The sequence below is a fragment of the Stegostoma tigrinum genome, unplaced genomic scaffold (assembly GCF_030684315.1).
Source record: "Stegostoma tigrinum isolate sSteTig4 unplaced genomic scaffold, sSteTig4.hap1 scaffold_94, whole genome shotgun sequence".
Taxonomy (NCBI): domain Eukaryota; kingdom Metazoa; phylum Chordata; class Chondrichthyes; order Orectolobiformes; family Stegostomatidae; genus Stegostoma; species Stegostoma tigrinum.
In genome coordinates, this window is record NW_026728819.1 from 149,099 (window position 1) to 218,335 (window position 69,237).

At 45.3% G+C, this 69,237-nt stretch overlaps 1 long non-coding RNA gene across 1 annotated transcript; it reads right to left on the bottom strand.

Moving 5' to 3' along the window:
• Window positions 1-31,060: 31,060 nt before the first annotated feature.
• Window positions 31,061-43,712, bottom strand: LOC132209442 (uncharacterized). Its single transcript, XR_009445529.1, has 4 exons — window positions 43,600-43,712; window positions 42,910-43,041; window positions 40,574-40,688; window positions 31,061-32,572 (listed from the first exon to the last, which is right to left on the bottom strand). It is a non-coding gene; the product is annotated as an uncharacterized LOC132209442 (long non-coding RNA).
• Between the last annotated feature and the right edge of the window lie 25,525 nt (window positions 43,713-69,237).

Genomic DNA, 69,237 nt, shown 5'->3' on the forward strand with positions numbered 1-69,237 from the left:
AAGATGGAATGTGAAGCCCTTGAGCAGATGCATATAAAATGCGAGCAGGGATTAAGGGTTTTGGCCGATAGAAAATTGGACAAAACCACTTGTCCAGCTGATTTTATCACAGGATGCTGTAGGAGACGAGAAGGGGGATATTCTGATCCAAATTTTTCAGAATTGATGCAGGGGAGGTGCCAGAGGACTGGAGAACAGCGAATGTGGTTCCATTTTACAGGAAGAATGGCAGAGATAGACCAGGCAACATTAGGCCAGTGAGTATCGGATCAGTGTTCGGGAAGCCATGGGAGAAAGTAGGAAAGGAGAAAATTGATCGGCATTCGGGTTTAATCAGGGATAGGCAGGATGGCTGCATCAAAGGGAAGTCATGTCTAACAAATGAGATTCATTTTTTTTCAAGATGGGCGTTGAATGTTTTTTTTTCAGTGAGGCCTTTTGACAAAGCTCCACATGGGAAACTTTCTTTGGTCCCGCCAGTGTAAAGCAGGCAGCATTGTGAGCAGCAGTGACAGTAGACTGGATTGAAAGAGTACAAGTGAAATGCTGGTTCTCCTGGAAGGTGTGTTTTGCGTTGCTGAGAAAGGAGGAATGAGTCTGCGATCTTTTCAAATACCCGGCTTTATTTCATCTTCAATATTGACGGCATTGTTGTACATTGGGACCTCTGCAGCAACAGCTTTCATTGTGCTTTGTTGACTTTTTAAAAGCACAATTTACTCACACGCTGCTCCCGGCATCCTTAACTACAGGGTCTAGGCAACAATTTGTTTGTCAGGGATGCTACTGTCTGCTTTAAACCGAGTTCTGTCATTTCAACTGCACTTGCAAGTTTGTTGTTTGCAATGTAATTTGTAAATTTACGCCTTGTTATGCTGCAGCTTAATCAAAAAGTTTTCAATATACTCCACAACTTCCTTGTTTTTGTACTCTGTCCCTCTTTTCATAAAACTCAGGATCCACTGAACCTTCTTCAAAATATTTTTCACTTGACCCATCACCTATAATTTCCTGTTTTCTGCGTCTCTCTCTGCTTGAACAGGGGCATTATATTTGCCAGTCTTCTGGGACCCTATCTGACTCCAGCTATTCCTGAAAGATCACCAGCAAAGCCAAACAATCTACTCTACGATCTCCTTAGAACTATGGCGTGCAGTCTATCTGACCTGGTTAATTTATCTATCTTCACCTTTCAGCTTCCTCAGCACCTTCTCCTTACCGATGGTCACCTCACTTACCTCTGCCTCTGATTCACTTTACGTTCTGGCTGGCTGCTGGTGTCTTCCACCGTGAAGACTGATGCAAAGTCCCTATTCAGATACTCTACCATTTCTATGTTTCCCATAACTACTCCAGCCTCATTTCCAGCAGTCCCGTGTTTGGTCATGCTTCCCTCTCTTCCTTGTTATATATCTAAAGACCTCTCGCAATCTTCTTTTATATTATTAACAAGCTTGCCATCATATTTCATCTTCTCCTCCCTATTGTTGTTATCATTTACCCTCAGATGGAATTTCAAGTCTTACTAATCCTTTGGATTTGCAATAGTCTTCACCACTTTGAGCACTTTCTCTTTTGCTCTTATGCTGTCCCCGACTTCCTGTATTACTGACAGCTGCCTTGTCCTCCCTGAGTACGCTTCTTCTACCTTGGAAGGAATTTTAAATGTGCCTCCGAATTATCCCAAGAAACTCCTGCCATTGCTGCTCCACTGCCTTCCCTGCTCGGCTTCCCTTCCCATCAACTCTGACAACTTCCTTCCTCCTTTGTAGTGATGTTCCTCAATTATAATCACATTACATTCACAAATGAGCAATAGATCTAACTGAAAGAGGGAGGTTTAAGAGCTGTGATACCGGGCACTATTGGAGGATTTATTAACAAGATATAAATAGAGAGGGAGACTGAAACAGAGAGGGAATATGGATTAAGAGGTGTAAAAATAGAGAAAAATAGATTAGTGACAGAAGTAAATGTACTTCGCTATTTTGGCAATTTCTGTGTGCTGTGTTCCTCAGTACAATGAATGTACAACAGAGTAACATGTTCGCATTCTGTGTCTGATGCCAGAACTTTCATCTACACTAATATGACAGATGCCAGCCATTGACAGAACCCAGCAGGTCAGTATATTTATTTCCTCACAGTATGCTAATTAATTGAAATAAGGTGGGACACCCGAGGCAGGAATTTATATAACACAAATGATAAGAATGATAGGCAAGAGCATGGAAACTCAGAGAGGGGAAATTCTTGAGAGAAAGGGAATATAACACGTCAGCTGAAAATCAAATAACATTTCAATGTTTTAGAAATTTTGTCCATCATATACACCATATTTTGTGAACTATGTCTCAATTGTGAACTCTGTATGTCTTGTGCATACCTGAACAGTCTTTTCTATCTGCACACACTGACAGAGTACATATCAAATCATTTCTCCTCTATTCCAAACTATTGTGTTTTGTTTACATTGTCACTCGCCATTCCTTCGGCCAAGGATATTCTTTTTCCTTCTCTGCACTTTATTTTATTCTGACTATAAGAAGATATTGGTGTCTGGGGGATATCGCTTTACTCCTGCCCAGTCTCCCCTATTCCGTTCTGTTTGCTAACCAACCACATAGATGCTGTCTCTGACTCTTTAATCCCAATAAACAAGGCAATTCGAAATGTACTCTCACTTTTGAGCGAAGGCCAAAAACTGGGAAAGAATACGTGCATTAACAGTGCAAAAAATGTTTGCAAATTTAGAAGCAAATTATTGAAAGTATTGCGTTAAAGATAAAATGTTGCCTTACTAAAACAGTGAAAGGAAAAATTGGTGAAATCCACATTTCCTGTCTTTCTTCAGGGCAGTTGTGGCCAGAGACAGTGTTTAGATTGGCAGTTGTAGTGGAGGAGACTTCAGTGCAGTAACAACCTCTCGATTGGCTCTTAGGTAAACGGTTACATGTGACATTGCACGTGGATAACACAACAGAATCATCAAGCCTGTGCAGAGAAAGCATCACCTTTCTCCTCTCTCTCTATCATTGTGAGAGTAATTGGAGATAGGCGCGAAGACCAAGAGTAGGCGATGTCAGCTTCCCACCCAGACCAGGTATCGTCATTACATTAAAAGTGTCAAAGTGAAAGGGGTTAACTGGAGCTGTTTGTTCCGTGACTTGAATTAACGTCAGCCTCCATGGATAATAACTGTGCCACTGGAGGGTTTCCCTCTTCTATTAATAAGGGGTTTCTTCCAATCTGTTATCCGATAGTATCCGTGGCTGTGTCATCCTCGACACAATTGTGATCAGCAGTTTCAGAGAGAGGGAGAGATCAGAATCTGTGAACAGCAGATAGGGATGTTCCGATTATGGATCAGAACCTCAGAACCATAGACAGGAATGTGACAACAATGTACCAGAATCTGGCAGGAATAGATTGGAATGCTCCAACAATGGACAGGGGATTATCTGTTACACATTTTGATGACAAACTTAAATGTTAATTTGAAACAACTATGTCAACATAATAGTTGAACTCATGATAAAAGGAAAAATGTGAGCTTGCCACAAATGTTACTCCGCTTCCAAATGTGTTCTGTTCGCACAAGTTGTTGGCAATGGGATTCCTTCCTGGAACAGTTAGATTTGGCTGAATTCCCTTTGCTCCAAGCAGTGGGCGATTCCAGTGAATCTGAGTCATGAATCCTCCACGAGCGGTAACAATGACTGACCGGTGATTAGCTCTGATACATTGCTGTGATGAGGAAGAAGGAAAGAGAGAGGGAGCAATAGGCCGTAGCTCAACAGTGAGGTTACATTATTTTTCCCTTTCTGAGTTGAATCACACGATAATGCTATTCGACCCCCAAACTGGAACATGTGAGGTCTCCTTGAACCGTGTCTGAACTATATGTTTCCGCCACATTCCTGCTCCATGTCAGTGCATCATTGCTGCTGTCGTACACGGAGACATTTCCTGAGAAACTTGATTTAAATATATGTTTATATGTGCCTGCGCAACTTAAAAATAAAACGTTGCATGTCTTCACAATATCTGTGTTAATATGATTGTGTCTTATTCTTTAATAAACACAGAAATTACTCAAAAAGCTCAGCAGGCTGGGAGCATCTACGAAGAGAAATCAGAGTTCATGTTTCAGGCCCAGTGAACCTTCCTCAGAACCTGTTTTATTCTAATTAAATTACTTCCTCATTTTTAATCTCCCATACACGAGGAAATATCCATCAGGTATTCACCAGCTACACTCTCTTCAAAATCTTATGTAGTCAAGAACATTTCTCGTTCTCAGGTCTGAGCTGTTAATCCTCCATAACATAATGCCTTCATCCCAGGACAGTGAACAGAGAACCATCTTTGAAAATTTTTAAACACAGTTGTGTGTGTGTTTTTTTTTTCAGTTTAGGGCATCATAACCACACACTGAGCGTCGAATGTGGTCTCAGCAATGCCCTGTACAAATGCAGGGAAGCATGCCGAAGATCATACCCAGCACCCTTGCAAGCAACACCATTATTCAATTCACTTTCCAAATCACTTGTGACACCTTAAGAACAATATTATATGATTTAGGTCCCAGGACACAGAAATCTGTCTGTAGCACCGATCTCTGCATTCCTCCTCCAGTGATATAATTTACTGCTGTTTTATCCTTTCCCTAAAACACAGGCTTCCCATAACCTACACTGTACTATTTTATTTGCAATGCCAAAAGTTTGTTCATTATCATCCCCTGTCTACAGCCCGTTGTAGATGCTCTGCCTCCAATTGACATCTTATTGGACAACTATCGGTGTACAAGCAAAATGAGTTCCAATCCTATCAGCCCTTGATCCAAACCGATAAGTTAGTTTGTAAGCTGTTGATGACCTCACACTGATCCCTGAGGAATTCCAGCAGTTGCAGCTTTCCAAACTGAAAATAAATAATTATCTTTATTCTGCCTTTCCAGTTAGCGAACCGGGGCTCACTGTGTAGCAGCTGAGAAAGGTTGCAGGGCCTCTCCTGGGGTGTGCAGCCAGTTGTCGAGGTGTTTCTGAGCTCAGCAACACACCATTAGGGTTATTTGTTGTCAGATCATCAGGTAGAGGTTGTACTGTCAATGATTCTGATCCTTGAGCATTTAAAAAACAAGCACAGAATATAGACTGGCATTTGAGTAGAATGTTGCACACTCAAAAATGCTGTCTTTTAGATGCAGCAATAAATCTAGTCTGCCCTGTCCATCAGGTGCTCAATTTTCCCTGGAAATGTATTGAGGAGGAGAGATTTCCTATCAGTCTGGTTAGCGTTTGTCCCTTTAACAACACCACAAATACAGATAATTTTAATGATTTATATAATTTTTGGCTGTGGGTGCTGTGTGGAAAAATTGCCACAACTGGTGCAAATAAAATAAAATGTCTTTGACGAGTGACCTTACAGACGTTTGCAAAGTCGTCAGGGACACAGAAGTGCAAAGAATCAAGGTCTTTTCCCCGGGGTGGGGGAGTCCAAAATGAGAGGGCATAGCTTTAAGAGAGAGGGGAAAGATTTAAAAGGGACTTAAAGGGCAACATTTTCATGCAGAGGGTGGTGTGTTTATGGAATGAGCTGCATGAGGAAGTGATGGAGGCTGGTACAGTTACAACATTTAAAAGTCATCAGGATGAGTATGTGTTTAGGAAGGGTGCAGAGAGGAATGGACCAAATGCTGGCAAGTGGGGTGAGATTTATTTAGGGTATCTGGGCAGCATGGATGAGTTGGGCTGAAGGGTCTGTTTGCATGCTGTATATCTCTGTGTCGCTACGACTCTGTGTCTGAATCCTTTATTCTTGTCCAGTGTAACACTTGAGAGAGGAAGAATGATCCCCCCCGTCTCATTGTCACAACCACAACTGTTTGAATGGAGATTTTCTTTCTATCTGTAACAGCTTTGAAGGGTGGAGTGAGACAACAACAAACAGGATACGAGCTCAGTTGGCCAATTGGACCCTCGAGCCTGCTGCTCAATTTAGAAAGCTCATGGCTGATCTATTTGTGGCTGAATACCCCTTTCCTGTTTATCCCCAATAAATATTGACTCTGCTGATCATCAAAGGTCAGTTGCGGTCAGCATTAAATATCTTTAATAACTGAGTCTTCACTGTTCCCTGGGGATGACAACAGCATAGACAGCACAGCATTAAAGAGGAAGATATATTCTTATCTGAAACTTCATTGGGAGACTCCTTAAAGTGTGTTAACCTCACAGCAAGTTACCTCCTCAAAGCTGATCTGTCTGTGGCTGAACACTCCTTTCCTGTTTATTCCCAAGAATGGATTCTCCTGTCCATTAAAGGTCAGTTGAGCTCCGCTTTGAATATCTTCACTAACCCAGTCTTCATTATTCACTGGGCATGAGAGAACTACAGACAGTACAATCTTAAAGGGAAAGAAGTAAACTTATCTCAAACTTAATTGGGAGATTCCTTAAAGTGTGTTAACCTCACAGCAAATTACCTCCTCTTTAAAGAGCACAACAAATCGGAGCAGATATCGGCCATTCATCCTTCAAAACTATTCCCTATTCCGATTGACTCTATTCAGTAAAGTATTTATCAATCTCAGCCATCACTGCTCCCTTGGGAAAATATTCCTGAAACCTTCAGACCTGACAGTATGAGAAATTGGACCAGAATTAGCCATTTGGCCCACCAAGTCTGCTCTGCTGTTCGATTATCCTTGACATGTTTTTCAAAAACAATTCTTTTGCCTTCTCACCGTCATCCTCTATTAGCTTACTGATCAGAAAGCATCTCTCTCTGTCTTTTTGACACGTGTGTGTTTGTGCGTGTGTGTGTGTGTGTTTCTACTCAGGTCTCAGGAGACAGGGTGGTCACAGAGGTTTGCTCTTCAGACTGGCAGCCTGTGATTCGTGGTGATCCACAGGGATCCATGCTGGATTTACTTTTGTTTGTCATTTAAATAAATGATTTACATGAAAATTATAGAAGGCATGATTAGCAAGCTTACAGAGGACACTGAGATTATTTGAACATAGACAGGGAAGGGTAGGTGAGATTACAAAGAGATCTTGAACAATCAGATGGATGAATCATAAAGATGTAGCAAATCCTTTGGTCCAACATGACTATGCTGACCAGATTTTTTTTGTTTAAAAAATATGCTTTATTCGTAGAATATACAAAAAATCAACATATTAATATACCTGCTCGGTCATGCAAGCCACTCCAGGTTAGCCTGAGAGTATGTACATCAACTAAAAGAAAAAATGCAAAAAAAAGAAAAAATCCCTGGCAATTGTCTCCCCGTACAGTCCCTGTTGGCTCCCTGACCTGTTGAGGAAAGTGCCAGCTGGGCCCAGTGACCGAATAGGGCCCCTGTTACATTCAAGCTGAGGGGTCTCATAGGGTGGCCTTTGTCCACCATGCCTTGGCGGCGGCTGCCCTCAGGTTTATCGCATCCCTCAACACGTGGCCCTTGACCTTGGTGTGTGCCAGTCTGCAACACTCTGTCGGGGTCGGTTCTTTCAGCTGGAAGACCAGCAAGTTGCAGGCAGGCCAAAGAGCGTCTTTCGCTGCATTGATGGTCCTCCAGGCACAGTTGATGTTGGTCTCGGTGTGCGTCCCGGGAAACAGCCCGTAGAGCACGGAGTCCCATGTCATGGAGCTGCTCGGGACGAACCTCGACAAATACCACTGCATCCCCCTCCAGACCTCCTGTGCATAGGCACACTCCAGAAGGAGGGGATCGACAGTCTCGTCCCCCACCCCCCGCCCGCAGCCGCTTTGAGGGCAGCGTGTGGTGGCACAGAGATTCCGGGCGTGCATAAAGGATCTCACTGGCAGAGCCCCTCTCGCCACCAGCCAAGCAATGTCCTTGTGCTTGTTTGAAAGTTCTGGCGATGAGGCATTTTGCCGAACGACTTTGGCAGTCTGCGTGGGGAACCACACGACGGGATCCACCCTCTCCTTTTCCATGCTGACCAGATATCCAAAATTAATCTCATCCCATTTTCCAGCATTTGGCCTATATTCCTCTGGACACTACCAATTCATATACCCATCCAGATTCCCTTAAAATGTTGTTTTAACAAGCTTCCAGCACTTTGTCTGGCAGTTCATTCCATTTTTAAATTTTTTTCTCCTCACACCTTATACCTGTGCCTTCTAACTTCTGGCTCCCCATACTCTGGGCAAAAGACCCTGACTATTCACCCTCTCCATGCCCTTCATGATTTTATAAACATATACAAAGTACAAATTTTACTCCAATTGACACGAATTGCTGTGTTTTCTGTTATCCCGGGCCTAAATTCTGAAATACAAAACTGACACCACTTCCTTCTCGATCAAGTCACAATTCTCAAAAAATATTTCAACCAACTTGTTCAAACATATTACGAATCAGCTCTGCGAGATTTGAATCTGGACCTTTATGCCCAGAGTTACGGATATTACCACTGCACTGCAATAGTCCCTGGCTCTGCAACGTTATTCTTCTGTTAATTTGCTCATCAACCTGTTCTGACATGCTGTGACACACCTCTGCCACTGGCAGGACTTGAATCCAGAACGTTTGGTCCAGAGCTAGTGATATTACTACAGGGTCAGGAGTGGGAATTGAATCCAGAGCTCTCGCACAGAGCCATTGGCGCTATCTATTACACAGGACCTAAGTCATGCCCTGATTTTGAGTCACATTTTGCATGCCAGCTATCAACCGAGTTTGGATTTATCTAATTTTGGTTAACTTTCTGAATTACTCAGGGAAGATTTTGCAGTGTTGACCAAATGCAAGGTACTTGCCTCAACTACAGGATGTTGAGGGCATGGCTGTGCCATTGAGATAAACTACTAACATCTTTAATTGCTTAGCCCAGATTTCCAGCTTAAATGGCTATTATCTCTAGACTGCAATGTTAGGGAAAGAAATCCTGCGGACATACTTTGCACAATGAAGATTTTCAAGTACATATTATTACTGAACACCAGAGACGACAAAACAGCAGAAGTTCCAGCCCCAAAAAGCCCATATTGTCGATCAATATTTCTGGCCTTGAATGTGTGACTGCCCTCCTCCTAAAACCATTAAATGTTACAAAGCTACATATTATATTCCAGTGTCTCCTCATCACTGACTAGTCTGCAATATACCCGCCACCTCTACTCCTGCCTGCATACGGCAAACTAAGCACAGGCTCTTGGGAAAATAAAGGCCGGAGTTTGTGGAGATTCTGGAGATGGGAGGGTCTTTCAAAACATGTCAGGTTTGGGTGGGGGCGTGGGAATATCACTCACTGGGTTCTGGTGTGGCAGATTGTGTTTAATTTGCATAAATGCAAGACTTTTTTGGATAAACAAAGAAGGAAGGACTTATAATATTTAAATTAGGGCCTTTGGTAGTGTTGTAGAACAGAGACTAGACTGTCAGGTACAGTTCTGTGAAGCCTGTGTCACATATGGATAGGATGGTTAAGAAGGTGTTTTGTTCGCTGCCTTCATCGCTCAGAGCTTTGAGTTTAGGAGTTCAGATTTCATTTTCAGATTGTTTTCAGGGAGGTGGTGAGGCAACTTCTGTAGTATTGTGTCTAGTTCTGGCCACACCGTTATAGGAAGGATAATATTAATCTGGAGAGGGTTTAGCAGAGATTTACCGGGATGTCACTGGGAACGGACGGATTGAGTGATAAGGAGAGGCTGGATAGGCAGGGACTTTTCTCAGTTGTGCGTAGGAGGTTGCGGGCTGACCTGATTGAGGCTTATAAATCATGAGGGGTATAGATATGTTTTCTTGAGGGTGGAGGATTTCAAGATTTTGGGGACATTTTAAGTTTTGAGGAGTAAACTTTTCAAAAAAGACATGAGGGGCAATTATTTTACAGAGAATTGTTCATGTATGGGAAGAACGTCCACACAAAATGGTGGAAGTGGGTACAGTTACAACATTTAAAAGACATTTAAATAAGTACATGAAGAAGAAATCAGTTTAGATGGTTTTGTGTGCTGTGGCCCTCCCAGGCCCTCTCTGAATAAATCCCTGATGGTTCTCATCCTCTGCTGCTGCCTGTGCAGTGGCATGTGGAGGCCAGAAGAGGGTGGCATTGCATCACATCAAACAGCACAGAGACTGTCAGACCTTCCCCACACACAGACACACAGAAACACACACAAATACACGGATACTTAGACAAATAAGGGGAGCCTATCAGAATTTCTCTGGCTCTGTGGTTTGTCAATATTCCATTCATTTCATCTGGTGTGTGGCAGGATTCCTGTTATTCCGTGGACAGCATTTCATTATTTGAGTCACTCCATGCGATTACATCAGTATTTGCTCTCTCCAGTGAGTGTGACAGTATTTCAGTTGTTCCATTGGGACTGTGACTCTGAGATTTTGAATGCTTGATTATTGAAGATGTAAGGACAAGTTGGGAGACCTGTAAATATTACAGGTTAGTTTCAGTATCTGAGCTGTCTGAAGGAGGAGGTTCAGGAGGGAGACTCCATGCTCCCTTCCTGGGAGCTGGTGGAGGCGATGTGTTGTGAGCCCACCCTCCTGCCCACCGAGACCGTGGGGATTCCATTTGTACCGGCTCGATATAAAAGGGAGATGGCATCGGGGGCACGGTTTCTAAGCTGTGCCAGGTGGGAATGGAACTGACAGTGGGGTTAAAGTGAGAATTACCCTTCACTGAACATTGCTCCTTACTCGGTCGGTGGGACGTGTATATTTTGGAATCTCCACACAGGTCGTTCTAGTTCTCTCGGGCTCATTCCAGGGCCCTCCCCATGCGGCCGGGGAAGGTGGGTGAGGGAACCGATGTGGGGAACACCACCGCCCTGCTTGGCCCTTTCTGTCCGATTCCAGAGACAGAGAGAGAGAGAGAGATGGTGCAGAGAGAATACGGTGATATTTACCCTGACGAAGGGTGGAAGGTTATTGTTGCTTGTCCTGTGTTGCTGGACACTTCTCCAGACTGCAGGTACTGCACTGAGCTGGGTGGTGAGCTCAAGACATGCTTGGTGGGTCTGGTGGTGTGGTTTCCTCTGCTAAAAGAATGGCCCTGCTTTGTACTCACCAATCCACTAGGACCTCCATATCCCTTTCAATAAATCTTGGTGCCATTGGCTCTTATCTGCCAGGCTCGGAGTAAACCGCGCAGGCTGGCTCTGAACTGAGAAAGGTCAACTGTGTGCCCATTGGCCATTTAAAAATGACACCTGCGCCAGGGATCATGGAATACCCGGGCCACCCAGGCAATGGGAACTATTACCAGACATGATGGGTGGGAGAATCAGGCTGGCATTGAATGAGAGGAATGGCATGTGCTGGGGTGGGTTGATAATGATTAGAGTTTGATAAGGTAGCATCAGAAAACTAGCTCAGCCTCCTGCAGACTATCCCTCTGTCACACTCAATTAAAATGTCACTTAGACAAATTACTGTTAGTTTCAGCCCAATGAGCCAAAGACTGTGTCACCTCACACTCAGTCACAAATGCAGAACAAAATGCTCATTCAAAACTCTCCATCATCTGAACTCACAGCAATATCCTATTCACGCATCATTCCTGAAAAACTGACCCATGTTGCAAGATGCTATCAAAATGTCTACATGTCAGCATTCTAAACCTTGTGAACACATCCTTCCATGGTACTGTCTCTCACCTTCCCCTCTCTGTCTATATATCCAACCCATCCCATTTGTTCATATTTAAACTGATGCCCCACCATCTCTCTCTGGCAGTGATTTTCACACTCATGGCACCCCTTGTCATGGCACATTGGTGATATGGAGCTGTAAGTGGATGGGAGCCGCACATCCTGTCACTTCCAGCATAGGCTGCAAGTTTCCCCAGGCTGGGCAGCGATTTAACACAGTGTTACCGAGCACTGCACTGGGGTGGTCTGTATAGATCTACACGCTGGGAGGGTAACTGCTCCGGGTTTACAGATCAGTTCAGTGGTGTTCACTTCACAGCCCCCTGTGCTGGAGAGATACCTGGTCCGGGTTTATAGATCAATGCACTGGTGTGGTCTGCACAGCTCCCCGTGATGGACTGATATCTATGTGACTGGTGAGGCCTGCACAGTGTCCCACTCTGGACAGATTGCCGGGTTGTATTGAGCAGGACACTAGCCTGGTCTGCACAGTGCTCCATGCTGAACAGATATGTCATCTGGGTTTGTGGTGTATGGGCTAGTTCTGTGAGGAGGATTGAGAATGTGAGATAACTGACCACTTCAGCTGATCTGGCAATGCCTTTAATTTGTGTTTGCCAGTTGTGTTGAGTTTGGGGAGAGATTTCCACCGCGAGGCTGAGTGGGTCTCACCAAAACTGATGGAACGAAGGGCCTTAGGGATGTGGATCTTTGTGACTCCATCACACTCTGTAACCGATATTCCCCGGATCATTCTTTTACCGACATTCCCCGGAACATTCTGTAACCGACATTATTTGTGAACGGTTGAATGTCAGTTAATTGAACAAAAGACCCCATTCAAGGGAACAGGTGACACTGTTTCAAAATCCCCTCAGGCAGTGAAAGGGGTGAATGCATTTTCCCTGTGTTCATGTTTCTTCACAACCGAAAATTGACCACAATTTAGGCTAAAAGACAGAAATTTCCAATCTCTGTTTGTTGTCAGGGAGCTGGGAGAGAATCCGTCAGGACGGCAACATCTTCACCCGCTGTGTCAGGAACTGTAAAGAAGTGATCTCTGCCTACTCTCGAGCGATTGAGTCTGTGGAAATGTTCCAGAAACCATGTGTTCATGTGGATGTCCGTTTGTGACTTTTGGGAGGGAGAGTTTCTTGTATTTTATGTGACATTTTTTGTAAAAAAAAAGACATTACTTGCTGTTATTTCAGCTTCATTGTTTTTTTTTCATTTCATCAGTGATACATTTGAAAATGTCACTGGGCCGTCAATCAAACTGCTAACTTTGCTTCCAGGCTGATGTATAATTTGTTTGTTTTCCTTCCTCACAGTTAACGTAGTGACAATCTACGTCCTGCTTTATAAAGATTGTGGATTGTCTCCATGTGTCAAACGTTACCTGGGGGCCATGGCAGTGGCGGATCTACTGGTCATTATCCTTGACCTGATATTGAGACACATTCCCATTGTTTATGACGAACAGTTTTATTTCCTGTGGTCCATCCCCATCCCCGTGTGTAATATCCACGCCGTCCTGCTTTATGCAGCCACTGACTGCTCTGTCTGGTTCACCGTCACTTTCACCTTTGATCGATTTGTGGCCATTTGTTGCCAGAAGCTGAAAAGTAAATATTGCAGTGAGAAAACGGCGGCTGTGGTTCTGGGAACAGTGACTGTGCTGAGCTGTTTAAAGAACATTTTCTGGTATTTTATGTTCACAGCTCGCTATTGGCTGGGAAATGCCCCCTGGTTTTGTCTTGTAACAGCCGATGTTCGTTACTCTCTTGTCTGGACCACAATCGAGTTCCTCCACCACATTCTAACCCCAACTCTCCCATTTCTCCTGATTCTGCTGCTCAATGTTTTCACCGTCAGACACATTTTAGTGACCAGCAGAGCCCGCAGGAGACTCCGGGCTCACACCAATGGGGATGGTCAGTGTGACACAGAAATGAGAAATCGAAAAAAATCCATCATTTTACTGTTTGTGATCTCAGCCAATTTCATCCTGTTATGGTCAATGTTAATGGTGTATTCTATATGGTCCCGGATGTGGTGGATTGGGTACTACTCTGTGTATCTACATCACTTTGTGCAGGAATTGGGCTTCATGCTGCAGCTCCTCAGTTGCTGCACAAACACCGCGATTTATGCCGTGACCCAGACTAAGTTCAGGCAGCAGCTGAAGAATGTGCTGAAATATCCCTTTACCCAAATTCATCCATCAATCAAATTCACTCATTAATCAATCCATCCAGGATTTTCTCATTTCAGTTCAATGTTTCAGCAATGAAGCAGCCTGTCACTATGGTAACAGACTGGAGGTAGCGCTGGTTTATCCAACCTTATCCCACAGGGGGTCACAGCGAAACATGTCAATGTTTCTCTCAACTCACAGGCCAAAGAGAAAAGGCACCATTCCACTGACTGCATCCATAACTTCAATATGTAATTACCGTTCATTAAAAAGTGCCAAGCAGCACAACGAAGTCTCTTGTTGTTTGTCTCTGTGTTGAGAGAAACAGGCTCCCACCCTGTCCGTCCAACCCTGTCTACCTCCCTGACCCTCCCTGTCCCTCTCCCTGTTCCTTCATCCCTTTCCCTCCTTCCCTGTTCTTTGCTCCCTCCCTGTCCCTCCCCCTCCTTGTCCTTCCCTGTCCCTCACTCCCTGCCACTTCCCCTCCCTGTCCGTCCATACCCCTCGCTCCTTCCCTGTCCCTTGCTCCATGTCTCTTGCTCCTTCCCTGTCCCTCACTCCCTCTCCATCCTTCACTCCCTCCCCATCCCCTGATCCCATTGCGAGTTGTCTCCCCATCCTTCTCTCCTGTCCCTCTGTCCTTTGCTCCCGTCCCTTGCTCCAGTCCCTCCCTCTGTCACTCCCTCCCTGCCACTCGCTCCCTCTCTCACTCCCGTTATGTCACTTGCTCCCTCCCAAGCTCACATACCGTCCCTCGCTCCATCACTCCTTCTCTTCCTGTCCGTCACTCCCTTACTCCCTTCCTCCCTGCCCCTTGCTCACTCGCTGACCCTCCCTCCCTCCCTCACCGTCCCTCGCTCCCTCACTCACACCCTCCGCATCGCTTGCTTCCTCCCTCCCCGTCTCTCAGTCCCTCCCTCCTGGTCCCTTGCTCCCTCACTCTGACCCTCTCTCTTTTGCTCCATCCCTCTCTCCCTTGCTCACTTACTTCCTCGCTTCCTTCCCATCCTCATTCCCTCTTTGCCTCCCCATCCATAGCTCCCTCACTCCCTCCCGATACATCACTCCCTCGCCATCCTTAACTCCCTCGCTCCCACCCTGTAGCTCACTCTCTGCCCATCCCTCGCTCCCTCGCTCGTTCCCTCCCTGTCCCTCGCTCCCTTGCTGTCCCTTCTCTCTCCCTTCCAATCCATCTCTCTCTTCCTCCTGCTGCGTCTCGCTCACTCACTTCATCTGTCATTCACTCGCTCTCTCTCCGTCCCTCGCTCCCTTGCTCCCAACCCGTCCGTTGTTCCCTCGGTCCCTCTCCGTCCCTCGCTCCCTACCCGTCCCTCAATCCTTCTCCGACCGTTGCTCCCTCACTTGCTCCTTCCGCATCCCTCGCTGCCTCCCTGTCTCTTTCCTTCACTCACTCCCTGTCCCCCGGCCCAGTCCCTTGCTACCTCCATACTCCCTCCTTCCTGCTCCCTTGTTTCCTCCCTCGTCCCCACCCTGTCCCTTGCTCCCTCATTCCCTTCCCGTCCCTCGCTCACTCCATCACTCCCTCCCAGCCGCTCCCTCCCCGTCTCTCCCTCCCCATCCCTTGCTACCTCTCTCCCTTCCCATCCCTCGCTCAGTTGCTCGCTCCCTCCCCATCCCTCACTCCTCGTTTCTCGCTCCCAGTCACTCGCTTCCTGGCTTCGCATCTCTCCCTCTCCATCCCTCACTCCCTCATTCACTCCCACCACGACCCTCGTTCCCTCCTGTCCCTCATGTGGTCACTCGATCCGTCCATCGCTCCGCCCTTGCTCCATCCTTGCTCCTTCCCTTGGTCCCACTGCGCCCCTTCCTTGCTCCTTCCATGCTCCCTCCCTTGGCCCCTCCTCGCTATCTCCCTCACTCCCTCCCCTTGCCTCACTCCTTCCCCAACCCTCACTCCATCCCTCGCTCCCTCTCTGTCCCTCGCTCCCTGCCTTGCTCCCTGCCCATCACTCGATCCCTCCCTGCCCCTCATTCCTGTTTCCTCACTCCCTGTCACTCGCCTCCTCGTTTCACATCTCTCCTTCTCTGTCTCTTGTTCCCTCACTCCCAGCCCGTCCCTCATTCCATCCCTATCCCTCGCTCGGTCCCTCAATCGGTCTGTTCCTCCCTCTTTGCTCCCTCCTTGCTCCCCGCTTGCCACCTCCTTGCTCCCTCCCTCACTCCGGCCCCGTCCCTAGTTCCTTCCTCGCTTCTGCCTTGCTTCCTCCCTCGCTCCATTCTCACTGTCTCCCCCACTTGCTCCCTTTTCCCTCACTCCCTCCCTCTGCCTCACCCCTCCCTTGCTCTATCTCTGTTCCTCGCTCCCTCCCCGTCCCAAGCTCCTTCCTCGCTTTTGCTTTGCTTCCTCCCTCGCTCCGTTCTCGCTCTCTTCCTCACTCACTCCCTTTCCCTTGCTCCCTCCCCATGTCTCACTCCCTCCCTCGCTCCTTCTCTGTTCCTCACTCCCTCCTTTTCTCCCACCCCATCTCTCGCTCCTTCCCTCCCTGTCCGTCACTCCCTCTCTCCTCCCTCCCCATCCCTCCCTCACTCCCTTCCCCATTCCTTTCTCCCTGCCTCCCCACCACCCAAATCCCTTTCTCCCTCCCTCCCCATCCCGCACTCCCTCACTCGCTCCCTCCCTGTCCCTCATTCCTTCCTCATCCCGTGCTCGGTCCATCGATCGGCCCATCGCTCCCTGCTTGACCCCTCCTTTCTATCCTTGCTCCCTCCTCACGCACTCCCTGCCCATCCCTCGCTCCTTCCTTGCTCACTCCACATTCCCTCCCTATCCTTCAGTCCCTCCCTCCCTCCTCCCACCCTCCCCAACCCTCCCTCCCAACCTCCCCATCCCTGCCTCGCTCCTTCCCCACTCCCTCACTCACTGCCCTTTGCCGTCCTTTCCTCCCAACCCCCTCGCTGTTCCTCCCTCACTCCCTCCACATCCTGCGCTCCCCCATCCCTCCCTCCCTCGCTCGCTCCCTTCCCTTCTCCCTTCCCGTCCTCACTTGATCCCTCCCAGACCCTTCCTCATCCCTTGCTCACTGCCACCCCGTCCTTCGCTCCCACCCTCCCTTCCCCATGTTCCCGTACCTGCCCTCCCTCACTCCCTCCCTTGCTCCCTCCCTAACCAGGTCCTTTGCTCCCTTCATCCCCATCCCTCACTGCCTCACTGCCCGTCTCTCCCTCACTCCCACCCCTACCACTACCCTCCCTCTCACCCCCTCTCCCCTCCTCACTCCCTCCCTGCCCATCCCTAGGTCCTTCCTTGCTCCCTCCACATTCCCTCCCTCCCCGTCCTTCGGTCCCTCCCTCCCTCCTTCCCACCCTCCCCAACCCTCCCTCCCACCCTGCCTGTCCCTTCCTCTCTCCTTCCCCTCTCCCTCACTCACTGCCCTTTCCCGTCCTTTCCTCCCAACCCCATCCCTGTTCCTGCCTCACTTCCTCCACATCCTGTGCTCCCCCTTCCCGTCCCTCCCTCGCTCCCTCCCCTTCTCCCTTCCCGTCCTCACTTGATCCCTCCCAGTCACTTCCTCATCCCTTGCTCACTGCCACCCCGTCCTTCGCTCCCCCCCTCCCTTCCCCATGTCCCCGTACCTCCCCTCCCTCACTCCCTCCCTTGCTGCCTCCCTAACCAGGTCCTTTGCTCCCTTCATCCCCATCCCTCACTGCCTCGCTGCCTGTCTATCCCTCACTCCCACCCCTACCAATACCCTCCCTCTCACCCCCTCTCCATCCCTCTCACCCTCCCCCTCCCTCGCTCCCTCCACCCTTCCTTGCTCCCTACCCACATTCCTTGCTCCCTTCCTCTCCGTCCCTCACTCGATTGCTCCCTGTCCCTCGCTCCCCGTCTCTCCCTCCCCATCCCTCACTCCCTCCCTTGATCCCTCTCCATCCCTCACTCCCAACTTTACCACGTCCCTTGCTCCCTACATCCTCACCGTCCCTCATTCCCTCCCCCTCGCCATCCCTTGCTCCCTCCCCGTCAATGCCATGTCGCTCCCTGCCTCCAAATCCTTTGCTCCCTCCCTACCCCTCTCTCTCCATCCCTCGATTCCTCGCTCCCCGTCTCTCACTCCCCATCCCTCACTCCCTCCCTTGACCCCTCTCTGTCACTCACTCCCACCCTTATCATGCCCCCTGCTCCCTCCCTCCTCACTGTCCCTGCTGTGAGAGACAGGGATGAGTAAACTGCAGTGAAGAATTACTGCATCTTTGAGCAAAGACATCTGGTACTGAGCTGAGTGATAAGGTAAGAGGGTGAAGGCCAAGCAGTTAGAAACCAGAATGAACTGGACCCAAACTGCTATGTTTTGCATTGCACAATAGACATAGTTCAAGCACATGCTTAATGAGAGAATGCATATTAACTTTCACGCCTATGCTTACGAGACTGCTTTATTAACATAACATGCAATGTATGAAGAGGGTGGGACAAGGGACGAAATGGGACGATTGTTCACCTTGGAGCTCAGATTGGACAGAGCCAAAAGGGGAGGAATAGATGGATAAAATAATGTATAAAAAGGGGCGGCTTCCTGACCTCTGTGTGTCTCAGGCAATGGGAGGCACCCGATTCTGCAGACCCGTAATAAAGTGCAAGTAACTTGCTTCCAAGACTTTGTCTCCTGACTTTGTGATTGTGAGCACTTGAATACATCTCATACTGGCTATTGTTGGTGTGCCTGGTAAGTGTCACTGTCCGATTATTATTTCCATAAACAATGTTCAACTTTACAATTACTCTTTACTTTTATGCTACACTCCTTGCTAATGTTATTGTTCCTGCTCAGACTCTGAATACAGATATTAGAATAGATTGTCTACAGTGTGGAAACAGGCCCTTTGGCCCACCAAGTCCACACTGGCCTTTGGACCATCCCATCCAGGCCTATCCCCCTATAACCCACACACCCCTGAACACTACGGGCAATTTAGCATGACCAATCCACCAAGCCTGCACATCTTTGGGCTGTGGGAGGAATCCGGAGCCCCCAAAGGAAACCCACGCAGACACATGGAGAATATGCAAACTCCGCACAGACAGTTGCCTGAGGCTGGAATCGAACACAGGTCCCTGGCGCTGTGAGGCTGCAGTGCTAAGCACTGAGCCACCATGCCAACCTAACTCTGTTCACTCTCCAAACCACCCCAAACTGGACCAGTGAACTTGTTCATTCATTCTACACCTCTCTTCTTCTGGCAGTGTCCCTCGTGGGTCTCGAAGTTGACCTCCTCAGTTTCAGATTATTCATGTATCACTGCCCTTGCTGTTTACATTTTAGGAGAATGGAGGTCATTTTATTTTCTGTTCTGGTTACAAACTCCATTGCCTTCCTCTGAATCCATCCCATTCCTGGCCAATATCTGACACCGAAATGGATGAATCACAACAGTGGCAAACCCTTTGGCTGTGATTCCCGATACCATACCCTGACCATTCTTAATTATAACTACCGACACCTTCAGAATATACTTTACTGGCTCGTCCCATGTGCTATTTTAACCTGGAGCTATGGAACGCAGTCTTAATGATGCTACTAACTTATGCTGGCACTTGCAGCATCAAACCTGCAGAAGCAAATCTGAGAACACACAAGATATTTTGATGTGGCTGGTTGGCCATGGGGAGTGGTGAGGGAGAGTGTGTATTGAACAATGTATTAAGGGTCCTTTATCAAAAAGGGTGTCCTTTCTTCCAAGGTAAAGACCCAATGACATGAGAATGGTTGGCTGCTTCTGAATAAAGAGACTGTGGCTGCTGCCATGACAGTCGGCACTCACCAACTGTGTATGGTTACACTGCAACATTGATGGAGCCAGAGTTCCTTCAGTTTCTCCACCTTTCCTAATTTTAACTACTACAACCTTCAGAATACACTTCACTGGCTTACCCCAGCTGCTTTTTCAACCTTGAGTTGTAAAATACAGACCTACTGATGCCAATAATCTGCTACTGGCAATCCCAGCTTCAAACCAGCAAAAGCAAATCTCAGTTGATACTCTATGGCTCATATCCGAAGTAAGGACAAACTCCCATGCATTGTGATTCCTCTGCTCACTGGCCTAACTTGTTATTGGGTACGGCAGAGTAATGGAGTCACTGGGACCAGGTGTAGAGCTGGATGAACACAGCAGGCCAAGCAGCATCAGAGGAGCAGGAAAGTTGACATTTTGGGCCTAGACCCTTCTTCAGAAATCCTGCTGTGTTTATGCAGCTCTACACCCTGTTTTCTCAGATTCTCCAGCATCTGCAGTTTCTACGATCTCTGCGCCACTGGGGACCAACAGAGATAAGACGATCAAGGAGATGGAGACATACTTCCGATGTCTGAACAGGTCAGAATGAGCCCTCCAGTTCACACTGTAATACCAAGTCCTCTAATCGCTCTCTATTTCAGTAACTTGCTGCTTTCCATTCTTCTGGGGAAAGGAAAGTGACAGGTGATGCGTCATGTTACATCCCACCTGCCGGACTATTATCCATTGACTTCACCTGTCTATGTCATTTTACAGATTCTCCACCTTCTGTTGATAATTTACTTGCCCACTTATTTTAATGCCATCGGCAAAAGTCGTTATAGTACATTGGTACCAATCTTCCCATTCATTGATACAGTTTGTGAATATTTGAGGACCCAGAACTGGCCACATGTGAGTCCATTTGTTACATTCGGTCAAACTAATCAAGACTGATTTATCCAGAGCATCTGCTTCCTGTTTGATAAGCTGTCCCTCCCCTATTCCTGTGTAGTACATTCCAAGGGCTGATTAAAAACGTGCACTGTCAGTCAGCAATTCAGCCGCTCCAGCCTGCTCCACCATTTAATATAATCATGACTGATGTCATCTCGGCCTCAGGTCCCCTTTCCTTCCTGGTCTCCATAACCCTTCATTTCCTCAATGTTCCAGCGTCCACTGTGGTCTAGGGTAGTGAATTACACAGAATCATAACCCATTGAGAGTTCTCCTCATCCCTGCCTTCAATCTGTTCGGCCTTACGTGAAAACGGTGATTACTTGTTCCAGATTGGCCACATGAGGAAATATCCACTCCACATGTACATTCTCAAACACCTTTGGCTTCCTCCAAACCTCAATGTGATCTCCTCTCATTCTTCTAAACTCCAGAGAGTATACGCGCAAACTGATCAATCGCTCCCCATAAGACACACTCCTCGTTGTTGGAAACAATTTAATGAAACTCTTCTGAACTGCCCCCAAGACAACTTCATCCCCCTTCCAGTCAGGGCACCAAAACTGTACGCAGTACTCCAGTTGCGGGCTCGCTAAAGGCTTGCCCAGTTGCAGAAATGCTTTCCTGCTTTTTAGAAAGGAACACTGAAATTACACTCACTTTGCTCATTACCTGCTGAAGTTACATGCAGGTTTTCTGTGATATGTATCATGACACCAATACCCCTCTACACCGAAGCACTTTGAGGTTTTTCTCCATTTAGATAGTACCTTTCCTTTCCATTCCTCTAGATGAATAGATAATCTAATAACTATCCATGTTAAATTTCATCAGCCAGATGTTGGCCTATTTACCACACCTATCCATATCCATTTGCACATTGCAGACATCTTCAATGCATCTTATGTTCCCGCCTATTTTAGTGTCACTTATCCGGTTAACAATGTGGATTGCAAAGTTTTTGAAACTTGAAACTGAACTCCATGCCATCCCAAATGTTGTCAACAAGATAACAACACAACTATTCCATCTGTGTCCATTTTGTTGTTTCACTAATACTCTGCCAAAGCTAATAAATTACTCTTAACCACATGTGCTCTTAATCTATGGATTAATCACTTGTCTGGCACCTTACTCAATGCCTTCTGGAAGTCCAGATGTATTACATTTCCATGATCCCCATCATCCAACTTGCTTACTGTACAAACCACAAGCCACTGTGCCGCCATCTTTAAAGAACTTGAGCAAATCCGATTCTATTTATTCTTCATGAAGCAATGCTGACTGGGATGGAATGTCGTTCAACTTTGCAAACCTTCTGTTATTTATTCCATTAAATCCATTAATAATGGATTTCAACAACTTACCTTGAATCCCAACATGTGGCTCACTACTTTTTATTCCCTTGTGAAGATGATTATGCTCAGCTCTTCCCTTTCCATAATTTCTATACCAATTCCTGTGTACCAGGCACAAAGCTGTAAAATGTCTGCTCTAATTGCTATGTAAGAGACATGAGTGATGGAATGGACTCATTCTATGTAAAATATAAGAACATCTTTCATTCTTCTAAACTCCAATGTGTACTGAGTCGCTGTGATCATCCTTCCTTTATCGGCGTTGAAAAGTTAGGGAAAGTATTTGTGAACTGGGAGGCAGGACATTAGAATTTGGCATTTGCATAAAATTGCTGTTTGTAAAATATTGCTGTTTGTAAAATGCTAGGGGTGGAAACAGTGCGTGGCCCCTGTAAAAGATGATGTGTTTTTTCTATGCTTTGAGATTCATAACTGATGTCTGTGGGCAGCAGCTTGTGAATTTGCAGGAGCACTGAGCACGGAGGACCTGTATTGGATCATTTGTATCAAAGAGCTGTGTGGTTAACAGGGCAAATGGCAGTTTTGTTTTGCTATCAAAGCAACAAGTCTTGAATATAGCCAATTAATTTGAACCAGGCACTTAGATAGCCAAAATGAATTAAATTTCAGCCTGATGATTTTCCAACATAAGGCCAATTCTATTGTTAGAAATTGATATGTTATCAAGGGTATAAAAGAAGATTGGAGTTGGACAAAGACAGGAGAGCGAACTGCCTGCTACCACTGTCAGGTTCGTTTTTGGAGACCCTCACGGACTTGCTGCAATAACAAGACACTGACCTGTTTAGAAAAACACAAATCCTTTTATTACCAAGCATGTACAAGCTGTGGAGAAACACTGTATTCAAACCGGCACAGAGTGCAGAGTGTCACAAGTAATTCTCACTGAGCAGTGGACAGTCCCCGCTTTTAATACTTTACAGAAGACATGATACAGAAAGCAATTTCACAATTTACAAAAGACATGATTCATGAAACAATTACTACAGGAGACAGACAGGATACCAAACAGGTATTGCATCAAGAACATAAAAGAACAGGGTATGGTATCGATTGCTAGTGAAGTAGCTGCTAAAGGTAGGAGTCGAATTTGAGTTGTTGTCTGGGACAGATTGTGATTTCAAGTGGCCAGTGTGTCTGGCTGGAACAAAGTCAGTGCCCTGGCCCCTTTGTCAGCGACGGAAGTTACATGCTTTAGAGGTTTCACACCTTTACAGATTTTCCCCACCTAACCCTATTTGAAACAGTTTGATTCTAATTTCAATTCAGTCAGGAATCTTAAGACAGTGTCTGCATTCCGATGTGTGGGAAGAAAAGGAGTTACAAAAGCGTTACACTGAATTCCTAGCTGGGCAGGAAGCTTCAGGGCTGAGCCTGCATACCTATGTACGAGGAGATAAGAGTTTACTTCTATAAATTAAAGTCTCTGCATAGGAATCAAATGCAGATAAAATACTTCAATTTATAGTAGCATAGAAATCAATGGGATGTTATCACATTAATATCTCATTCGTAGAACATAACACAGAACATAGAACATTACAGCACAGTACAGGCCCTTCAGCCCTTGATGTTGTGCCGACCTGTCATACCGATCTCAAGCCCGTCTAACCTACAGTATTCCATGTACGTCCATATGCTTATCCAATGACGCCTTAAATGTACCTAAAGTTGGCGAATCTACTACTGTTGCAGGCAGAGCGTTCCATTCCCTTCTACTCTCTGAGTAAAGAAACTACCTCTGACATCGGTCCTATATCTTTCACCCCTCAATATAAAGCTATGCCCCCTCGTGCTCACCGTCACCATCCTAGAAAAAAGGCTCTCCCTATCCACACGATCTAACCCTCTGATTATTTTTTATGTTTCAATTAAGTCACCTCTCAAACTTCTTCTCTCTAACGAAAACAGCCTCAAGTCCCTCAGCCTTTCCTCGGAAGACCTTCCCTCCATACCAGGCAACATCCTAGGGAATCTCCTCTGCACCCTTTCCAAAGCTTCCACATCCTTCTTATAATGCAGTGACCAGAACTGTACACAATACTCCAAGTGCGGCCGCGCCACAGTTTTGTACAGCTTCACCATAACCTCTTGGTTCCGGAACTCGATCCCTCTATGAATAAAAGCTAAAACACTGTATGCCTTCTTAACAGCCCTGTCAACCTGGGTGGCAACTTTCAATGATCTGTGTACGTGGACACCGAGATCTCTTTGCTCATCTACACTGCTAAGAATCTTACCATTAGCCCTGTACTTGACCTTCCAGTTACTCCTACCAAAGTGCATCACCTCGCACTTGTTTGCATTAAACTCCATTTGCCACCTCTCAGCCCAGCTCTGCAGCCTATCTATGTCTCTCTGCAACCTACAGCATCCTTCATCACTATCCACAACTCCACCGACCTTAGTGACATCTGCAAATTTACTAACCCCTCCTTCTATGCAAAAATCCAAGTCATTTATAAAAATGACAAACAGCAGTGGACCCAACACCGACCCTTGCGGTACACCACTAGTAACTGCTCTCCAGGATGAACATTTCCCACCGACTACCACCCTCTGGCATCTTTCAGCAAGCCAATTTCCGATACTAACTGCTATATCTCCCACAATTCCATTCCTCCGCATTTTGTAAAATAGCCTATTTTGGGGAACCTTATCAAATGCCTTGCTGAAATCCATATACACCACATCAACCGGTTTACTCTTATCTACCTGTTTGATCATCTTCTCAAAGAACTCAATAAGGTTTGTGAGGCACGATCTTCCCTTCACAAAACCGTGCTGACTATCCCTAATCAATTTATTCTTTTCTAGATAATTATAAATCCGATCCCTTATAACCGTTTCCAACACTTTATCAACAACTGAGTTAAGGCTCACTGGTCTATAATTACCAGTGGTGTCTCTACTCCCCTTCTTGAACAGGGGAACCACAGTTGCTATCCTTCAGTCAGCTGGCACTATTCCCGTAGACAATGACGTGTTAAAGATCAATGCCAAAGGCTCAGCAATTGTCTCCCTGGCTTCCCAGATGATCTGAGGACAAATCCCATCTGGCCCAGGGGACTTATCTATCTTCACTCTCTGAAGGATTTCTATTACCTCATTCTTGTGAATCTCAATCCCACCTCGTCTAGTAGCCTGTATCTCCTCCCTCCTTTTATCATTTTGTGATAACCTATAACGGGGCCGAGAGGGGAGCTGCTAAGCTGTGAAACTCAAATCTGCAGCAAGGGCTCAGGCATGCCATAAATGTACAGCAGGCAGCTATGACAACCACGAGAACACCTAACCCATGCAGCAAATATGAGCCCCAAGAACCACGCATAAGCCATCCCAACAAACTCTCTCCAGGCCGGGGTCCCTCACTGTACTGTTCCAACTGCCCCTGTATGGCTTGGACAGCATGGGAAATGTTATAGGTCTTATTGGTGGCGTGGGTAATGCCTGATAATAGTGCATACTCCTCTTTGCCGAACCAGCTGATATCCCACTGCATACCGGGTTTGCTGAGCATAGAGACAAAGTTGAGCCAGTTCTTGGTTGACCGCCTCCAATGCCGTCATTGTGCTGTTTCCAAGGGCGGCGAGTCCACGTACAAGGTAATTTCGAATTTTCTTTTGTGACCACCACCCCAGGGGAGCCTCCGAAGCTGACAGCTCCCTGGAAGCCGAATCCTAAGGAAGAGCCCAAAGCAACTGGGTTCTGCCATGCAGTGCAAAACTCCCGGCTCAGGAAGCATGTGACAATTCGCCGTTGAATTCGGGCTTGTTGGGGACAAGGGACCGTGAGGGGCCCAATGGTCCCAACAGCAAACAGCACCAGCAGGGTTGGAGTGGCAGCAGTGAAGGTCTCGTTAAGGAGGAAAACTAATCCCTTTTTATCCCGGTAGCAGGTAACAGACTCAAGTATTTCTTGATGGCTATGCCAGGAGGACTGACCCTTATGTGGATGGAAATTTGCGGAGTTAAATTGAAATGACCCACAGTCGGTTTTTACATGAATGCCATTGCAATCCCCACAAGACCACTGTATGCCCAGGGTCACAGTTATGGGCTTAGATTCTAAGCAGGGGCAGTTCAACAATCCGCCTCTCGTGGTGCAATTTCTCTTTACACACCGATGGGGCCAGGAAACATTTTGGGGGTGATTAGTGACGAGAGCAGGCACACAACAAGTCCCAGTTCCATTAAAGCAAAACGGATAGATGATGGGACCTATACAGCTAGCCCCTTCCTTCCCATGCCCAGGTCAAGCGTCCACACAACCAGAGAGGCCACCAACTGCCAGTTTCACACACGTACCCTGCACACCCCTCGTCCATGTTCCCCCCTCCCCTCGGCAAGGCTTACCGGAATACTCTATTTCATAAAGCTGACGAGGCTTCCAGGCAGGTGTCGCTACAAATAACGCTTCGACGGACGGTGCTAGTGGGTAACATGCTGTCCAATTCCCGTGCAGCCGGATGTGTGTTTTATAAAACAGATCGTCCTGCTGGCCATGCATGGGCAGAATAATACTCAGTCCAATGGTTAAATGCACGCTGATGAGGAAATCCATCGTTTACAGTCACTTAAGTGGATCCAGCGATTCAGTCCTTGAGCTTTAAGGGCTGTCGGAGTCTGAAGAAACACTTGGTACGGTCCTTTCCACCTTGGTCCAAGCTTGGGGCGATCCCAGTCCCGGACAAGTACAAAATCTCCAATCTGCAGCCACGAAGATCGATCCTGAATCTCGAGGTCTTGTTCCGGTGTCTGCGGAGGTGGTCCGAAGGCGCACTTCACCGGCAAATGGAGAAACTTAAAGATGATGTTAGTTGTTGGAAGTACCTTTGCATTTCTTCTCCCATCACATTTAGGTCAGTTTTGGTGGGTGGGCTGGCATTGTCATCCCATGGTGTTCTGCTGGGTAGGCCATAGGCTATTTCCACTGCTGAGAGCCCAGTAGTAGAGTGGGGTGTTATTCGCATGTGATACAAGGCTAGTGGCAAAACCTTTAACCAATTCAGGCCGGTTTCTGGTGTCAACTTGGTCAGTTTGGTTTTCAGTGTTCCATTAGCTCTCTCCATTATCCCTGCTGCCCGAGGGTGGTAGGCAGTGGAATTGTTGTTGGATGTGAAATGTACCACACAGTTCCTTATTAATTTTCCCTACAAAGTGAGAGCCGCCGTTCGAACGAATTTGTTGCCGTACTCCAAACCTTGGTATTATTTTGGTTAATGACAGTTTTACTACTGTTGAGGCTTTGTTGTTTGTCGTTGGGAAAGCCTCTATCCACCCACTGAATACATCTACAATGACAAGACAATATTCGTAACAGTTTACGCGTGGCAGGTCAATAAAATCTAGCTGAATGCATTCAAACGGCCCACCTGGCAAGGGTGTTTTTCCTGGTGAGCATCTCACCCTCTGACCCACATTGTTTTGCTGGCATGTGAGACAAGATGCTACACGAGACTGGGCTGCTTCAGTCAGTCTGGGGTGCCAGCAGGTATGGAGCATTATACCACTCATTCCCTCCTTGACAAGGTGGGTGTCAGAATGCAGACAGTCAACAAGCATAGGTAATAAAGTATCAGATACACACACTTCATCGACTGTGGTGACCCAAAGGCCTGAGGACACAGAATGCAAACATCCATGCACGTTCCAAGTATTCTTTTCAGAAGCGTGGGCATCCCCCTGTAAGTGCCGAACAGTGACCATATCTGGTATGCCCGTCTTGTCTGAAGGCGTGCGATTTACCGCCTGCTTGTTCATAGAAGGTATAATTAAAATTTGCTCTGCAGCAGCCTGATCAGCCGAAGCGCTGCCCCGAGTAACTGTAGAATCAGAGGTATGGGCAGCACATTTGATAATAGCCAATTGTTTAGATTTAAGTGTGAAACTGTGTAGGGAAGAGGATTGCCTGGAGGTTTTCAACAGACAGGGAATCCTGGATGGTTGTACCTGAGGATGTTAAAAATCCATACGAGGTCCGGAGAAGGAGTGGGGCATCAGTAAGGGCCGGGCGTGGAGAGGTTAGAACTTGGTTCTTCAGCAGGCAGTCATGTTGGGTTCGCTCAGAAATGTGACTGGGTTAAGAGTGGAGCAGGAAGAGATAAGGAACAAATCGCAGGGATAAGGAGCAAATCACAGGGAGAACCTGGGAACAAGGGTGTAATCCCTGAGATACAGTGTCCAGGCGAGTGGAGTAGCAGGCAACTGGTCGTTATAATTCAAGTTAAAAGGGCCTATTGTAAACCTGTGAGTTTCAGTATGATGTCTGTGCGTGTGTAAGTGATGCAGTACCACACGGGTTAGGGCAGTTTCAATACCCACTCCGCATGATGATTGCCGTCAGTCAGGAGGAAGGGCAACAGGGTGAGTGCACAGGAGGAATCTCTGCCCCGTGTCATGTCTCATTTGCACAGTGTCACCATATCCCATTTACCAAACTGAACCAGGGGGGCAGTATGGGCACTAACATTGCAGTGGTGTCCTGAACTAAGACAGAGAGTGGCAGGAGGGGAAGAAAACTCCAGTTTGTTAAAAAAAAATACCAAGCAAGAGTTGAATTTATACATGCTAAAAAAATTAAACAAATTTACCATTCACAAAAATCAGAAATTCTTGGGAAAAAAAAATGAATGTTGCAGGTGGGCCCTAGGACCCAGCGGAGCCACAGCTGTGGGAGAAACTGCAAGTTTCAAGAGGTATCCATTACCTGGAGAAGTGGGCGTGAATTTCAAAACAGTGGCGTGTGCCATTGATGGAAAGGCGCTCTCCTGCCTTAAAGCGGGCGGGGGTGGGGTGGAATTTCACAGTGCTGGATATCTCGAATGGTTTCTGGTCTATCCCGGTTCGGCAGGACCAGTACAAATTCGCATTTACTTTTACAGGACAACAGTGCACGTGGAGTTGTCTGCCACAGGGTTTCCATTGTAGCCCCAGCATTCTCCACCAGTGTGTGGCAGACTGTTTAAAAGATTGCAGTGAGCCACACAGGCTTGTACAGTACGTGGATGACATCCTGTTGTTCACAGACAACAGTGAGGAACATGGCCCCCTACTGAGTGAGTTGTTACAACTCCTGTGCAAGAGCGAGTTGAAGGTAAATCCTAAGGCGACACAGATAGGGTTGAGGGAGGTCAAGTTCCTGGAACTGACCCCCAGGGCTGGGGAGCGCAGCACAGATGCAGCACAGGCTCGATCAGGGGCCCTTGACATAATTAAACACATCTTTTGTGGCTTCCAAGGGGCATTGACTTGCATTGCATTTTGACCCCCTTGTTTTGGGCTCGGGTGAGGGACCGTGCGATTAGGGAATTGGCGGTGATTTTTTTCTGACAGTGGTCCTTCTTTAGGGGATGGCTATTCGAGGGTCTCTTCCAAACTCTGTCCTCACATTCACTATCCTCTGCATGCGAGTTGGGACGATCATATTATTCGCTACTTGGGGAGTCGCCAGGAAACAGTAAACAGGTGTTAGATGGTAAAGTAGGCTGCACCCAGGACTTGTGTCTTCCTGGGCTTCACAGGTTTTACAAGGATCCTGTCGTCCCTCATTTTGTTCACTGACCATCTGGCCTGCGTCCTGTTTCCTGTTTCCCTGTTTTGCTTTAGATCTGGTATGACAGGAGGTAGGGTCTGTACAAGCCGTGGGCTTGCCAGGGGATTCATGTGGGCTGCCGACTGAAGGGCTTGGAGATTCTATGGGAGGTTTAGTTTGGTCAGTGTACGGTGGCGGTTGCTGGGACTGATGGCAGTGTTGGGGTGCCTGCAGATGTAGATTGGCCAAGGACGGGTAGGGTTCTGGAAGGGGCAGCGGTCCCAAAGGGGTAGGGGAATGCCTTCCCCAGCCCTCCTCGGTCTTGCTCATCTGTGTCATTAATTTGGAACAACATCGGCATGTCAGATATGTCAGGAGGTACCTCCGATTTTTTGTTTTCTGTCAACGCGGCCTGCCACTCTAGCCCCCGTTCTTTGTCTTGTTGTTCTCTCTCCTGTCTTTCTTGGTTAACTCTTTCCCTTTGATTCGACTCACGATCCTCACACTGCCGTTTTCAAACTTCCCAAGTTTTGGGTTTCCCCTCGTTATCACAGGCACTGATCCCTCTCCTACGTGCATTATCCACCCAACTGGCCAGTTTTGATTTTTCAGTCAGCTCCTCAGCTCTCTTTCTCTAGAATGATATTAACCCTTTCCAGTGCCTCTTCTGCTTTAGTGCATAGATCTATATCCCGCGTTCTCCCCAGTGGCCAATTCTCATTTCCCAATCTTTTGTTTAAGCATGCTGACAGACGTCTGTACTGTACTTCATTTTCGGGATTATCCCGGCATAATCGATGTAAAGGAGTGCCGACACCTGATTTATCCAGTGTTAGTCCCATTTTTTTCCTTTGCTTTTTTTTATTAGCGCTTTCACTTTTTACTATCCCTATATACTACTGCAGTGTCCTTAGTCTCAACACCCACATCAGGGTCCTGACCTTCGCGTGGGGGATTTCCCCTCTTAACAATCGGTCTAAGGCAGGGTGGTTGAAACAGACAGACACTGTAACTACACTGTACCTAGGTCGTACACTAAACGCCCTACCTTTTCCCTATTGCCCGACACAGGATTTCACCCCCGGTCACCGGGTGAAATCTATCCTCCCAGATTTTAAAAATTACCAGTTATCTGACCTGGGGGCTCTAACCCCGGCCACCAGGGCAATCGAACCTCCCGAATTTCTTTACTCACCTGGGGACTCGAACCTCCAGGCGTTAGGATTCAGCAGTGTTCAAGACCGTGAGTTGTCTCGGGTTCCGTCAGTACTGAGACACGCAGGGGCGAGGGGTCACACGGATGGCAGGTTAGTGAGAGAGACCAAGGTGAATCGTACCTTGCGGGCCCGTCCGTCTCACTCCACCGACACTCGAGCGATCACTTATTCAGCCCTCCACGTGAGACTGCTGTACATGTTGAAACCCTGCTCTTGTTGCAAATGTCAAATTCGTTTTTGGACACCCTCACAGACTTGCTGCAATAACAAGACACTGACCTGTTTAGAAAAACACAAAATCCCTTTATTACCAAGCAAGTACAAGCTGTGGAGAATCACTGTACTCACTCAGAGTGCAGAGTCTTGCAAGTAATTTTCCCCGAGCCGCGGACAGTCCCCGCTTTTTATACTTTACAAAAGACATGATACATAAAACGATTTCACAATTTACAATGGCATGATACATAAAACAATTACTACAACAGACAAAAACAGGATACCAAGCAATTATTACATCAACAACATAAAAGACCAGGATATAGTATCGATTGCGAGTGAAGTGGCTGCTAATGGCAGGAGGCGATTTTGAGTTGTTGTCCGGGACAGTTTCTGATTTCAAGTTGCCAGTGTGACTGGCTAGAACCAAATCAGTGCCCTGTCCCCTTTGTCAGCGACAGAAGTTACATGCTTCAGAGGTTTCACACCTTTACAAAATTTCCCCACCTAACCCTATCTGAAACAGTTTGCTTCTAATTTTAATTCAGTCAGGAAGCTTAAGACAGTGTCTGCATACCGATGTGTGAGAAGAAAAGGAGTTACAAAAGCTTTACACTGAATTCCTAGCTGGGCAGGAAGCTTCAGGGTAGTGTCTGCATACCGATGTGAAGGTAGTTAAGAGTTTACTTCTCTTAATTAAAGTCTCTGTGTAGGAATCAAATGCTGATAAAAGGCTTTAATTTATAGAAGTATATAAATGAATGGGATGTTTTCACACTAACATCTCACAGACAGTTTAACTGCAGGTCCATAACAGCGAAACATCAACAGTAACTTAGGGCTCTGAAACTATATGTACAGCTTATGATAGTCATGTTAGTATTACTCACCCAGCTGTGAGCTGATGGTGGGGTAGAGAAGCTCTGAAGATAGTATGGAAGTGGCAGTCCTGTTGAAATTAGAAGACTCAGAACTTTGTCAGAAACTGAACAGCATCCTGTTTTATTAAGTAACTGACATATAAATTTATTTTATATCAATGTTACATGCAACCATTCTGACGTGAAAATGCCTTCATCTGCTGTTTCTGAGTAGCTGTAAATGGAAGTGTCTCCATGCTCGACTTATAGACCTCTTCCACGTGTATGTGGCACAAGTTTGAATAAACTCACCTTGTTTCAATCTACTGAGGTCTGAAGACACAATGCTTTCAAAAACCGGCTATCCAAGGAAGAATAATATTCTCTGGTTCCTCTTGAATTTAGCTTTGTCATGATTCCTTAATACAATGCTCTGTCAAAGGGAGTCTTAGGATAGTGGATAGTCACTCTCACATTTGGAATTCAGCTGTTTGGTCCATGTTTGCACCAAGAATGTAGGGAGGAGAGGAGATGAGTGGCCCTTGCTTAACTCAAACTGAGATCCATCACTATGATATTGCAAAGCAAGTGCTGCTTGATGTCATTGTTGTCACCCTGTTTTGACTGCATTTACGTACTGACAGGACAGAGAACTGACTGAAGGCTTGTCCATACAGACCACATGTATGGTTTCTCTTCACTGTAAACGATGCTTGTTCCTTCCATGTTCAAAGCTCCTGAGAATTAAGTGTTCCTGGCAGTTTTTGATCCAGTGTTTGAGTTGAGCTGCCTGTCAGTAAATGTTCCCTTTCAAATTTCCTGGCAAATAAATTTAATACAGTTAAAAGTAGAATGAAAGCTGCCGGATTGTCACCTGGATCACAAAAAACTGTGAGTGTTGTAAGTCAGGAATGAAAATAAAAGTTGCGGGAAAAGCTCAGCAGGTCTGACAACATCTGTGAATGAAAAAAACAGAGTGAATGTTTCGGATCTGGTGACCCTTTCTCAAGTTCAGAGTCAGGGTCACCGGACCCGAAACATAAACTCTGTTTTTTTTTCCTTCACCGTGTTGTCAGTCCTGCTGAGCTATTCCACTTGGATCCTTTGATATCTTTGAAAGGACAGAAGATGAAAAATACAGTACAAATCAGGCTGTGGGAACTGGCCGCAGAGCCAATCATTATTTGTGCAGAGCCATGAGAGTGGGAGGTTTGAGTGAGACCACAACAATGCTGTCGGTGTAACAATACAAACTGTACAACTATCTGACCATAACCTGTGTCAGTCTGTAACTGGATATGTGTAAATGACCGAAGCTTGCTGAAAATGCATTCCTGCAAGCAGGTGGGAATTCATGATCCTCCTTTCGATAATTAATTCCCCTTTTGCACTGGTGAGATTTGTATTTGGAGTACTGTGTTCAGTTCTGGTCACCCAACTTAAAGAAGGTTGTTATGAAACATTTCGGGGCAAATTCAGTGGGCTAATACCTGGAATGAGTGGATTGACTTAAAAGAAAATCGAGAGGAAAATTTAGACAGGCTCGCCTGTATCCTCTGGAGTTGAGAAAAGGAACAGGAGACTAAATTGAAACATGAAAGATCCTGAGGGGACCTGACCAGATGCATGGTGAAAACGTGGTCCCTCTTCTGGAAGGATCTAGAACTGAGGGTCATTGTTGAAAGGTAAGGGTGAGTCCATTTGAAATAGTGGGGAACATTTCTCTCAGAGGGCTGAGAATCTTTGTGATTTCCTTCACCAAAATACAGTGGATGCAGAATCTTTCTATTTATAAAGAAAAGGCAGATTCTTGCTGACCAAGATGATGAAAGATATTCTGAGATATGCAGGCACATAGAGCTGAGTTTGAAATTAGATCAGCAGTGATTTTATTGAGTCGCAGAGCAGGTTCGAGGGGCCGAGTGGCCTACACTTGTTCCTCATTCCTTTGTTTGAATAAACCGCAAGACAAAGAAACTCGAGTCTTGTCTGATTACTGTGGGTGAGGGGGGTCAGGGTTTGTGCTCCCACTTCACTCACCCAGTGGATTAGTTCCTCTCTACACCCCAAACAGCTTCAATTAACATTGGAAAAAAATTAATCACATCAGCTGTCATCCTTCTAACTTACAGGGAATACCTCATTCCTAGTGGGATGATGCATTTTAAATCGGAGTAGGGAACACACAAATTAGGAATCAGAGTTGTCCATTCTGTCCCTCGAGCCTCAAAAAGGTCAAAGCTGATTTTTTTGTGCTTCGATTCCACATTCACACTTGACCTTGTTTTTTTTTAAAAACTTCCTGTGGGCACTGCTGGCTGAGTTTAGTTGCCATGGAGAAGGTGGCAGTGATCTGCCTTCATGAACCACTAGAGTCCATGAGTGGCAGGTGGACACATAATGCTGTTAGGGAGAGAATTCAGGATTTTGGCCCACCAGCACTGAAGGTATAGCAATACATTTCCAAGTCAGGATGGTGAGTGGCGTGGAGGGAATTCACGCCCAACACAGAGTCTACAGCACGGAAAAAGGCTCTGCTGGCTCTGTCTGACCTTGACACTATCTTCCAAGTACTCTGTTATTCCATCTTTTATAGCTGACCCTAACATATTTTTCCAACCAACAATTTTATGCAAATTCCCTGTTTTCTTTCTGACTCCCTTCTTACATACTGGGGTTACATTAGCTATCCTCCAATCCATAAAAAACTGACAGTCCATAGAATTTGGAGGATAACCACTCGTGCATCTGCTATTTCTACAGCCACTTCCTACAGTACTTTGAGATGAAGATTATTAGTCTCTTGAGATTTATCTGCCTGTTATCCCATTAGTTTTTCCAATATCATTTTCCTACTAATACTGATTCCACCTTCCTATTAGACCCTGAGATCCCCTTAATTTTGGGACGTTATTTGTACCCTCCTTATTGAAAACGTCAGTCATATTTAATTGGTCTGTGATCACCGTGTACCCCATTATGAATTCATTGTTTCTGCTTGTAAGGAGACCCTATATTCTTCGTGACCAGGCTTTCACTACCAATGTTCAACAAAGAGTTTAATGATGATCATGAAACCGTTGTCAATCGTCAGGAAAAGAAAAATCATCTGGCTCACGGATATCCTTCAGGGAAAGGAACTGTATCCTTCACCTGGTTTGGTCCATGTGTGACTCCAGCCGTACAGCAATGCAGCTGACACTTGATAGCCCTCTGGGCAATAAATTCTGGCCAAGCCAGCAAAGCCCACATCCTGTGAATGAATATAAAACAAAATTCTATTGGTTTGTATGGTCCCTGCAGCATGTATTCATGTTCTGTTTTCTCACTCTGATTAAATCCCTTTGTTTCCCTTTGCAGAAATCTAAACTGCTCCCAATCCTGTTGTCAGTTGTTTTATTGGCCTAATTTTGTCTGCTGCTTCCTAAAATTTAATACCTGTTCATTTCCCTTTCTGTGCTGTGGTTTGATCATGTTTCCCATTTTGTTCTTATGCCAGGCATAACTTCCACAGTTATTCCCACACCCTCTTTCAATGTTTGCCATTACCCATTTAAACACTGATTCACCATTTATCACAACTAGCTCGTGCCTCATACCATTTCAAATTCTTTCATTTAATTACAGGACCCAAGACTCAGAAACAACATGATCACTCTCCAGCTTTGTGAAGAATTCTATCATATTCTGGTCACTCACCCTTAAGGGCCCATACTCAACTGGATTGTCAATTATTCCATCCTCATTATACAAAACCCATCTGCTTCTTCAACATGTTGATTCAGAAAATTGCACCATGTAGACACTAAGGATCCCTCCTGCACTGTACTGCTACAGTTGTGATTTGTACAATTTATAAGTAGGTTGCAGTCACCTCTAATTAAAGCCATACCTTTATGCCTTATATCTCTCAATTCCACCCCAATGCCTTCCCTAACATTACTGCAGCTTGGGGTCCATATGCAGCACGAAGGTCATTTTCTGTCCATTGGTGTTTTTCAGCTCAACCCAAACAGACTGTACTTCAATACACCCTATATTCTGGCTCACGTCAGTTTCCTGTTTTAATTAGCAGCTCATGACACATCCTTTTCCCTCTTTCCTGCCCAATCCATCTTCCTCAGACAACCCACTTATTCCAGGTTTCAGTCTTGTAAACCTCCTCTGAGCTACTTTGAATAAACGAAGAGAAGACCAAAACCTGCAGACAGTATTCGAGATTTGGTCTGACCCCTTCCTTGTACAAATGAAGCAGAACATCTTCTCATTGATTATTATTTGTTGTCATAATAAGGGAGATGGCCTAGTGGCTTTCTGGATTTCAGAGAGATCCTAATCAATTGGTGCAATGGGCTGAGTAATGGGAGATTGAATTTTATTTGGATAAATGTTTGTTTTACCACAACACAATACTTCACAAAGGCAGGACTTGCACAATTAATGGTTGGGCTCTGGGTAGTGTTGCAGATCAGAAAAAAAAAACCTCGGGTTTCAGGTACATCATTCTTTGAAATTTGCATCACAGGTAGACAGGGTGGTGAGGAAGGCATTTAGCACACTTGTCTTCATTGCTCAGGCCTTTGAGTACAGGAGCTGGGAAGTGATGTTGGTGAGTCCTCTTCTGGAGGACTGTGCGCTGCTCTGGTTGTCCTGTTATGGGAAGAATATCGTTAAACTGGACTGGGTTTGGAAAAAAAAAACTTACCATGATATTGCCAGGAATGGAGGGGTTGAGTTATAAATATACGCTGGATTGGCAGGAACTTCTTTCACGGGAAGTAAGAGGTTGAGGGATGACCTTATGTAGTTTTAATAAAATAATGAGAGACACAGATAAGGAATAGCAAAGGTCGTTTCCCTCAGGTGGGGGATTTCAAAACCAGGGGCATATTTTTAAAATGAGAGGAGAAAGATTTTAAAAAACTCATGACGGGCATCTTTTTGTTTTATTTAGAGTGCTCAGTGTGTGGAACGAACTGCCAGAGGAAGTGATGGATGTGGGTAGTTACGATGTTTGAAAAACATTCAGATAAGTACATGAATTTGAATGGTTTGGAGCGAATATGGGCCAATTGCAGGAATTTTTTTTTAAATAAGGAAAACATTGCTGCTATCACTGGAAGAGATGCTTCTGAAAAATCATCCCATGAAAACATATGCTGAAATTAGAAATAAGAAATAAGAAAGGAGCAATCATCTGACGGGATTGTACCATAGGCTTCCTAATAGTCAGAGGGAAACTGCGGAACAAATATCCAGAGGGATCTCAGATACGTGTAAGAATAATAAAGTTATAATAGTTGGTGATTTTCAGTTTCCAAACATTTACCGGGACTGCCATTGTGTTAAAGGTTTAGATGGTGAGTATTTTGTGAAATGTGTTCAAGAAACTTTTCTTTATCAATAAATCGATGTTCCTATGGAAAAAAAAAGGCGTAGCAAGTGACTGAAGTGACAGTACAGGGAAACTTTGAGTCTTGCGACAGAATTACTATCAGTTTCAAAACAATTATGGAACAGAATATGCCTTCCAGAAAAAGTAAAAGCTTTAATTGGAGGAAGGCAAATTTTAATGCGATAAGAAAAGAACTCTCAACACTTCTGAGGAAGGATTAACAGACCTGCAACATTAACTCCGATTTGTCGCTCACAGATGCTGCCAGACCTGCGAAGCTTTTCCAGCAGCTTCTGTTTTTATAACTTTCAAAAGTTGACATGAGTAGACGGCAGGTATAAGGATGTCTGATAAGTGGGGGGCTTTCAAAAATGTGACAATTCAGAGTCATTATGTCTCTGTAAGAGTGAAAGGTAAGGCTGGTAGGATTAGAGAACAATGGGTGAAAAAAGATACTCAGGTTTTAGTCAGGAATTTAAAAAAAATAAATTAGTAGATGTAAAAAAATTGGCTCAAATGAATCTCTTGAACAGTGTAAACAGTGTTGGGGGCATTCTTAAACAGGAGATCAGGATGGCAAAAAGGCAACATGAAACTGCCTTGGGTGATAAGCTGAAGAATAATTCAAAGAGTTTCTACAAGTGCATTAAAAGCAAGAGAGCACCGAGAGGGCAAGCAGGGCTCCATAAAGATGAAAGAGATCAACTCTGTGTTGAGCATCAGGAGAGGAGAGAGATTTGAAAGGAATATATTGCATCAGTTTTTACTGTTGAGAAAGAAATGGAGGGGGTACAAGTCAGGGGTAGAAATATTTTGGTTTGAAAACAGCTCACGGAGATGGGGGAGATTTTTAATGAATATTTCTCCTCAGTGTTTACGAAGCAGAGAATCATGGATGCTAAGGAAACAAGGGAAGCAAGTGGGGATGTTTTGGACCATCGAGGTGGCGTTTGCAGCCTTAAAGCACATTAAGTTGATAATTCCACTGGATCTGATGAAGTCCATCTTCAGACACTGTGGGAGGCTGGGGAGTTAATTGCAGAGACCCTTGCAGAAATTTTTCCCTTCATCTTTTCTCACGACTGAAATTCCAGAAGACTGGAGGGTGGCTAATGTTGTTCCATTGGTTAAGAAAGGTAGCAAAGACCAGCCAGTGAACCAGTGGTAGACAAGGTATTGAAGATGATATTTAGAGAGTGGATCAACCAAAGCTGGGATATTCAAGATCTGATTAGGGTTAGTCAGCATGGATTTGTGCACAGGAATCATGTCTGACAAATCTATTCAAGTTTTTTGAGGAGGTAAGCGGGAGGATTGATGAGTTTAGGGCAGCGAATGCTATCTATATGGACTTTAGTAAGGCCTTCAACAAGGTCCCATACGGCAGCCTAGTCATGAAGGTTCAGTTGTGTGGGATCCAGGGAGAGCTAGATCATGGGATTCGAAATTGGGTCGATGGTAGGAAGCATAGCGTGATGGCTGAACTTTGGTTCTCAGACTAGTGGCCTGTGGCTAATGGTGTGCCACGGGGGTCAATACTGGGATCATTGTTATTTGTCCCTTACATAAATGATCTGGATGTCAATGTATATGGCATGATTAGTAATTTTGTATCATCTGCAAACTTAAGAGGTATTGCTGAGGTATCAAAAATTACAGGGGGATTGTGATCAGATGGGGAAGTGGGCTGAGGATTGCCAAATGAAATTCAACACAGCTAAGCGTGAGGTGTTAGCATTTGGAAAGTTCAGCCAAGGTAGGAGTTATACAGTAAATGGTGAAGTTCTGAGGAATATTGTGGAGCAGAGAAACTGAGAAGCACAAGTGCATAGTTGGTTGAAAGCAGCATCACAGGTAGACAGGGTGGTGAAGAAAGCATTTAGCATCCTGGCCTTCTTCGGTCGATGCATTGCATATAAGAGTTGGGATGTTATGTTAAAGGTGTACAGGTCATTGGTGAGGCCACACTTGCAGTGTGGTGTACAGTTTTGGTCACCCTGTTACAGGAAAGGCATAGTTAAACTGGAAAATGTGCAAAGAAGAGTTACGAGAATGTTGCTAGGAATACAGGCAAGTTCTAAGGAGAGGTTGGCCAGGATTGGACTTTATTCCTTGGAATGGAGGAGAATTAGGGCATACCTTACTGAGGTGAATAAAATCATGAGGGGCAGAGATAGGATGAATGCACGTAGTCTTGTTCCCAGGGATGGGGAATGGAAAACTAGAGTGTACAGATTTAAGGTGAGAGAGGTCAGATTTAAGGAGGACGTGAGGGGCAACTTCTTCACACAGACAGTGGTGCATATTTGGAATGGGCTGCCAGAGAATGTGGTTGAGACAGGTACAATAGCAACGTTTAGAACACATTTGGGCAGGTACATGGATGGAAGTGTTTAGTGGGGATATGGACCAAATGCAGGCAGTTAGAAATTGCTGAGTGGGCACCATAGTCAGCACAGACCAGTTTGGGCCGAAGGGCCTGTTTCCATGCTGTATTACACTCTGACTTTAAACCTCCAGTTCCTGCTTTAGTGCATCAAACCATGCTGTGTGAAGTTAAAGAGAAAACAGGGGCCCCTTTGCAGAAATATTTGCATCATCTATAATTACGGGTGAGGTGCCAGATGACTGGAGAGTGGCTAAAATTGTGCCTTTGTTTAAGGGATATCAGGAGAAGCCTGGGAGCTGTAGACCTGAGTCTGACTTCGGTTTTGGGTATGTAGTTGAAGGTAATTGTCAAATGTAGGATTTATGTATTTGGAGAGTCAAGGAATGATTAGTTGATTGAGTTTTTTGGAGAAGTAGCAAAGAAAATTATTAAGGGCAGAATGGTGGATGTAGTTTATTTTGACAAGAGTAAAGTTTTTGACAAGGTTCCACAAGGTGGACTAATTAGTAAAGTTAGATCGTATGGGATTCAGGGGGAGCTTGTCAGCTGGATACAGATATGGCTTCGTGGCAGGACACAGGGACTGGTGGTGGAGGGTTGTTTATCAGACCGGAGGCCTGTTCCCAGAAGTGTTCCACAGGAGTCAGTGCTCGCTCCAATTTTGTTTGACCTTACATAAAAAAAAGCGATTTAGATTAAAATAGTGGAGACATGGTCAGTAAGTTTGCAGATGACTCCAAAATAGGCAGGATAGTGGACAGTGACGTAGGCTGTCCAGGATTACAAAGAGATCTTGATTTACAGGGTTAAGAGGCTGAGGAATGGCAGGTGGTGTTTAATTTGGATAAAGGCGAGGTATTTCGTTTTGGTAAAACAAACAAGATCAGTATTTGTACAATTAAATGTAGGGCCTTGGGGTTAGTGTTGTCGAACAGAGAGACCTCAGGGCTCAGGCCCTTAATTCTGTGAGGTTGGCATCACATGTAGAAAGGGTGGTTAAGTCGGTGTTTAGCCTGCTTGCCTTCACTGCTCAGACCTTTTGAGTACAGGAGGTGGGACGTCATGTTGAAATTGTGCAGAACATCAGTGAGGCCTCTTCTGGAGTAATGTGTCCACTTCAGATCTCCTGTTCTTCAAAGGATATCATCGACCTGGGGAGGATTCAGCAAAGATTTATCAGGAAGTTGCCAGGAGTGGAGGTTGAGAATAAAAAGAGAGGCTTGATTGGTTGAGGCATTTTTCCATTGCAGTCTCAGAATGGAGGGGTGATTTATATGTTTATATAATCATGAAGAGTACACCTAAGGTGAATGGAAGATCCCTTTTCATTTGGGAGGGGAATTTCAAGACAAGGGAGCTGGACGAAGCAAACTGAAACGTTCCCGGTTCATGCCCGAATCTGGACAGTTCTTATTGCCAGACTATTTGACGAAGGGCCAAACAGATGGAGGTTAGGTGATGCTTCTCGTGGCTGGATTAGCTTTCTACTCTGTGTGGCTTCATGCTACACTTACAGTCTATAGGTTACCAGTACTGGAGGGTATGAGTTATGTGGAGAGACTGGGGCTTCACTGGAAAACAGGAGGTTGAGCAGTGACTTTTGAGAGGTTTATTAAATCGTGAGGGGTATAATGTGAACAGCAAGGGCCTTCTCCCTTGGATAGGGGAGTCCAAAACTAGAGGGTATTTTTTTAACGGGAGAGGAGAAAAATTTGAAGGGCAGTAAAGGGGAACTGTTTCAAACAGAGTGTTGTTTCTATGTGGAATGAACTGCCAAAGGAAGTGAAAGATGCAGGTACACTTCCAACATTTATAAGACATTTGTACAGGTACATGAATAGGAAAGCTTTAGAGGGATATGGACCCAACTCAAGCAAGTGGGACTCGTTCAGTTTGGGAAGCCTGGTCAGCATGGACAAGTTGTAATGAAGGAGGCTAGAGAACGCAGAAATTTTTTTGATATTTTGAAAATAGTTCACATTACAGGAGATGAAGTGCTAAATGTCTCAGAAAATATAAATGTTGATAAATCTCCAGTACCTGATCTAGTGTATCTGAGGATATTGTGGGAAGTAAGGGAGGAAGTTGCAGAAATATTCGTATCATCTATAAATATGGGTGGGTGTGACATGACTGGAGAGTGGCTGATATTATCCCTTTGTTTTAGAAGGGATGTGGGAGAAGCCTGAGAACTATGAACCTTAGCCTAACACTGGAAAACAGTGACAGAATTAGGCTGGTATGGATTTATGAAAGGGAAATCATGTTGGACAAAACTGCCGGAATGTTTCAAAAATGCAACATTTAGAGTTGAAAAGGCAGTGGATGTGGCTTATGTAGGCTTTGAGAAGGCATTCAAAGTCCCCACATAAGAGATTAGCACGTAAATTTAAAGCATGAGAGATTGGGTATTCACAGGGATACAGAGCTGTTTGGCACACAGAAACAGTCAGAATAAACAGTCATTTCTTGTATGCCAACCAGTGACCAGTGTGGAACTGTGGTCCATGGTGGATCCCAGGTATTCATACAATCAATTTATCATTTAAATGAGAAATGCGTCTCAGTTCGAGATTATCTAGTTGGATTACAAAACTAGGAAAACACAAGTCACTGACAGTAAGCATGCAGGTGTAGCAGGGGGTGAAGAAGGCAAATGGTATTTTGACCTGCAGAGTTAGAGCATTTGAGTACAGGAGCAGGGATGTCTTCCTGAAATTGTACAGGATCTTGGTGAGACCACACCTGGGATGGTATGTGTAAATTTGGAATTTTTATCTGTGGAAGGAATTTCTGGCTACACAGGCTGTTCACAACAGTTGATCAGACTGATTCCTGGGATGGCAAGACTTACATGTAAGGATAGGATGGATTGGTTAGGATGAAATTCACTGGAGTTTAGAAGAACGATGAAAGATTTCACAGAAACCAATAAAATTCGAGGTAAATACAGGAAGGATGTTATCAATGACCAGGGAGTTGGAGCTTAGGGGCATGGACTCGGCTGTTAAGAATTGAAATGAGGAAATTTAAAAAAAAATACAGAGACTGGTGACCCTGTGAAATTTGCTGCCACAGAAAGCAGTTAAGGCCGAACACTGGATGTTTCCAAGAAGACGATAACATGTATAGTTGTCGTGGCTTAAGGGATCAAAAGACCTGGCTCTAAAGTGGGAGGAGGCTGAGTAGAATGATCAGCCATGATCAAAGTGACTAGCGGAGAAGGATCGAAAGCTACAATGGCCTGCGCCTGTTCCTATTTTCTATGTTTCTATTCTGTTGAAGGTGGAATATAAGAACAAAATGACAACAACAGACACAAAAAACAGCACGACCTTATCGCCACTGGATGAAAATCCTGCAACTCCTTACCAATTTGCAACATGGGAGCCACATCACCACGTGGATTGCAGCAGTTCAAGAAAGTGCAGAGTGATTTTGGAAGCTTCTGCAGTGGCTGCTCTGTCTCTCATTTTCAATCCAGTTTTCAAGTTGTTGAATGCCCTGAGAAACGTAACAGAGTATGTCAGAAATATCTTTGGAAGTTTGCTGATACTGGGGGAAGCAAGGGGTGGGATAGGGGCTGGAGGTAAAAAAAGTGGGTAAAGTGGGGGAAGAGGGACAATGAGAGAAACAACTGGCTGGATTTTGTGGTGGGGTGATGGGCGAAGAATAACCCCAATATCCAAACCACACGGACCCACCCTGTTCAGCTCTCTCCCTCCACTCTGTGGTCTTTCTCTGAGGCTCTGTCACACCAGCAGCCAGCTCAGCATCAAAGATGTGCATTTGGCCCAGTTTTAAAGTCCTTCTGTTTGACAACATTCTCTCCCAGACTTGCTGGCACCAGTTCCCAGATGCGGACCTTATTAATGGCCAAAAGAGTCTACACAGTTTTCCAATAAGAAACAACCTGCAATCGACTTCCAGGCCTGGCCTCAGAAGCCAATAATTGATTTTGCATTTTTTGGAGCACAACAGCTGCTCACAGTCCAGACGTCACCATTCAACTCTCAGATTCAAGCCAAAAATGACTTTTTAAAAACTCAAAACAAAACTCACCGAGGGTGCTAACACAATACGCAGTGGAAAGACCTCGAACCAGTGAGTACACATTGGAGTTCTGCTTTACTGAGAACACCTCTCATTGCTGTAATCACATTCTGAAGTGGCTTGACAGGGTAAAAGCTGACAGGACTTTCCCGCTCACAGGACAGTCTAGGCCTGTTTCAGGGAGGAAGCCTGAGGCTCTCTGCAAACTAAACGCGGTACTGGAAGACCCCTGTTTGGGACCTGAGACCTAAACTGAACAATCACGCAGCCCTCTTGCTGGAATACAGCACCGAAGCTGCCCTCCCCTTTAACCGGTACTCACCGCTTGTGGCTCTCATGGAGGACCATTTCATTCCGGATATCCCTCCCAGTACGCATGCTCACAATCACAATGAGCTGTGCGCATGCTCCATAGCTGAATACGCCGGTTTGAGACAATGGGAACTGCGGATGCTGGAGAGTGTGAGATAACAAGCTGTGGAGCTGGATGGACACAGCAGGACAAGCAGCATCTCAGGGGCACAAAAGCTGGTGTTTCGGTCCTAGACCCTTCTTCAGAAAAGGGGGATGGGGAGAGGGTTCTGGAATAAATAGGGAGAGAGGGGGAGGCGGACCGAAGATGGAGAGAGGAGAAGGTAGTTGGCTGTTGGTTTGTTCGCCGAGTTTGGCAAATGAATTGCAAACGTTTCGTCTCCAGTCGAGAAGACATCATCAGTGCGTAGCTGCTGCTGCGTAGGAGAAGATAGGTGGAGAGGAGGCAGGCAGGTCAAAGAGGCAGGGATGGAGCCAGTAAAGGTGAGTGTAGGTGGGAAGGTAGGTCGGGGATAGGTCAGTCCGGGAAGGACGACAGGTCAAGCGGTCAGGATGAGGTTTGTAGGTAAGAAATGGGGGTGTGGCTTAAGGTGGGAGGAGGGGACAGGTGAGAGGAAGAACAGGTTAGAGAGGTGGGGACGAGCTGGGCTGGTTTGGGATGCAGTGGGGGAGGGGAGATTTTGGAGCTTGTGAAATCCACATTGATACCATTGGGCTGCAGGGTTCCCAAGTGGAATATGAGTTGCTGTTCTGTAACCTTCAGGGAGCATCATTGTGGCGCTGCAGGAGGCCCAGGATGGACATGCCATTTGCACAATGGGAGGGGGAGTTGTTTAGTTCGAACCGAGCATGGGTGATCTGCAAAGTTGTCCCCACGCCTCCGCTTCGTTTCTCCGATGTAGCGGAACCACAATGGGAACAGCGGATGCAGTCTAGCACATTATCAGATGTGCGGCCTGGGATCGAGGTGAGGGGGGAGGGGTAGGGGCAGCTGGAGCACTTTCTGCGGTTGCAGGGAAAAGTACCGGGTGTGGTGGGGCTGGAGGAGAGTGTGGATCGGACAAGAGAGTCACGGAGAGAGTAGTCCATCCGGAAAGCAGACAAGGGTGGGGACGGGGTGTGAGGGATGAGTTGTTCAAAATGTGGGAGACGCGGTCGAGGGAGTTCTCAACCACTGAGTCGGGGGAGGTTGCCGTCCTTGAAAAACGAGGACATCTGAGATGTACAGGGGTGGAACTCATCAACCTGGGAGCAGTTGCGGCAGAATTGGGAATAGGGGATGGCATTTTTGCAGGAAGGTGGGTGGGAGGAGGTGTATTACAGGTAGCTGTGGGAGTCAGTGCGCTTGAAATGGATATTGGTTTCTGGGTGGTTGCCAGAGATGGAGACAGAGAGATTCAGGAAGGAGGGAGAGGCATTAGAGATGGTCCAGGTGAACTTAAAGGTGTGGTGGAAGGTGTCAGTGAAGTGAATGAACTGTTTGAGCTCCTCGTGGATGCATGAGGTGGCGTGGATGTAGTCATCACTGTATTGGAGGAAGAGGTGGAGTTTAGGGCCTGTGCAAGTACGGAAGAGGGATTGTTCCACATAACCTACAAAGAGGCAGGCACAGCTTGGGTCCATGTAGGTACCCATGGCCACCCCTTTTGTAGGTAGTGGGAGGAATTGAAAGAGAAGTTGTTGAGGGTGAGGACGAGTTTGGCAAGGCGGATGAGGGTGTCAGCGTTGGGGCACTGTTTGGGCCTGCGGGATAGGAAGAAGCATGGGGAATGCGGGTGTATAGGAACTGGACGTCCATGGTAAAGATGAAGTGTTGGGGACTGGGGAATTGTAAGTTTTGTAGGAGATGGAGAGTGTGGGTGGTGTCACAGACGTACGTAGGGAGTACCTGGGCTAAGGGTGAAAAAATGAATTCCAGTTAGGTGGAGATAAGTTCAGTGGGGCAGGAGCAGGCAGAGATAATGGGTCAACCAGGGCAGGCAGGTTTGTGAATTTTGGGAAGGAGATAGAAGCGGCCGTTGCAGGGTTGGGGAATGATGAGGTTGGAGGCTGTGGGTGGGAGGTCATCTGAGGTGATGAGGTTGTGGATGGTTTGGGACATGATGGTTTGGTAGTCGGGCGTGGGGTCATGATTAAGGGGGCAGTAGGAGGTTGTGTTGGAGAGTTGGCGTGTAACCTCAGCGATGTAGAGGTCAGTGCACCGTACCACAACTGTGCCTTCCTTGTCCATGGGTTTTATGGTGAGGTTGGGATTGGAGCAGAGGGCTGTACGTTCTGAGGGAAGAGGTTGGAGTGAGTGCGAGGGGTGGAGAGGTTGAGGCATTTGATGTCACGATGGCAGTTGGTGATGAAGAGGTCGAGGGAGGGTAGAGGACCTTCGGATGGTGCCCAGGAGGAGGGGGTGCATTGGAGGTGAATGAAGGGGTCAGTGGAGGGAGGGTTAGGCTCACGGTTAGAGAAGTAAGCATGGAGGCAGAGGCGGCGGAAAACCTACTCAATGTCCAAGCGTGACCGGTATTGATTGATGTGTGGGTGAAGGGAGACAAAGGTGAGCCCCATACTGAGGACTGATCGTTTGTCCTCAGTAAGGGGGAGGTCTGTGGGGATGGTGAAGACTCGACAGGGCTCAGTGTTTCTGTCTCCTCTGGAGCTGCTAGCTGTGGAGGCTGTGGGTGGAGTGACATCGGATATGGTTGTGGGTGGAGGTGCATGGGCATGGGCGGAGTTGGATCGGTGGTGGGCGGAGTGGTGTTTGCGCTGGTGGTGGGAGGAGCAGGGTAGGAGGAGGCAGCTGCGTTGACGGTAGGTGTGTCCTCAGTGTCTATGGTGTTGGACATGGAAATGGAGGTGGTGGCATTCGCTGTCCCGGAAACGGGGTATCCTGCGGCGGAGGATGTGCCGCCGTCCCCAGTTGCTCCGAGAGTGGCCACATGGCCAAAGCTGGTGGGCACATTTTGGGCGAGTTCTTGTGTCGGGTTGGGGATTTGGGAGGTGTAGGTTGCCCGTTTTGGATGGTAGGCACCAGGAAGTTTACTGTACTTACAGCTTTTTGTCTCTACTGAAGCTGAGTCGAATTGTGAGTTCAGGTTCTAGATCCGACGAAGAATAAAAAAAAACAGGTGAGGTCCTTTGCAGGTCTGAGAGAGGGAGGCTCTGAGCTGGGGTAGGCTGGATTGCAGTGCCTGGAGTTGCCATCGCATTTCTGCGAGTGTGTGTTTCAGGAGTCACAGGGAAAGGTGCTTCTGAAGTGTCTTAATATTCTGGATGTAGACATTGTCACATTTGGGACCAAATTGGGAAGGCTTGAATGTGGACTGTAGTCCAATGGGGATGATCTGGTTCCGTAGGCAGGTACTAAGGAAGGTGATGTGGCTGTAGTACCTGGTTTGCTGCAGGGCATGGTCGAGCAGTTTCAAGGCCGAAGAGGACACTTTTTGGCCACTTTTCCAAGGTAATGGTGAGACTGCATTAGGCTGTGTGCATGATGAAATCAGAAGCCATCCAGGGATGATTCACCGAACTGATTCCTTTGAGAAGTATTTATCTTCAGAGGAAATCATGACTAGACTGGCCCTGGATTTATTGGACTTTAGGCGAAGACACGCCATCTTGTTTAAACGCAAAATATTCCGAGCAGTCTTTTCAAGTTGAATGCTGAAACATTATTTCCATTTGTGCACGAGATTACCACCAGTGGATGAACTGTAAAACTGGAGAATATCTCAGTTAGACAATGGTGACTTATTTCTTTTACCCTTTCAAAGGATTGTGTGTTTATGGAAATCTTTCCAGAGAGAGATGGACGATAAATCATTGAATATTCTTAAGGGAGAGGCAGACAGATTCTTGACTGAGAATAACACACCAATGTTATAAGGGCTGGAGAGGAACGTTTATTTGAGGCCACATCATTCAAGAGCTCACCGCATGGAGGACTTGGTTTGATTTTTCTAATCACTTACTGCTGATCCAAGTTTTCACATGGCCACCAAGGCTCTGCCTTTCAGAATGATGGGTACAACTTCCAAATACGATTTTTAAACGACACTATGAAAATACTCAGGAAAGCTTCATGATTTTTCAGCAAGATCAGAGAGACAGATCAAAGTTAATATCTCAATAAAACTGCTTTAGTAAACAGATTGGGCTGAATATATGTCTTTAATAGTACTGATTACTTTTATTTGGAGTGTTGAGATGACTTTTGTTCGCAAGACAAGCATTTATTGCCTCTGTCTAATTTCCATTCAGAATATGATGGTGAAACCCAGGGACACTAACATATGTTTCATGGAGACTTTCAGGATTCTGAAGAAGTGTCAGTGAATGGACAATGATATAGATCCAAGCCAGGATGCTGTGTGGTCTTGGAGATTGTAATCCTCACCACTTGATGCTCACAACATATGGAAATTGTGATCAGAGATAATGGGAACTGCAGATGCTGGAGAATCCAAATAACAAAGTGTGAAGCTCGATGAACACAGGAGGCCAAGTAGCATCTCAGGAGCACAAAAGCTGACGTATTATGGAAATTGTGAGACTGCTTTTTCTGTTTTCAAAAATTAATCAGAGAGCCATTCAGCATAAAAACAGGACATTCACATCAACAAGTCTATTCCAATCAAAAAAACAAAACTACATTAATCACACTTATCTTGAAGTCAACACCCACTGGGCATAGCATTTTGAGTGCTCCTCCAGCTGCTTCAAAAAATGCTGCGTTATCTTTAATGATCTGTGACCTGAGCTGTGATTTGTCTTTTTCTTTCACATTATGCATGAACTGCATTTTGCAAATGTATCCCACAACCTCAAAGACAGCAATTAGCTCCATAGATCAATTTTTTTTCTGGAAAAGCAGACCTTTTTAATTCATTTGGGATTTAAGTGTAGCTGGACCGGCATTAATTGACCTTGAAAACTTCCAGCTGGAAGTTCACCAAATTGGAAATGTAGTGGACATTTTAAAAGGTTACTTCAGAGTACAATGGGATCTTGATCAGATGGGACAATGGACCAAGGAATGGTAGGCAGATTTAAATTGAATAAATCTGACATGTTGCATTTTGGAAATCAAATTGGGGCAGCACTTGTACTCTAAATGGTAAGGCCCTGGGGAGTATTGCTGAGCAATGAGTCCTGGTGTGCAGGCACTTGGTTCCTTGAAAGTGGATTAAGAGATAGATAGGATAGTAAAGAAAGCATTTAACATAGAACATAGAATATTACAGTGCAGTACAGGCCCTTCAGCCCTCGATGTTGTGCCGAAATGTGAAACAATCTGAAGTCCATCTAAACTACACTATTCCATTATCATCCATATGTTTATCCAATGACCATTTAAATGCCCTTAAAGTTGGGAGTCTACTCCTGTTGCATTTGGTACAACTTGCCTTTATTGGCCAGTGCATTGCGTGTAGTTGTTGCGAGGTCCTGTTGCAGTTGTACACTGGTTAGGCCACTTTTGGAATATTGCATGCAATTCTCGTCTCCCTGCTATCGGAAGGATTTTGTGAAAACTGAAAAGGTTCAGAAAAGATTTCTAAGAATGTTGCCAGGGTTGGAAGGTTTGAGCTGCAGGGAGAAACTGAATAGGCTTTTGCCTGGAGATTCGAAGGCTGAGGGGTGACCTTACTGATATTTATAAAGTCAGGAGGAGAATAGATAGGGTATCTAGACAAGATGTTTTCAGCGGGGTGGGGGAGTCCAAAATTATAGGGTGCGAGTTTAAGGTGAGCTGGAAAAGATTTAGAAGGAACCTCAGGGGTAACTTTTTCAGACAGAGGGAGGTGAGTGTGTGGAATGAGATGCAAGGAGATGCAATGGAGTTTGGTACAATAACAACATTTGAAAAGATGGGTATGTGATTAGGAAAGGTTTAGAAGGATACGGGTCAAAAGCTAGCAAATGAGACAAGATTTATTGGATATATGTAATTGGTATGAATGAAGTGAACTGAAGCCTCTGTTTCCATTCTTCACAACTTTCTGACTCTATGATTTGGTGAATTTCTGATGAATAGTTACACACAGGATATTTGTCACTGGAAGTTGATTATATCATTGAATATCAAGGTGGTGCTTTTGGATTGCCTCCTGTTGGAGATAATTCCTGCCCGTCAACACTGAAGAACTGTCGTGTTAGCCATTCATCAGCTAAACCTGAATGGTGCCACATATTTTGGAATAACGACATAGACTACTGCAGGAACTGAGGACTGTGAAGTGGTGCTGTGGAATATGATCTGTTAGTTTGTAAGCATTCACAATCTTGGCTCAAACAGAAACATTCTCTTTGGAAATGCATATTCGAGTGGCACGAACATGGAACCAGATCATGGAAACAGCAGTGGAGTGGAGTGGGGATTCAAAACCGGCAGGAAAACAAATACATTCTCAAAGTGTGTGCATGGGAAGAAGGAGTTTATTCATCTTTTAGGAATGACGCCATAACAGCTAAAATATTTTATTCTAATGAAGGGAAAGCTGTATCCATTTTATTGGTTTCATTAAAATAATGGCGATAAACAGTTGGAATAATCTTGCTCTGACCATTTGAAAAATCCTGTATGTCTTCAGAGATAGCTGGTCAGTCCTCGGCTGAGTAAGTGCTGATATTTTCTGAGTGATGCTGTTTTGAAACACATCTTGAGCACAGTTGATGGAACAGACAAACAAGTACCATTGGCCAGTACTTCAGAATACATCAGACCTTTCATGGCTGCTCCCACACAGAACCATACAATTGAGAAAAGGCCCATTGAGACTACACCAAAAGGTGCTGATCCAAATGCTTTTAAAGTTTGGGATGTTCCCTGCCTCAACCACGCTCCTAAGCAGTGCAATCCAGACATCAACTAGCCTCATCACAAATAGGACAAACATCTGCTGACAGAATCGGAAGTCCGTACCAAAAAAAAAGCTTTGGAATATTGTGAGAACAATGAGCACAGTGTTCTGCACTTTCACTCTTTAGTGTTTTAGCTCATGTTCCAACATCATTTGAAGTGAGATCAGAGTAACTTCCCATGCCACCCATGTTACTTCACTCATTATGGCATTGTGGACCCTGAACAAAAATGTGATCAATGCAAATTGGAGACAATCCTGCACTGGTAATGTCCTCGACTCGACAATGGGGAAATCAGTCTCTGAAAGTAGTCATTCAAGTCACTTGTCGTCCTGCATCGGCACTAAATTGCTGTTCCTTGACTATAATGTATTGAAAAAAAATCCTGGAATCCCTAACAAACAGCTCTGTGTGCATGTCTGCAGCATTTGGATTGGAAGTGTTTCAGGAAGGCAGCTCACTATTACTTTCTCCAGAGCTATTGGTGATGACAAATAAACTCAGCCTTTGCTAGTGCCTGCTAAAACCCATGGTTGAGTGCGTCCTATTAAAAATATCAGGAAATTTTATGTTTTCAAAGTTGAGCCCAAAGTCTCAGAAAGGTAAGACTTTGCTGGATGAGTGTAACCCCAGCGAAATCAGGAGCACGGTATGTCATTGAGTTAAGGATCCACATCGTTTTCAAGAAGAGGACTGATTGTGCGATATCAGTGCCACTGAGTTCAAACTTTTCATGGCAGTTTATCTCAATGTAACATGCCATCGAAACTTGGGATCTTTATTAAAGAAACTTTGCAATGTCTGCTTTAATGATCTTTCACAAATACTTGAAGGTCAACTCAAATGGCAGCTTCACTGTTGTGATTCAGATCAGACAAATTGTGACAGTCCAAAAGAAAGAAAAGAAATGCTGGAATAAAAATTATCATGTCTAGCAGCATCTGCAATATGACTTTTTCAGAATAGATTCATTACAGACCAGATCTGTTAACTCAATATCTGTCTCCAGATGTTGCCTCATATATTGTGTTTCTCCACTAACTTCTATTTCAGGTTTCCTTAATCTCCAGAATTTTGCTTTTCTTGATAGGTCCAGATGTTGAACTTGGTTATATTTGGACAATATCGTCCATCCCTGATTCTGTGAGAGCCATTGGGCTGACAACAGGTGTATTACACCAGTGTCTGTTTCTTTCTTAAAAATATTCTGTGAATATCGTCCTCAATGCAGGAATTTCAGGAAATTGATTTTGATTGAAAATAAATTTCCAAGGCAGCTGCACTTCATGAGACAACAGAAATAGATTACTCATGATGGCACAATCTGTGACCTTCACTGAAAGTGTTTCCCCTCAGGCTCTGAAGCATTTTCGTCCAAATCTCAGAATAATTACAGCAAGATGGAGGTCACTCAGCCCATCATCTCTGCACCAGCTGGCGGTGAACTATATCCCTACTATCATTGTCCTGTAAAATCCCTATACACCTAACATTTTGAAATCCCAAAATGTCAGCTTTTCTGCTCCTAAGATGCTGCTTGGCCTGTTGTGTTCATCCAGCTCTAAACCTTGTCATTTTGAAATCTTTGTCTGCTTTTATTTCTGAATATCCTGTGCGTATATGAACAATTTTATCATTCTGCATGCCCCATGATTAAACAGTGTTTACATACAATATAGTTTCCTATTATATTTAAAATTATCATGGTGTGTTCATATTGTTGTTTGGCAATCCATCTCCCAAATATAATCTCTTTCCTTGCTCTGCATTACATTTTTTTCCATCTGTCAGAATAAGTGCTAGCAAAATACTGGTGACATTGGGATATCACTGTGTTCCGGTCCAGTCACTACAGCCACTGCCCCCATTCCTCTCTGTCTCCGAACCAATGCCACATTCATTCTGTCCCTGGCTCTTTAGTCCATGGGCTTTAATGAACAGCATCATTGTACACAACACATTTGATTTTAGTTTTGGTCAATTGAATCAAGAAATGTAAATGTTACTGCTTTAAAGCACATAAACCGCAATGAAGAACTTTGTATCTTCAACATACAATGTTGTTTTATTGCAGCAATGAGAAACCTACACTTTCTCTACAAGGCCAACCCAATTTTGCTCAGCATTTTTTTGTACAATCAGCACAGGAATGACATTTTGCTTGTCTTTTTTTGGGGGGGTCGTGTATTGATGCAGGTGGTTACAGCATTGCACGTGGACAACAAGGCAGAGCCATTTAACCTGCAAAATGAAAACATCCATCATTCTCCCTCACCACATACATCTTTAGAGCAATTGGTGATGGAATGTACAACAAATAGACAACGATGTTAAGATCCAATCCAGCCCAGTTTCAATTGTGAACCAAAGGTTCACTGAAGGTGTATTGAAAGGGGTTAACTGGAACTATTTGTTCAGTGACTATGATTGATGTCAGTCTCTATGGATTCTAACTGCGTCACAGAAAGCTTTCCCTCTCCTATAAATAAGGCTCTCTGGTCTATGTCTTATCCCATATATAAGCGGGAGCATCAGCGACAGCACTAACAGGGATTGTCAGCTGCAGAGAGAGGGGGTGGAGAGATCAGAATCTGAGGACAATAGACTGGAATGTTACAACAATGGATCAGAATCTGAGAACAATAGACTGGAATGTTAGAACAATGGATCAGAATCTGAGACCAATAGACTGGAATGTTACAACAATGGGCAGGGGTTTATCCTGGGGTCTTATTTATCTTACTGCATCTTGGTCAACGTTACCACTTCGAATAGTAGGTGTACTGATGATTATTCAGGCTGGTTACTATCCCATTCTCGCTGTTGTTGGTGTTCCTGGTAAGCCTTTCTATCTCTGTCCAGTCATTACTGCCGCAAGGCATGTCCAACTTTGTTGCCATTTCTGTAACCTGTATTTGGAATAGATGGAAACAACTATCTTCAGTTTCAATTAAAACCTCGCTTCATTGTCCATGAATTTCAGACTCATCCTTCGCAAGCATCTGAGAAGAAGGCTTGTTCACAACATTGAGGGCCTTTTTTGATTTATGTCTTACTATTGTTTCCATCATCAAATTTGTCCAACACCAGCGCCATAATATCTGCAATCTCCCGCTCTGCCTCTGTGCTGTGGCTGGATAAACCATTATCTATGCCTTGGTAAAATTCAGGCTTTATGGTTCCAGCTGTCTTCTGACCAGTCTTCCAAGTTACATATAATTTGATCACACCCTTGTTCTTGCTTTCAAAGTAACTAACGATAGGGACTCCATATTAGAGTAGTTAAGTCACTCAGCAGGTAATGCAGAGACACTGGTTATTACATTGTTTATTACGGGTATTGTTTCAAATCTTATCACAATTGGTGGTAGGACTTTCATTCTAATGATAAGAATTGTAACCATGGCCAATTTAACTAATAGCAACCATAAAACCAGCAGCAATTTGTCAAAAAACCTATCTCATTTCACTGATCTCCTCTGATAAAGAAATCTAACGTTATTACCCGGGGTGAATTAAGTGTGAATTCAGACCCACAAAACGTTTCTGGCTTCAAACTGTCGTGTAGAATGGTCACAGCTAAAGGTAATTAATGATGGGCATTAAATGCTTCTTTTGCCAATGATTTTGTCATCCCATGAAATTTATTTGAATAAAAACAGTAAAACCAAAGAAAGAAATATGTCAGAGGTCTGAAACAAAAATAAAACTGAGGAAGTGAACAGTGCTGAGGAAAGTGAACAGTTTGGCAGTCTCTGATGAAATAAAAATGGAGTTACCATTTCAAGTCGACTGAACAAACATCAGAACTGAAATCTGCTGGCAGAGATTGTGATTTATGCTGGTGACAGGGATATTTGTTTTGAAGGGGGAAGGAATGAATTGAATAAATTGAGAAAGAGACAGCGAGAGAAAAATACAAGCGAAAAAGGGGATTGTTGATGATCAGGTCGGATGGAAATAAAATGTGGAATTAATTACTTTTTTTACCTTTTCCCATATTCCTGAATATCATGCCCATGTCGATGTACTTCTAAGTCCCTGCTGAAAGTAAGCTGTGTCACCTCAGTCTGTCTTTCCTGAATGTGGTCATCTTCTTTATGCATTAATGGTTTGTGGGTGTGACTGGCTGGGCCAGCATTTACTTCCCTTTCCTCGTTGGCCTTGAGAAGGTGTTTGTGAGCTTTTTTCTTGCATCTCTACCATACACATGCTGTGTATTGCTGTAAATAGGTCTGTGCTGTGTCATTTCTGTGAGACTTTGTGGTGATTGATATAACTGAGTGGCTGGTTTGGTCATTCCAAATAGCAGTTGAGAGTTCACCACATTGCTGTTGGTCTGGAGTCACATGTAGGCCAGGCCAGGTAAGGATGGCAGATTTCCTTCCCTGAAAGCCATTGGTGAGCCAGGTGTTTTTTTTTCCCAATGATCAATGATGGCTTAATAGTTCCATCATTCCAGGTATTTCAATGAATTCAAATTCCACAATCTGCCGTGGTGGGATTTGAATTGGGGCGTGGGTCATTACCTGGATCCTTGGATTAATAGTCAGAAATAATTCCACAAGGCCATCTCATCCCCAACATCCCCAGTCACCTCCAGCAGCAATAGTGGTGTTGCTGTTACTGTGACTGTGGTACAGAAAATTGTGCAATTGCATTGTTAACTGCTTCTATTCAGTGTGGGCACATTAAATTTTCAGTTCATTGTGACCGCGCAGAGATATAACGGTTTATCAGGCAGGAAAATAAATGAAGGATAGGAAGGCATTTTCAACACTGAGAGAGTGCGCCATGTATGCACCAGGGAGAGGCCAGTACTGACAATGGCCATCAAGTGAACTTTCATTCCAGAACTTCCTCAGAGATAGTAGGAACTGCCGATGCTGCAATCTGAGATAACAAGGTGTCGATTTGGATGATCACAACAGGCCAGGCAGTATCAAATGTTCAGGAAAGTTGATGTTTTGGGATTTGAAAAGGATAGGTGTATATTCCGGCTGGGAGGTTTGCTGGTGTCACTCAGGAGGATTGAAATTAGCTTGGCGGGGGTGTGGGAATCAATGCAAAGTGAATGGACTGAAAGGGAACTAGAGAATAGGGCCAGTAAGACTCAGAGAAAGAACAGACTGGGTGTAGTTGCTGATCAAAGCGGATCTAGTAGACTGAAGTTCACCTGTTTCAATGCAAGAAGTGTAACAGTTAGGGCAGGAGAACTTAGAGCTGGGATTAGTACTGAGAACTGTGATTTTGTTGCTATTACAGAGACTTGGTTAAGGGAGGGGCAGGATTGATCGCTCAACGTTCCAGGATACAGGTGTTTCAGGCAGGATTGAGGCAGGTAGATAATGGTTGGGGGAGTTGCACTACTTGCTAAGGTGAACATCACAGCTGTACCATGGGAGGACACCTCGGATGGCTCATACAGCGAGGCAATACGGGTAGAACTCAGGAACAGGAAGGGTGCAATCACAATGTTTGGGGTTTACTATAGGCCTTCATACAGTCAGCAAGAGATAGAAGAACAGGTTTGTAGCCAGACTTTGGCAAGATGTAAAAGTACAAGGTTGCTATTGTGGGTAATTTTAACTTCCCATACATTGACTGGGACTCACTTAGTGCTTGGGACTCGGATGGGGCAGAGTTTGTTAAGAGAATCCAGGAGGGCTTTTTGAAACACAATGTAGACAGTCCATCTTGGAAAGGGGCCGTACTGGGCCTAGTATTGGGAATGAACCTGCCCAGGTGGTCGATGTCTCAATGAGGGAATAGCTCAAAGACTGTGATCACAATTCAGTAAGTTTAAGGGTCCTGATGGATAATGATAGTTGTAGTTATCGAGTGAAGGTGCTCAAGTGGGGAAAGGCTAATTATAACAATATTAGGCCGAAACTGAAGAATGTAGATTGGGACAGATGTTTGAGGGCAATTTCACATCTGGTATGTGGGAGGCTTTCAAGTGTAAGTTGCTGGGAACTCAGGACAAGTACATTACTGTAAGGATGAGGGAAAGTACGCCAAGTTTAGGGAATCTTGAGTAATGGGAGATATTGTGAGCTTAATTAGAAAGAAAGAGAAAGTATTTATTGAGGCTAGGAGGCTGGGAATATATGACGCGAGGGTGGAATATAAGGAAAGATTAAAGAAATTTAAGCGAGGAGACAGGGTGGCTATAAAGTGGTCATGAAAAGTCATTGACCAACAAGATTAAGGAAAATCCCATATATACATACAAAGAGCAAGAGGGTAGCCAGGCAGAGGGATGGCCCACTCAAGGACAGGGAAGGGAATATATATGCGGAGCCAGAGGAATATGGCGAGGTATTAAATGAGAACTTTGTGTCAGTATTTACCATAGAGAAGGATGTGGTGGATGATGAGTCTGGGGAAGGGTGTGTAGATAGTTTGGGTCATATTGAGATCAAAAGTGTGGCATTCCTCAGGAATCAGTATTAGGACCTTTGCTATATATATATATATAAATGATTTAGAGGAGAATATAACTGGTCTGATTAGTAAGTTTGCTGATGACACAAAGATTGTTGAAATTGCGGACAGCGATGAGCACTGTCAAAGGACAAAGCTGAATATCGATTGCTTGGTGACTTGGGCAGAGAGATGGCAGATGGAGTTCAATGTGAAAACATGTGAGTTAATGCATTTTGGAAGGTCTAATCCAGCTGGAAAATATCCAGTAAATGGCAGAACCCTGAAGAGCACTCATGGGCAGTGGGATCTGGGTGCCCAGGTACACAGGTCACTGAAAGTGGCTACGCAGGTAGAAAAGGTCATCAACAAGGCATACGACATGCCAACCATCATTGGCCTAGGCATTGAGTATAAAAATTGGCAGGTAATGTTGCAGCCTGTCCTGTCTCAGAGACCATTGAAGAGTTCAACACTGGTCTGGAGTCACTTTTAGGACATACCAGGAAAGCACAGTAGATTTGCATTCTGAAAGTACATTGTTGAAGCACATTGGTTTTTACAATCGATATTGGTTTCAAGGCCCACTTTTACTGACATCAGATTTGAAATTTTGGTATTTTGTTAATTGTCTTAACATTCCTTGGCTGCCAAAGCATTAGCCTGGTCTGGATTAGTAATCTAATGATATATCCACAACAGCAACATCTCCACATGGGGACCCATCAAAAACCACACTGAGCAGGTTATTTCTGTGCTGCTTGACAGCTCTGTCAAAAACAACTTCCAACAATTCGACGATCTTGATGAGACTGAGGGTGTGGCAGTTGGTCCGATTGTAACTATTCTCCTCTTAGGGGACTGGGCTCAGCTGAGTAATTGTCCACATTGACAGGTAGGTGTCAGAGTTGTGGCTGGAATGAAACAGCTTCCCCAGGGGCACGGCTTGTTGTGCAGCACAAGCCTTCAGTCCCATTGCAGGAATGGCGACAGGGCCAGTATCTTCTTCGTGTCTTTAGTTTATCATCTTTTTCTTGGTATCATGTACAGTGAATTGAATTTGTTTTAGACTGGCATCTGTGATTTTGTAGGGGATCATGACAGGGCCAGTTATCTTCTTCGTGTCTTTAGTTTATCATCTTTTTCTTGGTATCATGTGCAGTGAATTGAATTTGTTGAAGACTGGCATCTGTGATTTTGTAGGAGATCATGACGAGGGTGAGCTAAGTCACCCACTCAATACTTCTGGCTGAGGATGGCGCAGATACTACATCCTTGACTTTTGTACTGATGTGGAGGGCTGTTCCATTGTTTCGGATGGGGATATTTGTGGAGCCCTCTCCTCCAGGGGGTTGTTTAACTGTCAATCACCATTTATGACTGGTTGTGGCAGGACTTCTGGTCTGTTGGTCATGCAATCACTTTGCCCTGTCTGTCATGGGTTAGTTCTGCTGTTTGGAATGCAAGCAGCCAAACCTGGCATTTATAATGGGCTGGCATCAGTTTAGGTTCAGATGGTTCTGACCCTGGCGTGTTTGCCTGCATTTGTCACTGAACCATTGATCAGCTTCATGGTAACCATAGACTGAGGGATTCTCTGGGACAAAAAGTTCCAGATTGTGGTTGAACACAATTCTGCTGCTGCTGTTGCTGTGGTTTACATCACCACATGAATGCCCAGGTTTGAGCTGCAATATGTGCAATGTAATTGTACTGCCTGTCCCCCAGTTCAGTCCGAGTCCCCATCGCTCCTGTACTCAGTGACCTACTGTGGGTTCTGATGTGGTAACACTTCTATTTTAATGTTCTTATTCTTCTCAGAGTCTCTCCGTGATGTCACGCCTCCAATTTGTCACATTCCTCAAAGCACATTTAACATATTCATCTGAATCTTTTCGCTTGCCCCAGTGAAATCTTCTGTTTTTAAAGTGAATGTGCTTCTCCCTGTTTATCTGCCTGACCATGATGAAGTGCTCTGTAGTGCCAGTGATGCCAGCCTTAACCAATGAATTAGTGCACCTTGCTGTGCCATTCACTTCCCAGTGTATGATGCTCCATGTTGGACAGGGCGTTTGTGCAGCTTTGACACACACTGTTGGAATTTATTTGAAAATAGAAATTGCCGAAGAAACGAAGCAGGTCTGGCAGCATCCGTGGATTGAAAGCAAAGTTAATCTGTCAGATCCGGTGACACTTCTTCAAAGCTCTCAGTTTCATCAGCAATTTTTGTTTTTGTGTCAGATTTCCAGTGTCCACTGTTCTATGTTTTGTTGTAAATTTATTTTGTGCTGATTCATTTCTGGAGAAACTCAGCAAGTCTGGATGCATCTGTGGAGACGGAGAAACAGAATTAAGATTTCAAGTCCAGCGCGAGCCTTTTTCAGAACTGAAAAGGATTGAAAAAGTACCTTGACAGATGTGCAGGAGGAGTGACAGAAAACAGAGGGTGTGGTGAACAGTGCAAAAGACAAATGGACATTTAGTTGTGGTGAAAGAGAAACAGATGCAAAATGGGAGTAAATGCAGGTGTGAATGGGGGAAGATGGTTTCTTTCCATTGAGTGCAAGTTAAACAAACATGACAAGGTCACACGGACGCCGGGAGGGAGAACGTACAACAAATGGAGAACATTCCCAATGGTGTCAGGCTGTGAAGTTATGGAATTGAATATTAAAGCCTACAAGCTAGAAAGCTCAAAGCGTAAAATGAGGTGTAACTCGAGCTTGGGATGCCCTTCGTTGAAGCTTGGCAGGAACCCATGATCGAAACGCTAGCATGAGAACAAGGTATAGTATCGAAATTGGAAGCAACAAGAAGGTTAGGTTTATTCCTACAGACAGAGTGGAAGTATTTGGCAAAGCAGTCTCTCTTTGGTCTTGCCAGCGTAAAGCAGGCAGCATTGTGAGCAGCAATGACAGTAGACTGGATTGAAAGAGTACAAGTGAAATGCTGGTTCTCCTGGAAGCTGTGTTTTGGGTTGCTGAGAAAGGAGGAATAAGTGCGATCTTTTCAAATAACCGGCTTTATTTCATCTTCAATATTGATGACATTGTTGTACATCGGGACCTCTGCAGCAACAGCTTTCATTGTGCTTTTCAGACTTTTTTAAACTCAATTTACTCACAGGCAGTTCCTGACATCCTTAGCGACAGGGTCTGGGCAACAATTTGTTTGTCATATGCGCTCCTGTATGCTTGAAACCGATTTCCTTCATTTCAACTGCACTTTCAAGTCTTCTGTTTGTAATACGATTTATAAATTTAACCCTTGTCATGCTGTAGCTTAATCAAATATTGTTTCAATATACTCCACCACTTCCCTGCTTTTATACTCTGGACATCTCCGCATAAAACTAAGGATCCACTGAACATTGTTCAAAATATTTTTCATTGCCCCATCACCTATAATTTCCTGATTTCTGTGTCTCTCTCTCTTTAAACAGGGGGGTGATATTTGCCAGTCTTCTGGGACCCTCTCTGACTCCAGAGATTCCTGAAAGATCACCAGCAAAGCCAAACAAACTTGTCTGCGATCTCCTTAGAACTATGGCGCACAGTCCATCTGATCTGGTTAATTTATCTACCTTCAGAACTTTCAGCTTCCCCAGCACCTTCTCCTTACTGATGGCCACCTCATTTACCTCTGCCTCTGATTCGCTTTATGTTCTGGCTGGCTGCTGGTGTCTTCCACCCTGAAGACTGATGCAAAGTCCCTATTCAGATACACCACCATTTCTATGTTTCCCATAACTACTCCAGCCTCATTTCCAGCAGTCCCGTGTTTGGTCATGCTTCCCTCTCTTCCTTGTTATATATCTAAAGACCTCTTGCAATCTTCTTTTATATTATTAACAAGCTTGCCATCATATTTCATCTTCTCCTCCCTATTGTTTTTATCATTTACCCTAAGATGGAGTTTCAAGTCTTACTAATCCTTTGGATTTCCAATAGTCTTCACCACTTGAACGCTTTCTCTTTTGCTCTTATGCTGTCCCTGACTTCCTGTATTACCGACAGCTGCCTTGTCCTCCCTGAGTATGCTTCTTCTCCCTTGGGAGGAATTTAAAATGTGCCTCCGAATTATCCCAAGAAACTCCTGCCATTGCTGCTCCACTGTTTTCCCTGCTCGGCTTCCCTTCCTATCAACTCTGGCAACTTCCTTCCTCCTTTGTGGTGATGTTCCTCAATTATAATCACAAATGAGCAACAGATCTAACTGAAAGAGGGAGGTTTGAGAGATGTGATGCTGGGCACTATTGGAGGATTTATTAACAAGATATAAATAGAGAGGGAGACTGAAACAGAGAGGGAGTATGGATTAAGAGGTGTAAAAATAGAGAAAAATAGATTGTTGACAGAAGTAAATGTACTTCGCTATTTTGGCAATTTCTGTGTGCTGTGTTCCTCAGTATAACGAATGTGCAACAGAGTGATATGTTCGCATTCTCTGTCTGATGCCAGAACTTTTATCGACACTAATATGACAGACGCCTGCCATTGACAGAACCCAGCAAATCAGTATATTTATTTCCGTGTCGTGTGTTAATTAATTGAAATAAGGTGGGACATACGCAGCAGGAATTTATAACAGACAAACTGATAAGAATGAGAGAGGAGAGCATGGAAACCCAGAGAGGGGAAATTCTTGAGAGAATGGGAACAGAACACATCAGCTGACAATCAAACAATGTTTAAATGTTTTATAAATTTCGTACATCGTCTGCATCATATTTTGTGAACTATGTCTCAATTATTAACTCTGCATGTCTTGTGCATACCTGAACAGTCTTTTCTATCTGCACACACTGACCGAGTACATATCAAATCATTTCTCCTCTATTCCAAACTATTGTGTTTTGTTTACATCGTCACTCGCCATTCCTTTGGACAAGGATATTCTTTTTCCTTCTCTGCACTTTATTTTATTCTGACTATAAGAAGATATTGGTGTCTGGGGGATAGCGCTTTACTCCTGCCCAGTCTGCATTTCCTATTCTCCTATTCCTTTCTGGTTGCTAACCAGTCACATAGATGCTGTCTCTGACTCTTTAATCCCAATAAATACAGCAATTGGAAATGTAATGCTAACTTTTAAGCTAAGGCCAAAGGAAACGGGAAAGAAAATGTGTATAAACCGTGAAAAAATGATTGCAACTTTAGAGGCAAATTATTGAATGTATTGTGTTAAAGATAAAATGTTGCCTTACCAGGGAAATGAGAGGAAAGTTCAGCATTTCCTGTCTTTCTTCAGGGCAATTGTGTCCAGAGACAGGGCTTACATTGGCACTTATAGTGGAGGAGGCTTCAGCGCAGTGACAACCTCTTGAATGGCTCTTAGGAATGTGGTTGCACCGAACGCCTCATGTGGATAACACAGTAGAGTCATTGAGCCTGTGAAAAGAAATCTTCACCTTTCCCCTTTATGTCTAATAGTGTGAGAGTAATTGGAGATGAGCACAAAGACCAATAGCAGGCAATGTCAACTTCCCACCCAGAACAGGTATTTATGTTACATTTAAAGTGTTGCAGTGAAAGGGGTTAACTGGAACTGTTTGTTCCGTGAATCAAATTAATGTCTGTCCCCATGGATACTGACTGTGTCACTGGAGGGTTTCCCGCTTCTATTAATAAGTGGTTTCTTTCAATGTGTTATCAAATAGTATCAGTGGCTGTGTCATCCTCAATACGATTGTGATCAGCAGTTCCAGAGAGGAGCGAGATCAGAATCTGTGACCAGCAGATTGGGATGTTCCAATATTGGATCAGAATGTGAGAACAATGGAGTGGAAAGTTACGACAACGCACCAGAATTTGAGAGGAATAGATTGGAATATTCCAATAATGGACAGGAGTTTATCTGATGGCCTTGACTGGCTTACATTCAATTGGATACGATTAACATTGCGAATAGAAGCTGTCCTGATAATTATTCAAGCAGGTTACTGTCTCATTCTCACTTTTGTTGGTGTTCCTGGTAAGTTTCTCTGTGTCTTTCCATTTATTAATTCTGTAAGACTTTGTGAACAGCACCTCGACTTCTATTTTCTGTATTTGACAAAGATGGAAACTATTGTAAGATAATAAAATGTGAGGCTGGATGAACACAGCAGGCCAAGCAGCATCTCAGGAGCACAAAAGCTGACGTTTCGGGCCTAGACCCTTCATCAGAGAGGGGGATGGGGGGAGGGAACTGGAATAAATAGGGAGAGAGGGGGAGGCGGACCGAAGATGGAGAGTAAAGAAGATAGGTGGAGAGGGTGTAGGTGGGGAGGTAGGGAGGGGATAGGTCAGTCCAGGGAAGACGGACAGGTCAAGGAGGTGGGATGAGGTTAGTAGGTAGCTGGGGGTGCGGCTTGTGGTGGGAGGAAGGGATGGGTGAGAGGAAGAACCGGTTAGGGAGGCAGAGACAGGTTGGACTGGTTTTGGGATGCAGTGGGTGGGGGGGAAGAGCTGGGCTGGTTGTGTGGTGCAGTGGGGGGAGGGGATGAACTGGGCTGGTTTAGGGATGCAGTGGGGGAAGGGGAGATTTTGAAACTGGTGAAGTCCACATTGATACCATATGGCTGCAGGGTTCCCAGGCGGAATATGAGTTGCTGTTCCTGCAACCTTCGGGTGGCATCATTGTGGCAGTGCAGGAGGCCCATGATGGACATGTCATCAAGAGAATGGGAGGGGGAGTGGAAATGGTATGCGACTGGGAGGTGCAGTTGTTTGTTACGAACTGAGCGGAGGTGTTCTGCAAAGCGGTCCCCAAGCCTCCGCTTGGTTTCCCCAATGTAGAGGAAGCCGCACCGGGTACAGTGGGTGCAGTATACCACATTGGCAGATGTGCAGGTGAACCTCTGCTTAATGTGGAATGTCATCTTGGGGCCTGGGATGGGGGTGAGGGAGGAGGTGTGGGGACAAGTGTAGCATTTCCTGCGGTTGCAGGGGAAGGTGCCGGGTATGGTGGGGTTGGAGGGCAGTGTGGAGCGAACAAGGGAGTCACGGAGAGAGTGGTCTCTCCGGAAAGCAGATAGGGGAGGGGATGGAAAAATGTCTTGGGTGGTGGGGTCGGATTGTAAATGGCGGAAGTGTCGGAGGATAATGCGTTGTATCCGGAGGTTGGTGGGGTGGTGTGTGAGAACGAGGGGGATCCTCTTGGGGCGGTTGTGGCGGGGGCGGGGTGTGAGGGATGTGTCGCGGGAGATGCGGGAGACGCGGTCAAGGGCGTTCTCAATCACCGTGGGGGGAAAGTTGCGGTCCTTAAAGAACTTGGACATCTGGGATGTGCGGGAGTGGAATGTCTTATCGTGGGAGCAGATGCGGCGGAGGCGGAGGAATTGGGAATAGGTTATTCCTCACACCCCGCCCCCGCCACAACCGCCCCAAGAGGATCCCCCTCGTTCTCACACACCACCCTACCAACCTCCGGATACAACGCATTATCCTCCGACACTTCCGCCATTTACAATCCGACCCCACCACCCAAGACATTTTTCCATCCCCTCCCCTATCTGCTTTCCGGAGAGACCACTCTCTCCGTGACTCCCTTGTTCGCTCCACACTGCCCTCCAACCCCACCATACCCGGCACCTTCCCCTGCAACCGCAGGAAATGCTACACTTGTCCCCACACCTCCTCCCTCACCCCCATCCCAGGCCCCAAGATGACATTCCACATTAAGCAGAGGTTCACCTGCACATCTGCCAATGTGGTATACTGCATCCACTGTACCCGGTGCGGCTTCCTCTACATTGGGGAAACCAAGCGGAGGCTTGGGGACCGCTTTGCAGAACACCTCCGCTCAGTTCGTAACAAACAACTGCACCTCCCAGTCGCATACCATTTCCACTCCCCCTCCCATTCTCTTGACGACATGTCCATCATGGGCCTCCTGCACTGCCACAATGATGCCACCCGAAGGTTGCAGGAACAGCAACTCATATTCCGCCTGGGAACCCTGCAGCCATATGGTATCAATGTGGACTTCACCAGTTTCAAAATCTCCCCTTCCCCCACTGCATCCCTAAACCAGCCCAGTTCATCCCCTCCCCCCACTGCACCACACAACCAGCCCAGCTCTTCCCCCCCACCCACTGCATCCCAAAACCAGTCCAACCTGTCTCTGCCTCCCTAACCGGTTCTTCCTCTCACCCATCCCTTCCTCCCACCACAAGCCGCACCCCCAGCTACCTACTAACCTCATCCCACCTCCTTGACCTGTCCGTCTTCCCTGGACTGACCTATCCCCTCCCTACCTCCCCACCTACACCCTCTCCACCTATCTTCTTTACTCTCCATCTTCGGTCCGCCTCCCCCTCTCTCCCTATTTATTCCAGTTCCCTCCCCCCATCCCCCTCTCTGATGAAGGGTCTAGGCCCGAAACGTCAGCTTTTGTGCTCCTGAGATGCTGCTTGGCCTGCTGTGTTCATCCAGCCTCACATTTTATTATCTTGGAATCTCCAGCATCTGCAGTTCCCATTATCTCTCATGGAAACTATTGTATTCACTATCAGTCACAAACTCAATTCTAATGCCATGGCTTCACTTACAAACATCTGAGGATGAAGAAAAGTATTCATAGCCACCTTCGGCCCATTTTGCCCTGTGCTGATCTGTATCATAATATTCACTTTATCACCAATAATATCCCCAGTCTTCACTTCTGCCTCAGTGCTGTTTATAAATAAATCATAATCTGCTCCTTTCCAGTTGCAGTTCTCTTCTGGACACACTTGCAGTTACTAAAATTTTGACTGGAGACTGATTCTTGTCTCTACCTGGACCTATGCCAGTTGCAAAGTGTGAAGACAGATTGATTCGAAAATGAGGTGGTCACGGCTTTGTGTCACTGGTTTCAGCATAACCCATCGATGGTCATCAAATGACAGTTTCACTGAACTGTTTAGATTCTAGAACTCTCCGAGCAGGAGTGGGTGCCATGTCCATCATCTCCTAAGTGCAGTGCTCCGATGTATTCACTTGGTGACAGAGGCCGTCTCTCTTCACCCCAACCCCACTGACCCACTGTTGAGTGAAATACATTAATTCTGTCTCCACAGAAGATGATACAGAAAACCTTCCAGAAATTCTACAGGACAGTGACTGTGAAAATGAGAAACTGTGCGAGATTAGAATTAATAAAGAGGAATTGCTCAAAACTAATTGATCTGAAGTTTGGTACTTTGCTCTGGTATGCCCCAGAGAATACATGGAGGTGGGAATAGAGCTAGTGAAAGAATTACAGGGTCAGACAGCTCTTCAGTCCAACCAGTCCATATCAAACATAATCCCAAACTATCCTAGTCCCACCTGCCTGGGCTTGACCAGGCTTGGAGGGCTGAATTTTCTTTGTTTTTTGATCTTTGTAAGTTCACTTCGAAGTTGTTCCCCTCTCAGCTTTGAACTTAGCACTTGACTTTTGGCCACCCCTCCCCCTGAGAAATGGACCTTGGTTATTCAGAATATTCATGGAATTGAAATTTTATAAACCTCTGTCATGTCAGCCCTCAGGCTTTGACACTCCAGGGGAAAACCTTTCAAACTATTCGGCCTCTCCCTACAGTTCAAACCCTCCAGTCGAGGAACATCCTTGTAAATCTTTTTTCTGCGCCCTCTCAAAAATAACAACTTTCTTCCTTTAGCAGAGCCAATCGATATGTGCGCAGTATTCTTAAAGTGACCTCATCAATGTCTTGTACAGGAGCAACATGCCATCCCAACCCCTATACCCAATGCCCTGACTGATTAGGGCAATCATGGCAAATGTGTCCTTCCCTACCCTGTCTCACATGCTACTCCACTTTGAAGGAACTATGTGAGTGCAGCCAAGGTCTCTTTATTCAGCAACAGTCCCCAGGGCCCCAACATTAACTGTATAAGACCAGAAGTCTATAAGACATAGGAGTGGAAGTAAGGCCATTCGGCCCATCAAGTCCACTCTGCCTTTTAAATCATGGCTGATGGGCATTTCAACTCCACTTCCCTGCACGCTCCCTGTAGCCCTTGATTCCTTGTGAGATCAAGAATTTGTCGATCTCTGCCTTGAAGGCATCCAACGTCCTGGCCTCCACTGCACTCAGTGGCAATGAATTCCACAAGCCCACCACTCTCTGGCTGAAGAAATTTCATCTCATTTCAGTTTAAAATTTGTCGCCTCTAATTTTAAGGCAGTGCCCATGGGTCAAAGAACAAAGAACAAAGAAAATTACAGCACAGGAACAGGCCCTCCGGCCCTCCAAGCCTACGCCAATCAAGATCATCTGTTAGTGAGTTTTGAGAAGATTTGTAGCTCAAGTTGAGTTTCTGGATGTGACTTTGCTCGCTGACCTGGAAGGTTAGTTTTCAGACGTTTCGTCACCATTCTAGGTAACATCATCAGTGAGTCTCCGATGAAGCACTGGTGTTATGTCCCGCTTTCTATTTATCTGTTTAGGTTTCCTTGTGTTGGTGATGTCATTTCCTGTTCTTTTTCTCAGAGGATGGTAGATGGGCTCCAAATCAATGTGTTTGTTGATGGAGTTCCAGTTGGAATGCCATGCTTCGAGGAATTCTCGTGCATGTCTCTGTTTGGCTTGTCCTAGGATGGATGTGTTGTCCCAATCAAAGTGGTGTCCTTCCTCATCGGTATGTAAGAATACTAGTGATAGTGGGTCATGTCGTTTTGTGGCTAGTTGATGTTCATGTACCCTGGTGGCTAGCTTTCTGCCTGTTTGTCCATTTGATTGTCCATTTGTCCTGTTTGATTTGGACAACACATCCATCCTGGGTCAAACCAAACAGAGACACGCACGAGAATTTCTAGAAGCATGGCATTCCAACCGGAACTCCATCAACAAACACATTGATTTGGAGCCAATGTACCATCCTCTGAGGAAAAGAACGGGAAATGACATCACCAACACAGGAAATGACATCACCAACCCAAAGAAACCGAAACAGATCAAAAGAAAGTGGAACATAACACCAGCGCTTCATCGGAGGCTCACTGATGATGTTACCTAGAATAGCGATGAAACGTCTGAAAACTAACCTTCCAGCTCAGCGAGCACACTCACATCCAAAAGATCCTCTGTCTAACATGTCATCTATTTTCTAACGGTCTGGGTCCATTTTCTCCCTGCCCATCCATATGCCTGTCCAAATATATCTTAAAGGACGCTAACGTGTCTGCGTCTACCACCTCCGCTGGCAACGCATTTAAAGCACCCACCACCCTCTGTGCAAAGAACTTTCCACGCATATCTCCCTAAAACTTTCCTCCTCTCACTTTGAACTCATGACCCCTAGTAATTGAGTCCCCCATTCTGGGAAAAAAGCTTTTTGCTACCCACCCTGTCTATACCCCTCATGACTTTGTAGACCTCAATCAGGTCCCGCCTCAATCTCTGTCTTTCTGATGAAAATAATCCTAATCTACTCAACCTCTCTTCATAGCTAGCACCCTTCATACCAGGCAACTTCCTGGTGAACCTCCTCTGCACCTTCTCCAAAGCATTCACATTCGTTTGGTAATATGGCGAACAGAGCTGTACACAGTACTCCAAATGTGGCCAAACCAAAGTCCTATACAACTGCAACATGACCTGCCAACTCTTGCACTCATTACCCCGTCCAATGAAGGAAAGCATGCCATATGCCTTCTTGTCCACCCTATTGACCTGTGTTGCCACTTTCAGGGAACAATGGACTGAAACACCCAGATCTCTCTGTTCATCAATTTTCCCTCGGACTTTTCCATTTACTGTATAGTTCGCACTTGAATTTGATCTTTCAAAATGCATCACCTTGCATTTACCCAGATTGAACTCCATCTGCCATTTATCTGCCCAACTCTCCAGTCTATCTATATTCTGCTGTAATCTCTGACAGTCCCCTTCACTATCTGCTACTCCACCAATCTTAGTGTCATCTGCAAACTTGCTGATCAGACCACCTACACCTTCCTCCAAGTCATTTAAATATATCACAAACAGCAGTGGTCCCAGCACAGATCCCTGTGGAACACTACTGGTCACAGGTCTCCAGTTTGAGAAACGCCCTTCCACTACAACTCTCTGTCTCCCGTTGCCTAGCC